General features: G+C 40.3%; 4 protein-coding genes across 8 annotated transcripts; 3 read left to right on the top strand and 1 right to left on the bottom strand.

Moving 5' to 3' along the window:
• Positions 1 to 14,172: 14,172 nt before the first annotated feature.
• Positions 14,173 to 32,749, bottom strand: asb7 (ankyrin repeat and SOCS box containing 7). 4 transcript variants are annotated; one of them, XM_030724195.1, is made up of 5 exons: positions 32,506 to 32,749; positions 31,684 to 31,808; positions 20,812 to 21,023; positions 19,037 to 19,642; positions 14,173 to 16,372 (listed from the first exon to the last, which is right to left on the bottom strand). In XM_030724195.1, the coding sequence occupies exons 2-5, from the start codon at positions 31,719 to 31,721 to the stop codon at positions 16,233 to 16,235; spliced, it is 996 nt and encodes a 331-aa protein (XP_030580055.1). In that variant the 5' UTR covers positions 31,722 to 31,808; positions 32,506 to 32,749; the 3' UTR covers positions 14,173 to 16,232. The 4 variants fall into 4 exon arrangements, with proteins under 4 accessions (XP_030580055.1, XP_030580056.1, XP_030580059.1 ...); XM_030724196.1 differs by lacking the exon at positions 31,684 to 31,808 and having other exon boundaries at positions 20,812 to 21,065; XM_030724199.1 differs by lacking the exon at positions 31,684 to 31,808.
• A 420-nt stretch (positions 32,750 to 33,169) lies between these two features.
• lins1 (lines homolog 1) lies at positions 33,170 to 41,282 on the top strand. Its single transcript, XM_030724081.1, has 6 exons — positions 33,170 to 33,541; positions 34,207 to 34,296; positions 36,554 to 36,686; positions 38,948 to 39,541; positions 39,710 to 39,893; positions 40,152 to 41,282. The coding sequence occupies exons 1-6, from the start codon at positions 33,194 to 33,196 to the stop codon at positions 40,927 to 40,929; spliced, it is 2,127 nt and encodes a 708-aa protein (XP_030579941.1). The 5' UTR covers positions 33,170 to 33,193; the 3' UTR covers positions 40,930 to 41,282.
• A 1,670-nt stretch (positions 41,283 to 42,952) lies between these two features.
• On the top strand, positions 42,953 to 60,082 carry cers3a (ceramide synthase 3a). 2 transcript variants are annotated; one of them, XM_030724205.1, is made up of 11 exons: positions 42,953 to 43,082; positions 46,028 to 46,209; positions 46,818 to 46,935; positions 47,579 to 47,697; positions 47,866 to 47,923; positions 48,127 to 48,177; positions 50,025 to 50,117; positions 52,967 to 53,095; positions 54,345 to 54,451; positions 56,029 to 56,182; positions 58,536 to 60,082. In XM_030724205.1, exons 2-11 carry the CDS (start codon positions 46,037 to 46,039, stop codon positions 58,722 to 58,724), a joined length of 1,191 nt encoding a protein of 396 aa, XP_030580065.1. In that variant the 5' UTR covers positions 42,953 to 43,082; positions 46,028 to 46,036; the 3' UTR covers positions 58,725 to 60,082. The 2 variants fall into 2 exon arrangements, with proteins under 2 accessions (XP_030580065.1, XP_030580067.1); XM_030724207.1 differs by lacking the exon at positions 42,953 to 43,082 and adding an exon at positions 45,268 to 45,287.
• A 2,005-nt stretch (positions 60,083 to 62,087) lies between these two features.
• mthfs (5,10-methenyltetrahydrofolate synthetase (5-formyltetrahydrofolate cyclo-ligase)) lies at positions 62,088 to 68,343 on the top strand. Its single transcript, XM_030724208.1, has 3 exons — positions 62,088 to 62,479; positions 63,788 to 64,052; positions 67,622 to 68,343. The coding sequence occupies exons 1-3, from the start codon at positions 62,369 to 62,371 to the stop codon at positions 67,843 to 67,845; spliced, it is 600 nt and encodes a 199-aa protein (XP_030580068.1). The 5' UTR covers positions 62,088 to 62,368; the 3' UTR covers positions 67,846 to 68,343.
• The last annotated feature ends 3,136 nt before the right edge of the window (positions 68,344 to 71,479 follow it).

The following is a 71,479-nucleotide window of genomic DNA, read 5'->3' as shown; positions in this document are numbered from 1 at the left end:
CTCCTGCCTTCTATATCTTTGGTGTACTTCTTTGACCGGTTAGCCAAAGCTGTGAGTCTTTGCTTGGCAGTTTCTAAGGCCTCAGGTATTGACAGTTTGTTGGCACCCCTTTCTTCATCACACCTTTCTGCAGCTCTGATAGCTGGCTTCCCTTTATACTGCCTAGTGAGTGGTTCTGACACTCTCTAGTCCTTGGCCTGCTACCTTCCACTGCCGGTGGTACATGTCGTGCAGGGGTCTGTCCTTCCATGATGGTTCCTGTTCTTTCTCCTCTTCTTTCTTGGGTTTCTGCTGCCTGAGATATTTGCCAAGCACATGATCATTTGTGGCCATCTTCCTGATGTTCTCATGGATCTTTGTTGTTTCATCCAGGGTAGTGGTTCCGATACTCACTAGTGTTTGGCCTCCTTCCTTCTGCTTAGTGCACAGTCTCTGGTTAATGATCTGGCTGAGGGTGTTCCGGTCTACTCTACACAGAACAGCAGTGGGGACAGAGCATCTCCTTGGTAAATCCTGTACTTGATGGTGACTTGTGCAATAGGCTTGAAGTTGGCCTCTGGTGTTGTTCTCCATGTCCCCATTGAGTTCCTGATGAAGGCTCTTAGGGTCCTGTTGATCTTGTACAGCTCTAGGTATTCCAGGATCCATGTGTGAGGCATCGAGTCATAGGCTTTCTTGTAATCAATCCAGGCAGTGCACAGGTAGGTCAGTCTGGTCTTACAGGCTGTACTATTTGGGATGGGGTGGGGCGGGCTGGATGTGGCTCATGGGCCGCCAGTTGGTGTTCCATGCTGTATAGTGTGTTCTATGAAGAATTTTATATTGTATAAGTTGTAAGTTTAGATTTTTGTCATCTTGAAAGTTTTCAAACAACTTTGTGTCCAGAAGTTTTGATCACCCAGGTAGCTCAGTGGTGGAGCAGGTGACCACATCTATATGCTGCTTTGTGGTGTGGGCGGCATGGGTTTGAGTCCTGGCGTGTCAATGATTTGCCTGTGTGTCTTCCCCATTTCTGTGTGTCTACACTGCAAATAAAGCTGCTGTGGCCAAAAACTTAAAAAAAAAAAAAAAGTTTTGATCTGGATTAATGAAGAGATCACGCTCCCATTTTGCAATAGGGAGAGAAACTGAAACATCTATATTTATGTTAAGAGTTTTAAAGCAATTATGATGTTTAATACTGGAAGTAATGAAAGGTAGATCTGAGATTTTTACTTTTCCACAGAGTGCTTGTTCTAGGTTCAACCATGGGCTGTATGAATGACCAGTAGAAAGATGTAACAGTGAAGATGCAAGGAGTAGAGGTTGTAAAGGTGCATGAGTTTAAATACCTGGGGTCAACCATCCAAAATAATGGACACTGCACAAGAGAAGCAAACAAGAGAATACCGGCAGGGTGGGGCGGGGTGGCGATGAGTATCAGGGTAGTTTATGACAGAAGAAATGCAGTAGGAGTGAAAGGGGAGATTTACAATACTGCAGTGAGACCTGCTATGATGTATGGTTTGGAGACAGTGGCACAAACAAAAAGACAGGAGGTTGAATGCTTTGGAGACTGTAAAACAATGCAAAGTACCTTTGAGTGTTCACCTTTATCCTATGAAAAGGATAAAGGTGAACAATCTGATGGGAGTGGTCTCTTCCATTATGACAATCCATAGAGGATGAAGGCTCACAAAATGTTTTGATGATGTTGAAAATTATGTGAATTATATGGCCTTCACAGTTGCCTGATCTCAACCCAGCTTAACACCAATGGGAGATTTTGGACTGACTCTCCACCACCATCATCAAAACACTAAATTATGGAATTTTTGTTTTTGTTTTTTGCAAGTGTGGTGTACATTCTTCCATTAGAGCTCCAGAGACTTCAAGAATAAGAATGTATGTTTTTTTCTTACTTATTTATATATCTGAACAAATCAAATGGAAAATATAAAGAGGCATTCTACTAATTTTCTGAAAGAGAAAAAAGATATATCCATAAAATAAAGAAAGTAAGACAGAATTCAAGTATGTAATTTTAGAGGGGAGTTGGATAAAGTGGGGGTTGGGATGCTAGAATGTGGGAAATTCTGCATCGGCCTCTCGCTCACTCTGTTCTGTCTTAGTGGCCTCTGCATCAGGTGAACTGCTTTCATCACAAAATGAAGTCTTGATAAAATGGTGCAGCAAACAGCTGGTTATGGTAACAAGGGCCTGGAGGCCACCAAAAAGAGGTTCTTTGTTTTCTCAGAGTTTGACACAAGGTGGGCAAACATCACAAGGCTGACCCCTGATAGCTGCTTGTCTCCTGGACCTAGCAATAATATAAAGAGTCCCTTGAGTGAGCCAAATGGAAACGAGCCAATGGCAGCTCCTGGAATGCCATCTCATTTCCTGGAGAACCAATGCGTTTCATTAATTGTGTAACAATAATGTGCAAACATTAGTGTGCCTGAACTGAAATGATTTTGAATCATTTACTTAACAGTATTTTTAAGGGAAGCTAGTTTTTAATGGAGTCAGAGCAATTCAGAACATCCATGCAAAGTAAAATTAATTAATTATTGCAGGGTCTTTACCTTACAATACAAAGCACCTTGAGGCGACTGTTGTAATTTGGCACTATATAAATAAAATTGAATTGAATTGAATTAAATGATAGTAATAAATCAGACCTTTGTGGTTTCATCTTCATCTTAATGCCTGTGTGGCCATTATGTAATATATTCACATTCAGTTCAATTCAATTCAATTCAATTTTATTTATATAGCACCAAATCACAACAAACAGTCGCCTCAAGTATTGTGGGTAAAGACCCTACAATAATACAGAGAAAACCCAACAGTCAAAATGACCCCCTATGAGCAGCACTTAGTGACAGTGGGAAGGAAAAATTCCCTTTTAACAGGAAGAAACCTCCAGCAGAACCAGGCTCAGGGAGGGGGGGTCATCTGCTGAGGGGAGAGAAAAAAAGACATGCTGTGGAAGAGAGCCAGAGATATATAACAATAATGATTAAATATGGAATGGAGTATAAACAAAGTAAATAAGGTGAATGAAAAGAAACAGTGCATTATGGGAACCCCCCCAGCAGCCTAGGCCTATAGCAGCACAACTAAGGGATGGTTCAGGGTCACCTGATCCAGCCCTAACTATAAGCTTGATCATAAAGGAAAGTTTTAAGCCTAATCTTAAAAATAGAGAGGGTGTCTGTCTCCTGAATCCAAGCTGGGAGCTGGTTCCACAGAAGAGGGGCCTGAAAGCTGAAGGCTCTGCCTCCCATTCTACTCTTAAGTATCCTAGGAACCACAAGTAAGCCAGTAGTCTGAGAGAGAAGTGCTCTGTTGGGGGTGATATGGTACTATGAGGTCTTTGAGATAAGATGGTGCCTGATTATTCAAGACCTTGTATGTGAGGAGAAGGATTTTAAATTCTATTCTAGATTTAACAGGGAGCCAATGAAGAGAAGCCAATATGGGAGAAATCTGCTCTCTCTTTCTAGTCCCTGTCAGTACTCTAGCTGCAGCATTTTGGATCAGCTGAAGGCTTTTCAGGGAGCTTTTAGGACAGCCTGATAATAATGAAGTACAATAGTCCACCCTAGAAGTAATAAATGCATGAATTAGCTTTTTAGCATCACTCTGAGAAAGGATGTTTCTAACGTTAGAAATATTGCACAAATGCAAAAAAGCGGTCCTACATATTTGTTTAATACGTGCATTGAAGGACATATCCTGGTCAAAAATGACTCCAAGATTTCTCACAGTGTTACTGGAGGCCAAAGTAATGCCATCCAGAGTAAGTATCTGGTTAGACACCATGTTTCTAAGATTTGTGGGGCCGAGAACAAGAATTTCAGTTTGATCTGAATTTAGAAGCAGGAAATTAGAGGTCATCCAGGCCTTAATGTCTTTAAGACATTCCTGCAGTTTAACTAATTGATGTGTGTCATCTGGCTTCATTGATAGGTAAAGCTGAGTATCATCTGCATAACAATGAAAATTGATGCAGTGCTTTCTAATAATACTGCCTAAGGGAAGCATGTGTAATATAAATAGAATTGGTCCTAGCACAGAACCCTGTGGAACTCCATAATTAACCTTAGTGTGTGAAGAAGACTCCCCATTTACATGAACAAATTGGAATCTATTAGATAAATATGATTCAAACCACTGCAGTGCAGTACCTTTAATACCTATAGTATGCTCTAATCTCTGTAATAAAATGTTATGGTCAACAGTATCAAAAGCTCTTCCAGGTGACCCAGGTGGGGTGATCAAGTCCCAGCTTGCCTCCCAGCAGCAACAAGCCAAGGGTCTCCCCTCTTAATCCAAAGCCACCTTGTGGCTTTCTCTGCAGCTTCAGTAATGGAACATATGGCTCCCCTTTTTGCTGCTCCTGTCACACCCAGCAATGTCAGGGCTTTGCAGAGGGAATGACCCACAAAACCTCGGCAGCCAACCTCAACAGCCTGGAAGTGTGTCAGCCAACCACAGTTCCTACACTCCTCAACAAGTCCCTGATACGTGCTGATCTTCCTCTCATGGGCCTCTAACCATATGTTCCTCCCAAGGTATGGTGAGTTCCATCATGACAATATTCTTGGTGGAATTCTGTGGAAAATTCAGGACCGCTTAAGGAAGTATAACCAAAGCTCAGATTTGATCCTTCTGCACTTCATCATTCACTAGGAATCCTTTGTAAATCTGTGATGCATCTTGATCGTGTAGCAAAACCCGTGGTGAAACTCATTAATTTTATCCAAGCATGAGGGCTTATTCATTGCTAGTTCATCCAGTTACTGGAAGAATGTGTGACAGAACATGTGCTGTATCATTCAAATGTTTGCTGGCTGAGTGTAGAGAGGTGTTTCACCATGTGTGAGAGTGGAGAGGAGAAACATGGTTGTTTCTCATCATTACGCATGACCTCACAGTGTTGGGCCAGGCATCACCATTTTTTTCTGTCATCCTCATTAACCTGCTCTCTCGCTTCTCTGGTTTCTCCCCAGTGCTGATTGGTTGCTGGTGAATCGCAGCACGATAAAAACCCGGAGAAGGCGGCACCATGGGTTCGGCAACCGGCGTCCTGTCATTTCCCTACTCATCCTACCAGATCTCCATCAACATCACCCATCTGTTGCTCAAAGCTGTTTGTTGTATGCAGGTTGAGGAGGAGTTACCAGTTTTTGGTTTTGGTTTAGTTTATGAATCAGTTTAGGGGAGAAGCCTGAATCCGATGACCTGTTGTGTGGTTGGTTATTGGTCTCCTTCCTTTTTCTGTTTGTTTTAGCTGGGGCTGCCATCTCTTCTCTTTCTGTTTCTTCTGTTTGAGTAACCATGTTTTCATTATTAAAAACTTGAGTGGCAGCTGCTTGTGGCATGTTATATGTTGGGTTCCTTTTGAGCCGTTAAGTCAGGGACCGTAACACTCATGACTGTCAGCAAAGCTGCCAAGTTTGTACAATTGCAAGTCCCAGAGATTTGCCCTTTGTGCTATATACACTGCTCGAAAAAATAAAGGGAACACTCAAATAACACATCCTAGATTTGAATGAATGAAATATTCTCATTGAATACTTTGTTCTGTACAAAGTTGAATGTGCTGACAACAAAATCACACAAAAATCATCAATGGAAATCAAATTTATTAACCAATGGAGGCCTGGATTTGGAGTCACACACAAAATTAAAGTGGAAAAACACACTACAGGCTGATCCAACTTTGATGTAATGTCCTTAAAACAAGTCAAAATGAGGCTCAGTATTGTGTGTGGCCTCCACGTGCCTGTATGACCTCCCTACAACGCCTGGGCATGCTCCTGATGAGGTGGCGGATGGTCTCCTGAGGGATCTCCTCCCAGACTTGGACCAAAGCATCCGCCAACTCCTGGACAGTCTGTTGTGCAACATGACATTGATGGATGGAGCAAGACATGATGTCCCAGATGTGCTCAATCAGATTCAGGTCTGGGGAACGAGCGGGCCAGTCCATAGCTTCAATGCCTTCATCTTGCAGGAACTGCTGACACACTCCAGCCACATGAGGTCTAGCATTGTCCTGCATTAGGAGGAACCCAGGGCCAGCCGCACCAGCATATGGTCTCACAAGGGGTCTGAGGATCTCACCTCGGTACATGGAGGGCTGTGCGGCCCTCTAAAGAAATGCCATCCCACACCATTACTGACCTACTGCCAAACTGGTCATGCTGAAGGATGTTGCAGGCACCTTCTTACTTCTTCAGCTTCCACCATTTGATCCTTGGTTCTGCCTTCACTTGTTTCCTCTTCTTCATTTCTAAAGTCATTCTACAGACTACCATTTGATGCTTCCTAGCTACAACATTCGCTCCCCTGAGTCACCTTGCAGTCTCCTGCCTCTTTCAGATTGCACCTTCAACACAAGATATAGTCCATCTATGTGCATTTTTCTCCACTCTTCTATAGCATATCACCCTTACCTTCCTCTGTGTTCACCACAGCCATTTCCATCACCACCTCTGTTCCCTTAAACTACATGTCCATTGAAGTCCAGTTGCCAATCATCAGTCTCTCCCCCTGGGAACACTTTTTACTTCCTCTTCCTCTCGTGACATCAAACTTGTGGGGCATATGCACAAACAATGTTCAGCATCATCCCTTTGATTTCCAGCTTGAAAATCAATATTCTGTTTGACACACGCTTCACCTCGGCTATACTATTCAAATACTCTTCCTTCAGGATTATCCCTACTCCATTTTGCTTCCTATCTGCACCATGGTAGCACAGTTTGAATCTACCTTCAATACCCCTGGCCTTGATTCTCTTCCACCTGGTCTCACACACATAATATATCTGCCTTCCTTCTTTTTTTTAAATTCATTTATTTAATTTAGGACAATGCACATTAATCAACATGTCTGCAATAAGCATCAGTGTAAATATGCCGGAGTTAGCACAAAAGCTAATTTTCATCCGTTGTCCTAAGACCAAAAAACATCCAACGAGATAAAGAGCAGAAAATAATACAAACATCACCTATATAACACATAACACAAACAACATAAAATTACAGTAAAGATAGGACACCCTAACAAAATAAAGTAATCTACATATGAGTGCACCTCCAGTTAGTTTTCAGCCAATGTTTCAAAGAGTTTTTAAAACTAGAGTAGGTGCTGCAGTTCCTGATATAAGCTGGCAGTGTGTTCCACAACTGTGTGCCTCTAATTAACACCACCATTTGGCCAAATTTTGTCCTGCGTCGCTGTACATTACAATCGCCTCTGGTCAGTGCTCTTGTGTTTATTGTATTGCTTGTTTTTTGCTTATAAAATACATTAAAGGAGGGGGAGCAAGTCCATTTAAAACTTTATAAATAAAGCAAGCATCCACAAAATCACTAACATATGAGTCAGCTGTCTCCCTTTATCAGTCATAGTCCCTACATTTAATGTCCCTACTGTCACCTCCACACTTCTCTTTTCTCTCACTGCTTCTGAACATGTCTTCCTCCTCACCTCCTCTTTAGTCTTCGGCCAACAGTTACCACTGGCACTGATCGTTAACCAGGCCTGAACCAATCCGGTGTGGAAATGTTATTAATTATCCACGTGTTTGATTTGGCAAAGATTTGATCTTGGATGCTGTTTTTGAGACAGCCCTCCTCATTTACTGTATCTGGGATTGGGACTGGCATTAGGCCCCCTTCCCCACCATGGCTGGGTTATGGCAGTATATTTGAGCATGCCTCAATTTTACATCAGGCAGCTTGCCCTCAAAGGAGCCCGAAAATAAACAAGACAAGTTCTCTGCCCTAGTCATTGACTTATATTGTGTTGGGTTCTTGGAACGGAAAGAAGAATGAGAAGCAACATCTGAAGCTAACTAAATCAAAACTAGGAGCCAAAAGAGTTAAACGATGGAGTTGAAGGTGGTGATAACTTTCTGCAAGTTCATCACTGCAAAAAAAAGAAAGAAAAAATACAAAAAATATTAAGTTTGTCTTGTATACCTTTCTCATATTACATTAAGAAACCTTTTAAGAATATATGACTAATGATTTTGAATTTATAATTGGACACTTACCTCATAGAGAATATATACAAAATGTAGTTGCCATAGCAGGTGGGCAGGGAAGAAACATTTTGGTATTTTTAGAAAGCATCCAGATCTGTACAAACTCCCAACAAAGTTGCTATTATTCCTACTATGTGAGGACTTGCTGGCCCACAGAGTGATGCCATTGTTTTATCATGTAATGCTACCAGTGATCTGTACAATGATAGCACCCTATGTTTGGTAAAGTAAGACAGAAGCATATCACAGCCACTATTAGGTCACCTCAGCTCAGTGTAAGGTTTGACTCAGTCCTACTGAAAACAAATGATGGTGAAAACAGAAACCGGCTCCTTTAAGACAGCATTCCAAAGGGAAAAAGCAAATGAGAAATCAAGAAGAAGGGGTAAAAATGCCTTTTGTAAAATGATACAGAGCTCAGGAGAGATGCTTGACAGAGTGGACTCAAGCGCTTGAAAATAAAGGTGACTGGACTTCTATAATTTTTTGAAGACAGTTCACCTCTTAGCCAGTTCTAAAAACCAAAAGATGGGGAGTCCACAGCATACACTATGTTGCTTAGCTAGTGTTTGGGAGTTTTGTCGTTGGGATGAATCAGTTTTTGTCTTTGGGTCTGGCTGTGTCTGAAGCACATTAGGATGTTACTCTGACAAATCTGTTATATAAGGGATCACAATGTTGTTCTGTTTGTCATTCTCTAAGACAAACGGAACAACACTGTCATCACTTATGCGGCTGTGAGGTGCAGACAGGAGTGCTTGGACTTCTGCATTGGAGAAACCAAACAGCCACTCCACAACACATAGCGCAACATAGAAGAGACACCTCGACAGGACAGACTCAGCTGTAGATCTGCACATAAAGGATAAAAGACACTCTTTTGAAGATGCCAATGGTCATATTTTGGGAAGATTTGATTTGGCAAGACAAATGGTTTGAAAGTGGAGTAAAAGAGGCCATCTATGTCGACTGTGAATGACTATCATTGAACAGAGCTGGTGTCTTACAACACCAGGCAAAAAAAATCGGTGCCAAAATCAAACATGTCGATCCTGTGGTGACCCCTTAAGGAAGCAGCTGGATGGCTAAGATTAGGTCATTCTGCAAAATATTCTATTTTCATCTTTTTTATTTGATTTATTCATTCATTTCTTTTACTATCCACACAAGTGCATGTGCAATATGACACTGCCAGATCTGACAGGCAGGAAGAAAAGACAGCTATCAGAAGACAGAGCACAGATAGAAACACACAGAAAAAAAAAAAAAAATCCCAGCTCGCCCCTACAGGCGGTCTATTTTGCCCCCCAAGCTCGGGTCCTCTACCAGAGGCCTGGGAGCTTGAGGGTCCTGCACAGTATCTTAGCTGTTCCCAGTATTGCGCTTTTCTGGACAGAGATCTCGGATATTGTTCCAGGAATCTGCTGGATCCACTCTCCCAGTTTGGGGGTCACTGCCCAGAGTGTTCCGATTACCACGGGGATCACTGTTACCTTCATCGTCCACATCCTTTCCAGCTCCTCTCTGAGCCCTTGGTATTTATCCAGATTCTCATATTCCTTCTTCTTGATGTTGCGGTCTCTTGGTATTGCAACGTCTATCACCACGACCTTCTTTCTTTGTTTGTCCGGTTGGTTAGCCATCACAAGTTTGTTTGTCTGTATCTGGAAGTCCCACAGGATCTTATCTCTGTTGTTCTCAACCACCCTTGGGGGCGTGTCCCATTTTGACCTCGGGACTTCCAGGTCATACTCGGCACAGATGTTCCTGTATACTATGCCGGCCACTTGGTTATGGTGCTCCATGTATGCCCTGCCTGCTAGCATCTTGCGCACTGCTGTTATGTGCTGGATTGGCTCAGGGGCATCTCTGCACAGCCTGCACCTGGGGTTTTGCCTGGTGTGGTACACCCCAGCAAGACACAGTATATATATATATATATATGAAAACCTGAAGCCACACATCCCGATGGCAAGCGTGTGCACACCACAGAAGAGGAAGGAGGGAGACCCTAGGCAACCAGTAGCCCACCTGACCTGAAGCTGGCTGCCCCAGCACAAGCCAAGAACACAGCGCTTAGGCCCCAGGTGCCTGAGAACCACCTGACACCCAGCAGAGCCTGTGTGTGATGTTTTGACTTTTACATCTAATTCATTTACATCACCTAAAATGCGCAGTTTGGGTGACGTCAGGATACTGCAATTAACAATAACAATAACATACATTTTTTATAACAATTTAGGGGTATAGAGATAGATATTTCTAAGATCAGTTTATTTAAATTAAATCTTGCCTGTCTGAGGCACACAACAACGTGCCTGCTCAGAAGTTCCCATCCCCTCCTGGTGAGCAGGTGTTGAGGCTGTCTCCAGACAGCGTGAGAAGAAAATTCAGCAGGATAAACACACGCAAAAGCTCCCAGTCCTGACAACATACCAGGTCGTGTGCTGATGGACTGTGCAGGGGACCTCGCTGATGTCCTCACAGACATCTTCAACACCCTGCTGAGTCAGGCTGTTGTCCCAACGTGCCACAAAACCATCATCCCTGTCCCAAAGAAGTCGTAACCCACCTGCTTTAATAACTACTGTCCGGATGAAGCCACTTCTATTGCTCTCCACTCAGTCCTCACTCATCTGGACAATAAAGACTGCTATGTCAGAATCCTGTTCTTTAACTTCAGTTCAGCATTCAACATAATCATCCCTCAACTATTCATTCTTAAACTGGACCGGCTTGGGCTGAACACCTCCCTTTGCTACTGGCTGCTGAACCTCCTGACAGGCAGACCACAAGCAGTTCGAGCTGTCAGCAACACATCCAGCACCATCACTCTGAGCACAGGGCCCCCCAAGGATGTGTGGCGAACCCCCTCCTCTTCACACTTTTGACCCATGACTGCACGGCAATGCACAGCTCCAACGTCTTCATCAAGTTTGTGGATGACACGACAGTAGTGGGTCTCATCAACAACAATGATGAGACAAACTACAGGAGCGAGGTGAGCCACCTGGCCTTGTGGTGCAACCACAACAATCTTTCTCTGGATGTGAAGAAGACAGAGGAGATTGTTAAGGACTTCCAGAGAGTATGCCCCCAGCATTCCCCTCTGACCACACGGTGCTGCTCTGGAGAGGGTGAGCAGCACTATGTTTCTGAGTGTGCATGTCACAGAGAACCTCTTCTCAACAATTTTCTCTAATCTTCTGGCAAGGACTTTACCAATTATTTTTGGTCTTCATTTATGAGTGAGATTGGGCAGCAGCTGGATGGATTGCCCACTGCCTGGTATAAAAAGCAGGCTAATGTTAACAGAGTTCATGTTTGGAGATAGTGTGTGAGTGTTCTGAATTTGAGTCACCATTCTGAAAAAAGTGGGTGATAACACAGACCAAAATTCTTTAGAAAACTCTGCTAGAAAAAAATCTGGACCTGGGACTTTATTATTTGGAAGATGCTGTAGGGCTTCACAGCAAACTCTACTCCCGCCAGACGTTTTAGCTGATTTGAACATTGTCTGTCTCATAAACATGTCAGTCAGTCTCCAAACACCGAATCACTGAGGTCCTTTTGTCTGTGCCCATAATATTCCAAGGTGTAAAGAACTGAACTAAAATAACTTTCATTTTATGGTCATTTTAATTTTTTGTAAAAGCTTTATCTCTCATAACAAGCAAATACACAATTTGTTGGGTGGGTAATAATACGAGAATAATAGAGGGCCAAAAGTTGTCACATATATTCACATATCTGGATCATATCCTGATCAAATGTTTCATGTCCATGCACAATAGCAATATGCTTCTTATTGCAACAAATGAGAATGAGATGAGATATGAAATATGGTCAAAAATATCTGTTAAATGGAGTTTCCAATTTTAACCCTTAAACAGCGGGCGACTGCCGCCAATACACCGATTACCTGCCCTTACTTGCCATGAACAGCTGGTTAACACCGAGTGTATAACCGCTGAGATGTATGATCAAACTCACTTTGAATTACCATAATTATGTGACCATTTGTTCTATAGGAAAAATTCAAAGCTGAGCAATTGCACCGGTGGGCCCGTGATAAACAAAGGGTTAAATTCAAGTAGCCTCCAGATGTTTGGTTTGGCTCTAGTTCTTGGCCCTCCGCAACTGTGAACCAAAGATCAGATGAATGGTAAATGGACTAGTTCTTATATAGCGCTTTTCTACTCAGATATGAGCACTCAAAGCACTTATACAACACGTTTTACATTTACCCATGCACACCCATTCATACAAGCACTTCCATGATTAATTAATTAAGCTAAGTGCTTTAATTATTTAACATTCACTCACATTCATACTCCGACAGAACGGTCGGAGAGCAACTTGGGGTTAAGTATCTTGCCCAAGGATACATTGACATGCAGCGTGCAGTAGCCAGGAATTGAACCACTGACCTTCTGATCAGTAGGTGACCTGCTCTACCTACTGAGCTACAGCCACCCCATATTGAATCCAATATGTTTTGGGGGAGATATGATTTTTGAACATTTTTAAATCAGGGTTTAGCATCAAGTGAATTCAGTTTCTGCGATATTGATTTGGTCAGTTAGCAGAGGGGGTTGTTAGTTACAGCTGCTTTGCTATTAATAAAATTAACAACACGTGCACTAGAGGTGCAACAATGAATAGCAATGGTTTTACAGGTGGAGGCCACTGACATTTTTTCCCTGCTCATCTTTTCTGTTATTTTTCATTAGTTTTACATTTGACTTGGGTCAGTGTTACTACTGGTAGCATGAGGCGATGCCTGGACCCTACAGCGGTTGAAACTCTTCTAGGATGGCACATCAATACGTAGTATTGCCAGAAGGTTTTCTGTCTCTCTCAGCACAGTCTGGGATAGATTCTATGAGACAGATATTTACTCTAGGAGAGCTGGAGAGGGCCATAGAAGGTCCTTAACTCATCAGCAGGACCTGTATCTGTTCCTTTGTGCAAGGAGGAACAGGATGAGCACTACCATAGCCCTACAAAATGACCCTCCAGCAGGCCACTGGTGTGAACGTCTCTGATCAAACAATAAGAAACACTTCATGAGGGTGGCATGAGAGCCTAACATCCCAGAGTGGGCCCTGTGTTCACTGCCTGGCACTGTGGAAACCAGTTGGAATTTGCCATTGAATATCAGAGTAGCAGGTCTACCACTGGCGCCCTGTGCCTCTCACAGATTCACCTTGAGCACATGTGACAGACATGAAAGGTTTTGGAGAAGTCATGGAGCGCATTATGCTGCCTGTAACATTGTTCAGCACGATTGGTTTGGTGGTGGGTCAGTGATGCACTGTATGTTTTCATTCATAATACATTATCCCATCCATATCAGTACAGATATGTACAGGCACATGTTTTCAAAGTCCATCCATCCATTCTCTTCTGCTTCTCCTGTTCAGGGTCACGAGGGGGCTGGAGCCTATCCCAGCTGGCATAGGGCGAGAGGCAGGGTACGCCCTGTACAGGTCACCAGCCTGTCACAGGGCAACACAAAGAGACAGACAACCATTCACACTCACACCTATGGGCAATTTAGAGTGACCAATTAACCTAACCCCAGTAACTGCATGTCTTTGGACTGTGGGAGGAAACCGGAGTACCTGGGGGAAACCCATGCAGACACGGGGAGAACATGCAAACTCCTCACAGCGAGAGAGAGGAATCGAACCCAGACCTTCTAGATGTTATTCTAACTGTGAGGCAGCAGTGCTAACCACCACGCCACCGTGCTGCCCTGAGTTTTCAAAGTATTCCTTTAATTTCTTTTGAGCAGCGTCTTTAAATTGTACTCTGATAACCCACTGAATGGATGTTTTAAATATGGATGTTATATGGATGTTATAGGTGTTTTAAAGATCATTTATATTCTGGGAAAGCTATTCATCTCAATTTACTGGCATAAAGAATAAAGTTTGTGTTTCAAAAATCTGTACGTTTCCTAAAATGTCTGAAGGCAAACCTCAGACAATCATGCAAACTTAAATACAAATTTAGGCTGACATGTCAGTGCAGACGACAGAACATTTCAGGAAAACCAAATTTTAGAATCACATTTCACCATGCAAGACAAAGGAAAAATATTTTCTGCGGCACCATTTAAACACCAAATCCTACATTTTATTTTGAAATACCAAAGTGAAAAAAATTCACAGTATCTCTCCCACAACAGCTGCAAGAGGATGAATTTTAAGAAAGCACCCAACATTTCTGCCATAAAAATCAAAGAGTTTGATTCCAAATTATTCATGTATTTGAACTCCGACAAAAAGAAATACTTGAGTTACAACAAACAGATCACATTACTTTCCAAACTTTAAATACATTACGAGATCATTACTTAAATAAATTCTTCAAAAATATCTCTTGTACATGTAACATAATTACACTGACTTTAGCTTCTAAATATTGTGTATCCATGCTACCAACAAGGGACTTAATTATTCATGCTTCTATCAACTGCTTTTGTGAGTTAAGCTCATTTCAGATCTGAACTTTCCCCCCTAATTAACATGTCAGCATTTAAGACTGACCTCATGTCTCAATAAGCAATCTAGTTACTGCTCTTCCCAATTTGAACAGTCAACTTTATGCTTCAGCTTTAATACAACACAAACTGCATGCTGTCACATTAACAAATTCTGACTAAATATGCCTCCGTCTTCGTGAGTTGCTAAATTTTTATCTTAGAATTTCCGCTTCTAATTTGTACTAGGATTAATACATTAGTCTATGCATATTTGCTTTTCCCAATGCAGAAAACTGATCTCCCTCTCTGTACTTGTGTGTGAGAGGTTGGGCAGGATACAGCTCTTTTTGCTGAATAAAACAGAAAACCACACAGAGACATGACAATGGCAGCGAGAAATCAACTCAAAATGGTGGTTACAGTTTGTCAATGCTGACAAGTCAACAAATATCTTATGGTACCTGGTTCTACTAGACACTGTCCTGGGTATGTCTGAATATAGCCATGATGAACAGTTATGTAGTGCCTTATGTCAGAATGCTGAATACAACAGTATTTCATTACAGTGCACTCACTCCAAGCTCAACTACTACATAAAGCACAAAAATGGATAGAGCAATATTATTTATAGCTCACTTTTTAAGCATTTCCATCATTGAATTGACTGCAAACTTCTTTAACCTACTGGGTGTATTGCCGTCTGTGTCATAATAAATTAAAAATATATCTGCATAGGATATTGTTGTCTGTCAGGGGAAAAAAGCAATGCTGGACTAAAGGTAACACTGTTATTTTTAAAGTATACACTTGCTGGTCTGGTCACAGCAGACAATGGAAACTTGGAACCTCAAATTTTTACTTTCAACTTGTGTTCAAATTCACTTCAGCTCAAAAACAGTCTGGCTGAACAAGGAAAGGAATTTCTTGCTGTGGGGAAGTTTTGTTGACTATCTGGAATAATCTATAATAAATGTCTTTAAATGTTTGGATAATAGTATTTTACAGGTGTCTGACACTGCGCTGTTACATATACCATACATCTGTTTGTCCACATCTTCCAGCCATAGCTCCATATTTTTTCTCTTCCTTCTTTCCTTTCAAAGCAGAATGGCACACTGCTTCCTTATCACTGTTGGAAAGAACTGTCAATAAGAAGAATACAGGTGATGAACACCTGTTTAAAAGGTTTAAATACAGAGCTTTTTGGGTTTAGCCTCATGTATTGGGTAGTAAAACAAAATCAGTTTTTTTTTGTTTTTTTTTAAGACTTTTGAATGATTTTAAAAAACAAGATAATGGCCAATATACTTGAGAGTATACTCAGTGACAATCCCACAGAGGTTATCATGCACATTCCTACTAAGAAAATAAAGGGTAAAAATGCTAATTGCAGTAAGAATGCTTTCTGCAGTCACATGAGGTTTCTCTTCTCCACACACACACACACAAACACACACACACACACAAAAAAGCTTGAGGTGTATCTATTTCCACTCTCCGCCAACTTTATCAATAGTAAAAAGGTTGAACAGAAGTCAAAAACAATAATTTTAATGCATTGACAACTGATGGACTAAAATGGTCTGTCCTTCAGCAAGTACACAACTGGTTTCTGGACTTTTTCTTCCAGGCGAGGATACCGATTGCATAGTCTCTAGAGTTTTTTCTCATGTCTCCTCTTCTTGTGTTCTTGCTTTACAGAGCATCAAACTTGTGCTTTAAATAGTCTTTCATAACCTTTGCAAGTGGTAGATCCTCCAAGAATTTCAAGTTTTGAAGGCCAATACAGTGACGGATTTTTATTCTACACAAGTCCTGTAGAGTCCGAGGTTGTCCTGAAAGAGGAATAGAAAAAATGATTACACGTGTGAAGGTGTTCATCGCCCCACAGTAACATATGTCAACAATAGTGCAAGAAATGTCCACACTGAGCAGAATCATTAGTAAGATTTGATGCTTCATTTAATAATTAATACAGTGGCACAAAAAAGAGTTGTTCACATGTCCCCATTCACCATGTTATATTATATCGCAGCAGCGTTTGCATCATACTGCATTCCAAAATAATAAAAATAAAACAAAGAAACTGAAAAGAAAGTTGGAAATGAATAACATATATTAAGAAAACATTAGATTTTTCTAGAAATTGTGATTCTGTTACCCTCCACCCTTCCTCTGACCATGTAATATTTTATTTTCATGGAGCTTCACCCTCCAATAGATCACTGCAAAAGGAAGCTTGCACCACAAAACACAACCATATTGGCTCTTTACCCAGAAATATGGGATTCCCCAGTTTCTCACTCACTACTGCCAGTTGTTTAGTAACCTAAGTCAGTGGCTAGATATGAGGAATCCCCATATTTATTTCAGTCAATAATGGTCTAGTAGGTTATATTGATATAAACAATATTGTCTCATCTTAGATCGTGTATGAAAATATATCGATATTTTTTAAAAACTCAATCTATCGCCCAGTCCGAATGGGAATGCTGTTTTGGTCCATGCAATTCCAACTCTTTGGACAAGTTAATGCAAACATGAAAGCAAATCAGTAACTTCTAATATCCTGACATTCAATATTGTCCTAACAAACAGAGCATAAAATGGTGAAGTTGGGAGTTCATAAGGTTCATACAGTAGACTGCAAACTGTCATACGGGGACTCTCTGATCTCTTGGGTTTTAATATTCGCTAGTTAAAAGCTAGAGAATATGAATAATGTAACCCACAGTGTCATTTTACATCAACAAAGTACTGAGGTGGAATAATAACATGTTACTCAGAGGTAAAAATTGCCTCGGGTCAAGAGGCCACCAGAGTCAACTTTCGACAGGAGGCAACATTATGCCACCAATCTAGATATGGATCTCAGCGAGAACACTGAAATCTACATGACACTTTCTTGGGTGGTGCTGCTTCCAGTTGGAGCCTTTGTATGGGGACATTTTATTCCTACATGCTGCCATACCTGACATGGGAAAAACTGGGAGCAAAAATGATGTGTGAAGCAGCTGAAAAGAACTGGGTGCCTATCGTGCTGTGTTGGAGAAGCCCTTTCATGACCTATGAGTTAATCCAGGAGGTAGCAGTGTAATCAATAACCCAGCAGACATGTGATCTGGCTGAGGGTTTATTGTCTGTGAAAGAGCTTGTCTGAATCAGTGCACAGTACTTTGATATCTTTGATATCAAAGTTCAGGGGACAGTTGAGGAATGCAGCCATTGTTCCTTCTAAATCATAATGCTTCAAGGTAATGTGCTCTCCTGTTCCTGCAAACGGGAATTGTTCTGCCACTAAACACTGGTCATTATAACCTTGTGCTGGCAAGCAGCCCTGTCACTCTATACATTTCAGAACTTTTCCTCCTATCAGCTTACCATAAAAAACCACAATCCCATTTGCACTTAAGTTGGAATCTCTTGGTATACCTCACCCACTTTCGCATATTTCCTCTAGAGGTGGGGCTCACCAGACAACCCACGATGTATTATCACAATACTTTACTCGCAATTATTGTGATTTTTAACATTTTGTAATATGCCAATTACTGCAACATCACCATTATATCTCATTTCAGTTATTCTTTTGTTACAAAATGAGCTTGCCAAGCTTACAAACACAGTCACTAAAACCTGCTATAAACATTTTTGCCAGATAACGGAGTCATCACTCCAAATAACTTTGTTTCAGATGTTTTGAGGCTCGTCTCTGTACTGTTTGGCAGACTGTAACGGGCTGCTCTGTGGCATTGGCACAGTAATGGCTTTCTTCTGCCAACTTGACCATGCAGCCCATTTTTCTTCAAGTGCCTCCTTATTGTGCATCTTGAAAAAAGCCATGTCACATTTTTTTCCTGTATGTCTGTATGTTTTGTATGTCAGTTAAAGTTATTTGTGGGTTTTTCTTTGCATCCCAAACAATTTTCCTGGCAGTTGAACCTGAAACCTTTGTTGGTCCTACCTGACCATGGCTTGGTTTCAACAGAATCCCTTATTTTCCACTGGCTGGAGATTGAAAGCTGCTGATTACCATTTTCAATTCCTTGGCTCTCTTTTTATATGCTTTTCCTGTTTTATAAAGTTCAACTATCTTCTCCCTCAGATCCTTTGATAATTCGTTTGCTTTCCTCATGGCTCTGAACCCAATGTCAGAAACTCCTTGACGTTTTATCCACAGACACTAACTACAAACAGATCACAGATAAGGATGTTACCTTTACTGTGCCAGCTTGTGTGTATATTATCATGCCAAAACGTCGAGGGTATGTAACCTTCTGATCAGGGCACAAGATGAGCCCTACTGTTTGCAGTATTTTAATATATTTAATAAAACATCGATAGTTGGTGTCCCTGTATGATACAATACTGCCTTGCAAAATACCGCAATACCATGCTGCATCGATTCCATAACAGACAACCATACAACAAAAAGAGCACTCGCATATTTATCATAATGCCACAGAACATGCTTATATGACATGGGGTGTATTACTCACTTGTGACCTCCTGCAGGAAGTCCAGACAAGGCCGACTAATCCCTGACATGCTAACAGACACAGCCACTGGAGTCTGACCCTCGTAGTTCCTGGTGTTGGTGTCTGCTCCGTAAGTGTAGAGCATCTGGGCGCACAACACATCATCCCTTAGAGCTGACAGATGCAAGGGAGTTTGGCCATCTTCAAGGCGTCCCAGATTAGTGTCTGCTCCCCTCTGCAGGAACATGCGGCAGTATGAGTGATTGCCTTTGATGACAGCATAGCGCAGCAGGAAGCCATTTTGAATGTCAATGTTGGCGCCATTGTCCAGGAGAATCCGAACGCAGGTGGAGCGCTCGCGTATGATGGCAAGCTGTAATGGTGTGGTTCCTTTGTCACTCAGAGGGTCCACCTCGGCCCTGAACTCAATCAGGAGCCGTACGAATGAGTCTCGACCATAGTGGGCAGCTACGTGCAGCGGTGTCCAGCCGTCATTGCTTTTTGCGTTTATAATGTCAGTACGAAACTCTGATTCCAGCATCAGTCGGGCAATGCGTGCTCTGCCGTGCATAGCTGCATAATGAAGTGCGGTGAAGCCACCAATAAAGTCCTTCACTGTGGGGTCAGCTGTACAGATGAGAGCGGAAATGAAATGTTAAATACAACAGGCATTTTACATCACATAATTTAGGATTAGCTGGGATGGTACAGTCCACCTAAACAATGATTGCAATAAAGAACTTGCAGTTCAAATATACAGTGTCTTCCAGCTCAACTACTGCACTTAAAGGATCACTGTAAACCTTTATGTAGTACAGGATAAACTCTACGACCATATTTTTAAAAAAGTACTTTCAAATACTGCTCCAAGTATTATGTCTTTCTGATTGTGTCTAACAGAAAACATCCTATAGTTATTATCCACTGTGGTGACAAAGTTGTATTTGGATATTTCACTCATATATCCATACTGCCTTGCATCACATATTCTGAGGTTAAGATATTTTTAAGTGTTTAAGGGACATTTCTCTGAATGCTGTATGTACTTACAATAGAGGCCATTTCCTTTCAGATTTCACCTGAGCTGAATGAAAGGCTTTCTACTAGTAACACAATGCCCCCTAGTGTTAAGCACAAATTCTAACTAGCACACAAAAGCAGCTTCAGCAGCAAGGAAAACAAAACAAACCAGAAAACACCCCAAATTTTCTGTGCCAATACTACACTGCAATAGATACCACCTAATGTTGTCATACTCCATCGTAAATTATTATATCACAGAGAGTAGAAATGTAAAATTTTTATTTTAAAAAAATGAGAACCATATGAACAGATAATGGTACATATAATCTGGATATGTTTTATTCAGTGTATTTACCTAAATATTATCTTCTAAAAAAAACAAACAAACAAAAAAAACATTTTCTGTGTGTGTGTGATTTTTGTGTAGGGTTTATAGTTCACTTTGGCATTATTGTGAGAATAAAATAGAAAAATACAATGAATTACCAACAGTAATTGTTTATACAATACAAAATTTTATCATGATAAAAAAAAAAAAATTAACTGAAAAATGAATTTTGAGATTTTGTGAATGATGATTTAGGGTTTTCTTTTTTAAATTACATACCACTGACCTGTGACAACGAAATCATGTTTTGGGCCCCTAAGGAATATTTCCACAAAGTTTCAGCAATTTTGGTTCAAAACTTTGAGTTATATTGCTAACAGACAAACAAATGAATAGAGGTAAACACAAAACAAGAAAAGAAAAAAGAAAGAAAGAAGTTTCTGACCTCCATGCTCCAGAAAAACTCGAACACATCTCTCTTTTCCCTTGGCTGCTGAGAAGTGAAGCAGTGTCCAGCCATTGGCATCGCGAATCTTTGGTGAGTATCCTTGCTCCAGCATTCTTCTAACAGTGCAGACATCCCCCGCCGCCACTGCAGCTTGGATCTGCAGCTCTTCATGAAGCTCAGGGTTCCTTCTGCAGTGGTGGTTCAACATCCTGTCACATTTCGGAATGGGAATGTTCATCTGTACCTAACCTCTGTTAGGAAAAATCAGTGAGTACATTCTGTATTGGGATCTAGGTGGGTACATGAAGCATTGCTGACATTAAGTTTCTGACCTACCATGGATTTTGATCTGAACAGACCAACTGCTTTGAAAATATTCTGCCCTTTCAAAATAATATTTATGTACAGTTCATTTTTAGCACATTACACGTAACTTGATGGTCAAGATGGACTAAGAGTTGATCTCTAATTTAACTTAATGAGGAACTCATGCTATAGCAGCCAAATTGAAATTTTGGTTGTTGATTTAATTTTATCTTTAGTGCTGATACATTACATTTGGTCAAGATTCAATGTGCATTATGATGATTATGTTTCTTTATTTTTAACATGTGGCATTAATGGTTGATTCTGTGGTCGGCTGCAAACTGAACACATTTGAAGCTGCGATGGAGGAGACCAGTGAACAAACTGCTATCCATCATGGATAATCCTGACCAGCCGCTGCACCAATTATTGGACAAACAGCCTTTTCTAACAGACTAATTCAGCTTCACTGCTACAATGACAAATACAGGAGTTTTTTTTCTGGTCTCTGCATGAAGTATAATTGATTTGTAGTTACTGAAGTTGTATAATGAAAAATGCCAGTTTTTGGAGGCATCTATTATGCTGCAGCCAACATGCTTGAAAAGCTATAACTTTTACTCTGAAGGTGAACGATTTTGGTTTGTGGCTTGCATCATGCTCATTCGGTTCGCATAATATAAAATGAAACAAGCTGATCCTTCAATGCAGTAAACTGTATTGAACATTTTAATCCAAAGTGGAAATATGATAAAGTTTTCACATTGTTAGTCAGCACCAGCTGTTGAGGAACCAAATCAAATGTCAATACGCATTCACAAAATCACAAGTAGGACAAAGAAAATAACCCCAAAACCGGCATTTCTCATTATACATCAATTGCAAGAGAATTACACTTCGTACATGGACCCATACTTCATGCAATAACTCTCTACAATGCAACACATTTGGCTGGCAGAGAATCATCTGTGCAACATGTTAACAGTTTATTTCAACTCTGCACAGTCACAACACTTAACACACACTAAGCCACTTCATGGACCTGCACTGTCCATTATACTCTACACTTTGAGCCATTTATTGTCACCTGATACCTGCTATGTTGGTTTCAGTACCTTTACTAAGTATTTGAAATTCAGTTTTTGCTTTGTGATTTTTTTAAACAATTTGTTGTGTATTACTTAAGATTTTTATTTAAATGTATACATATACATATTATAATTTCAAGAAACTTAAAAACACACCTTTTTGATCTGGCATTTAACTAGTGTTTCCACAAATAAATAAATAAAACCACTGTTTTTATTATGGAAGATCTGTGCATGCATTGCATTGTGCAGGTAAATGGTCAACTGTGCACTGTGATCCATGTACTTCGCGGCCAACAGATTTTTGTTTAGGAATGAGAAAACACAAATAAGGAAATGGCTTGTTTTCTGATTACCATTTCAAAACTAAGAAACAAAAAAAAAAAAAAAAAAGGAAAACAAGCCGTTTCCTGGTTTTTGTTACCCATTATCTAATTTTATTTAAGTGCTTAAAAATTAAACTCTTGACTTTAAAAATACAGTGTGGAAATTTTATTTTCATACTGTATGAATGGTGAATTTTTTTGTATCTTGAGCCAGAAATGATCGAGCTCTCGCAGCGCACACAGACATTGGAATAGACATACATATGTAGAAGTTTGAAATCTGACTGTTTCTATGACACAAAATAAACTTTTAAGATGTTTTCGGGTGAGAATGTAGATGTATAAACTTCAAATATTTGCTTGATTTATCAAGATATGTGCTCCAACGTTTTCGGAGATGTCCGTTCCTGCTGGTCTACCAGCTCAACTCGCCAGCTGTCAGCTGACCGGGCTATCGAGGCTCGCTAATCCTGGAGAGAACGCCTGAGTCCTAGCACATCCTTTTCAATACCCCACTGGCTTTCATCGCTGATTGTAAGTTAAACACAGATATAATTCACTCCATTTTAGCAACTTCTTTTCCACAGCTGTGCTTCACACACTGTTGCAACTGCTAGGTGATGGTAGCTACGCTGTGGTGAGGGCATGCGACGCAGATATGAAGGGTAGACCGTCCAATTTCACAGCCGCTCACTTCCAGCCATTGCGGTCCTTGTGGGCTTTGAAGGACCCGGTCTACGTAGGCCGGGTCTTTCGAAGGATGCAGTCCCTGAATTTGGATACAGCTACTACTGTCAAACATATGGGGGTACAGTGTTCTAATTAGCAGTTGATCGCCAGGCTGAGACGCCCTTGCGGCGAGCTGAGGATTTCACCGCTTTGCTTTCGGAGGTCTGCTGGCACTGCATTTAGCAAACAGGAGCGCACCCCGTGGACTCCGCCCCGGCTAGATTGCTGCTTTTATCACTGATTGCACCTGTATTATTTCACTGCAATTTACAATCTACCACAGAGAATGGAAAGTTCACAATGTGCACGTTTGATCTCCCTATGATCGTGCTTGATTTCGCAGGCTACAGAAATCGAAAACGACAACCGGTATGAATGCGAGGAGAAATAAGAGGAAAAACGATCAGATGAAGGTTTCAGGCATGCTTTAACGTGAGTGGATCATCACCGACAATTTTTTCCAGGCCTCCATTGTGCTGTGAGTGTGCGTGTGGGGCTGCGCGTGTGCGTTTTGCTCACTGTGCAGAGAATGTCAGCTGTTATTTTTAATTTATGTCAGCTGTAGCCACCAGAGGATCACTATAACCACAGTTTGCTAGCAGGGGCTGCCAGAGCACTAGCGATCGTTTGGTTTTATATTTAAGCACTTACAAAAAAAAAAAAAAAAAAAAAACTCAGAACGGTTCATTTTTTGTTTTGTTTTTAACAAAACAAAAAATAAATAAATAAATAAATAAAATGGGAAATGGCTCCTTTTCCATTTTTTGTTTCCCAATTTGAAATGGTAATCGGAAAATGAGCCATTTACAGATTTTTGTTTTCTCATTCCTAAACAAAAATCCGTTGGCCGCAAAGTACACGAATCAACTGTGTCAGATGATGAAAAGGATTTGTGGTGTGTGGTCTCCACACTACCAAATTCCTCTGACCCTTCTTTTCAACACTGTCCTCATTTTGCGAGCCTTTGGCTGTGTCCGTTGGGGTGTCATGTTTGATAACACTGTCGCTTGTGTTTTCTGTTGTCATTTTGTTTTTATCTCACTCACACTTCTACCATACTGGTGTGTATGGCTGCAGTAACCCAAATATTGACACATATGCTGCAGCCAGATGCTCAACCTAATATCACATAACTCTATTCTATTAACTTGATTGGTTCGGCACAATGCTATACTCACTGTCACTGGCCTATTGTGTTATCTGTCAGAACATGGATGGAATGAGTTCTATTGACTTTATATTGACCATGTCTCATATTTCTATCGAGGAAAAGTTATTTTGCAATAATTAATGTTGTTATTGTTTTATTGTCCAGACCCATTTTCTGGTATTGCTTTATACCTTGAGTGGCTCAGTGTATATTGCATATAATGTGTACTGTATGTAAGTTTTTGGTTCAATAAGTCCTTTAAGTTTAAACCTCTAAGAGATTCTCAACTTTGATTTGGTCATTTGGATATGATACCTGCTCTGGTTAGTGTCTGATGCCACGGAGTGTTTCCTAAAAAGTATTATGGCATTAAAACAAGGGCTGTGCAATTAATCAAATTTTGATTTGGGCTCCAAATATTCACAAAAACAGTGTAATTGACAAGAATTGATTATTATGAAAATTATTTTGTTACACTGCACTTTGCAAATATACTCTTAGGCCAGAACTGGGCTTCTGTGTTGGGTTTTGTGGGGCTTATGCTGTAACCAGAAACCCCTCTGAATTCAATGCAGTAACCTACGGCTTAATCTGATGTGCACCTCCCAAGAAATGTAACACGTCAGGTTGACGCAGCCTGCAGCGATTCTGATTGGCCTGTTCACCACCGTGGATTTCTCCTGTGCACTTCCGACTACTTTCCCCCAGAGTTATTGAACTTATCGGTGGGAGAATAACAATCACCGTCTCAATATAAGACATGATAATAACAGCATCAATATAAGGACTCACAGATGTCAGCAAATTCCTGGAGGGAGACTGCTGACACTATTGGAATGGACATGAGGGAATGAACAAGAAGTGGAAAAACTAAAGTGACAAATATGTTTGCAGTCAAAAAAGAAAAGAAAAAAGGAGTCCCAGCATTTTATTTGTTTCTGTTGACCGTGTCGCATGTAAAACACCGTGACACGACCGCATGTAATTAACACAGATTTGATACATGGGGGATCTGCACCATTCACAACACAAACACTGCAGTATAACTGTGTCGGCCTGAATAGTTCTGATTTAGTCTTAAGCAGAACATGTTTTCTGTTTGCTCTGGGCTGTATTGGGCCAGCCTGACTGAAATCGGGGCCTAGAATTAGGTAGGGGCACGTCCCCACCAATATCAAAAAGTGTCCATTATGTCCCTACCAATCACGAGGCATGATTAGCAAGCAACGATAGGGAGATATCCCTACCAATATTTCCTCTGTGGCTGTAATTAGCACCGCACCCTGATTCATCACGGAAAACCCCAGAAACTGATTCGACTCACGTCCCTACCAATGTTAATACCAAACCTTCTGAACAGATCCTCATGTACAGGATCTGTCAGTATGTTGTGGCAGTCATTAAAAATGTGAGCAAATATATTTGGTCTAAATAACTTGATACAATTTTTTCCTAGCATTATTAGTCATGATAACTGGCATTACCTTTCTATTTATTATTTGTGTTTCATTTACATTGCAATTATTCATACAGTCTGTATTTTATTTTCAATTTAGCATTTACTTTCAAGAGATTGTAGAAGTGCACTAGATTACAAGATATTCACTGTTCTTTAAGTGAAATAAATGCAGTGTGTTCACAAAGTCAATCAGTAACCGTGTTAAATAATCGTGATTTCAATATTGACCAAAATAATTGTGATTATGATTTGTTTCCATAATTGAGCAGCCTAATTGAAGCTATAATATGGAGCAATTCTGTTTGTAAATACATTATTCAAAGTCCTCTGCGGCACACCTTGAAACCTTATGGTCAATGCTATAACCTCTGATTTCATGGTATCCCAGACACAGCAGTTTGATATTTTAGGAATCAATCATTGTCTGGTCTGCTAAGGTTTTCATAATGAGATTAAGCCCAGGATCACGACCTTTTGGTCATAAATAATTCAAATACATGCAGCAAGAGCTTCTTTAAGTCTATCACCAGAACTGAGTATTGTTCTAAGTTAGTACTGAAGACTTAAAGACAAACAACAAAGTGAATTTGCACATTTTTACTACGAATCTCACAAACCTACATATCACCATCAGGAGCTATTCGATTTAAAGGGTTTGGGGAGTTGGGGACTCATAGGCCTCTTTTCCAACGGGGTTCCGGTGCCAGTATTTGAACCGTTCAGCAGTTTTTCCACCGCAAACGCACTCTGTGCTTCAACTTGGCCCCCGCAAGCTAGCTGCGCTCGAACCAAGAACACATATGAAACATGAAAAACGGCAGAAGGGCGTGCCTCTGTCATCTCAACGTAAAGTTTTCTACCACTGTTTCACTGCATGGTGTGTATTACATGAGAAAAGTGATGTGATTTTCACAGTTGTGAATTAGGTTGGGCACTGAGGCTGAAATTGCTGCTTTGTATCAGTTCATATCACAGATAAAAGGACACAAAGTGCGTACTCGTCGTCTTGCTCTAATCGCTGTCTGTGTTTACCTCTGTGCTGCACACAGATGCTGCAGTAGTTTTGTTTGGACCATAAAATGTGTTCGCAGCACAAGAAAGGCACGTTTGCGCTCTTCAGCTTCCGTGTCCAGACGAGGACCCGCCCACACTCATACATAAAGGATCAGTTCACAAAGCACGGTGAAAACGCAGACTTGTACTTAAGCGTTTCACCGGTTCATTGAAACAGACACCAGCACTGGCATGAGCACCTGTACCTTGGTGGTGGAAAAGTAGTAATAGATGCATCCACTCTGGAACTGCTACAGTGGCGGCCACGTGCGGCCGGTAATGCAGTGGAGCTTCACTCCAGTGGCGTCCGCCAGTGGAGGAGACGAAGGCGGTGCAACAGGAAGCATAAGAGGGGATGCCGTGCAGGGCTATTGGCTAAATTAATAGCTAACCTGGGCAGAACACCGCTTCCCTCTATCCTGCTCGCAATGCTCGGTCCTTAGGGAACAAATTGAACTATTTAAGGCTGGACTTAACAACAAAATGGGAGGTGAGGGATTGCTGTGCCATAATCTTTACCAAGACATAGCTGAATCCATCTATTTCAGACAAAGCTGTTAGCATGGAGGGGCTAACACATTTTCCGGTTAGATAGAAGCAACTCTCTCACTGGTAAAACCAGGGGTGGGGGTGTTTTCAAATTCACCAACAACAACCAGTGTAATAATGCAGTGACGATCTCAAGCCACTGCTCTTCTAACGTGGCGCTACTGACTATAAAATGTAGACCTTTCTATCTGCCTAGGGAACTCACTGTCATCATCATCACAGCAGTGTATATCGCCCCAGGGAAAACACCAGAGAAGCCCTAAATGTTCTCTACCACTCCCATCAATGAACTGCAATCTGCACATCCAGAAGAAGTTTTCATTTGCCGCGTTTCCATTAGTACCTACTCAGCGCGGGTTGACTCGACTCTGCACGACTCACCAGGGTCTTGTTTTGTTTCCGTTGCAATTGAGTGCCACCTCAATGTGGGTGGAGTCAATATAGCAATGCAGGCAGTAGTCTCTTGATGTAATCTGTATGCAACTCAAAACACAACAGTGGATGAGATAGAGGCAAGCTAACATAACTAATACCAGTTTACTATTGTCATCATGCATAAGTCCATCATACAATGTTTTAATGGATGAAGGTTATCATTAAATATTAACCCTACACTGTAATGGGCTCAGTGTACTTAAAGTGTCATTGCTCGCGTACTTCTGGCAACAATTACATAATAGTCATATGTTGGGTGTGAAGTGCAGTTTCTCAGCTTTCAGAAACAGTTTGAATTTTTCTGATAGGACAAACGGTCATGTAATTACAGTAATTCAAAGTTCTTTTGATCAGTCGCCTCAAGTGTTAACCAGCTGTTCACGGCTAGTAGGGGCAGGTGACCGGTGCTTCAGGGGCGATCACCCAGCAGTATAGGGTTAAAATACGTATACTGTGTCTGCATTTCAGATGGCTCTCTTGTTGCAAAACTACCGCTGCAAACTGTTGGTCTGGGTATCCAACCGGTGCTTTGTGTGCCTCCATTTTCTTGCCGTCGGGTTTTTAAAATGACACGGTTGATTCTGGTGAAGGAGTCGCTCTCATGACTCAACTAGTGACAACACTCCCTGGCCAATCAGTGGCATGCTGTTCTTCCGCGTCACTTTTATGGATCGCTTGGAACCCCAGCTGAGTGGGTACTAAACAAGTACCTGGTACCAGGCACTAATGGAAATGCCTACAAACTGTGCCGAGACCAGTCGAGCCACAATGAGTAGGTACTAATGGCAACGTGGCAATTGTGGCTGGAGACTTTAATCACGCCAGTATGAAAACTGTACTTCCTCACTTCCACCAGTATGTGAAAATGCATCCATTCGATAGTAAATAATAGTAGATACTATTCTGTTATTGTTAAAATAATTGTGCTGCTATTTTGTGTCATTGCGGTTGTACTGTGTGAATCTATGTTGAAATCTTTTTATCATAGTATGATATTTGCACTCTGCATTCAACTATGTTTTTGTTTCCTGTGAAATGCTCCCACACCTTTGACAGTCTATCTCCATTTTCTTTCATTTTCTCCACCCTCCTCTCTGTTCCACCATCGTTATATTGTTCACATTACTTTCTTCTTCATTGATATTGTTGTTATTGGCATACAATGGAGGCAATACTACCCTCATATCTTCCTGTAGTGTACTGCAGTTACAAAATCACATGATAAGTGGAAGAAAATAGATAGATGGGTTTTACCACTTCAATGTTAAAATTCCATGTTGACTAATTTTTGTAGTCGACATCATCGATTATGTCAATGAATCAATGCAGCACGCCACAATCCCTCAACCTGCGGTTGCATTTCTCGGGAGGTGCATGTCAGGTTATATGATGGTTACAGCAAAGGATGCAGGAAGGTTTGTGGTTATGATGTAGTTATGGTGTAGGTTTCTCACTGAAGCATAAATCAAGCCCGAATGATAAAGATGGTAATAATGATGTGAAATTACATCACAGGCCAATTATCAAAAGCTCTTCCAAAAAAAATGACTGATCTGAAAGATGCAGCGAGGGCAGAAAAATGTCCTGAAAGCATATTTAGATGTTAATATCTTAAAGGTTTGGTTTCCTAACAGCTTCAAGAAAAATAGGCTAACTCTCCTTACATGTTTAATTGAGTAAATGGTGGTTTCCAGCTTCAACTGTGCACACATTTTGTGTAGGGAGCTTTCAATAATGCCATTTTGTCCAAAGCACCACTGGTGCAATTGGCCAGGAAGGCATTTTTTCAAGGCCATAACTTTATAAATATTCCTTCTCATTAAGTGAGAGGAATAGCGGGTATGACTGACAGGAATACAGACAAAAACCATGGCTATCTTGTTTACTTTTTTGTGCAAGGGGGCCTAAAACCACTTTTTCAGCAGTTTTACCAAGGTGCAGATATGTGATAGCTCAAAGACCATTTGAGATGCTGGACTGAAATTTTGTGTGTATATTTGGTGCCCTCTTGATTTCAGTAGAGCAATTTTCCACATTACATTTTGATTTTGATTTTTTGATTGCCAGTACCTAGACAAAGTAACGGCTTTTTAAAATGTTATTCCTTTCTTGTGTGATTATTTATTGTTGCAATGTGAGAAAAAAAAAAAGTGATTTTAACATGGCACATGAATACATTGAAAGGGTTTAGTTTTTTGGCACATGCATGCAGCAAAACTAAAAACACTGCAATTTCTAAAATGGAAACCAATCAGCAGTTCATTTTAAAAGACCTTTGCTTTTTTCTCACTTCTAAATATTTATTATTGCTTATTAATAAGACAAAAGTATTTAACAGATTACTTAATTAATCCATGGAATACTCCATTACTAAAATAGATAGCTGCAGCCCTAGTTCGTAGGCTTCTCAGAAATCATTCTAACATGTAATTTAATTTTAAACCATCTGCCATCATCAACTGAATGACTTAAAATAGTTTATTTTTAAGTACATGGGAGAATCAATTTTTTTAAACCAAAATATAAAACTGGATATTGAGAATTGTGTAATTCTACTGGAAATAGTATTCACTGTTTCATTTCTGGTATTATGGTATACGTCTTTCTATTTGATAACTTGTCTCTGCTAATCAGGTCATTGTCATTGCAAATGCAGAATTTGTTGAAAACAACCTCTCAAACACATTATTTGTGTTGTAGTGTTTTAATAGCGTACCCATACTGTCTAGCCACAGGGTAGCAAATCATCATTTTTTATTTTTTTAGAAATACCCCAGTAAGAAAATCGTATATCTTTAAATGTCAGCTAGCAAATTTTATGTTAATTTCTGACTCCACTCAATCTTGTAAACCCTATTTTTCATGGACGCCTGGATGCTGCGCTCGACTGGAACACCTTTATCTGAAGAGAAAGAATTTAAACTGTTCTTAACCCATATTGCTTGTTTGGTTAACTCAGTGTTTCTCAAACTGTGGGGCACAGGGTCATGATAGGTCGGGTATAAAGGACCTGGGAGGCGAACGACCTGGGAGAAAATGGCTGAACAAGGAAATTAGCATACGTTAGCCGTTATAGCTCCACCGTCACCATCTTTTGTGTACACAGAGCCTTCATCCCGCTTCGCCACCAATAACGAAAAATAGCAGCTTCATGGCACAGTGGTGAGAAACTGATCTGAGTATAGCCCTGTACACTTCAGAATTCATCCTGCTGCTTCCTCAGGTTCCTTTAGATGTTTTCTGACCTTCTTGCTCATGAGTATATCCAGTAATGTGCACATTGTTGTAAACCTTCTGTATTTATATTCATGTAGGTGTCTTTGGATTGCAGATTTTGAGAATGATGCACCTACCTCCTTGAGTGTTTTTGACTTGGTTAGATGTTGTGAATCATGGAAATAATTCTGTAATGATGCACTTTAGTTGTCTTCTGTGACTTAAAGCTGCACTAAGACTACACCTGAAACACATTGTTTGATTTAAAATCCACCATGGTGCTGTACAGAGGCAAAACTACAAAAATTGTCTTTGTCCAACTAAGTGTGGACCTGATTATAAATTGGGTTATCAACAGAGGTGCATTTTACAGCAATGGATTTTCAGAGATACAAACTATTTTGCTCCAGGTAACAAAGGCTTGACCATGACTTGATTAACAACAGGCCTAACAGGTTTTATGGTTTCCCTTCTTGAGAGAAAATACGCTAATATTAAAAAAAAAGGACTTTCCTGTCCTTTTAAACAAAATCAAATATTTTAGAAATTAAAATGCACCTTTTGACCAGTTGAAGAGATGAGCTTCTTTTAGTCATATCGGAACTACACTTGAAGCTGTATTGGTGCGCTCTGATGAAAGAATTCGTTTCCACTGGTATCACAAACACGCAATCAGCAAAAAGCTGTGAAACAATAAAGTGAAAACATTTTTCTTTTGTTTTTTTAGATTACTGAGTACAGTCACGGAAAACAGTTAATGTTATGGATGCACTCCTACTATTACTAAAAAATAATTATAACCACACAACAGTAATAATTAGATAGGTAAATACCGAAATCGGAGATGTGTTGCAAACGTAAACGCTAATTGAAATAGTACAGCCTTAAATTAGCTTTATTTTTAGCCAGCCAGGGAAAACTTTGCAAATGGGTAGGAAACGTCGCGTTAGCTATCATTACCTTAAACCCTGCAAAAGTTTGGTTGGTTAGTCTAACTCGTTTACGATAAACAATAGACAATAGTGTGGCTTTATTTGCTAACATAACCAGTAATGCAAAACACGTAAAAGTAAACAATAAAGATTACTATAAAAAGCTCGGTAGTTAAGACAGATCGTTTCCATGACCACAGAAAGTGTAACAAAAGTAGATTATTATAAAATTAGCTGTGTTTTAAGGCTGTACGTATCTTGGAATGTTAGCTGACGCTAGTTAGCCAGAAAGCTAACAGCATTAGCTCGCTTTTTATTTTTTTACTTTTTGTACTATGAGAATTAGGTAGTAATAAACCCAAACAGACAGAATACATCGATAGCAAAAATAATTCTACGCCTTCAATGTCAAAAACAGCAGCTGTGATTCTATAAAACAAAGACTTACTTCTCAGACGCTGAACCGACGTTTAACTGAGCCAATCAGCTTCCAGGCAGACGGAAAGATTGAAGTTGTCAAAGCTGCATCTTTCCGTCACTTTCAACACAACTACAACACTAAACACCAACGTTTAGTGGTAAACTTTGATTTATTTCTTTATAGGTAATGACGGGGATAATTCACCTGTTCTACACTAAGATTTAACCACAAAGTGAATGCGAAGAGCTACACCAACGTGACTCCATCAGCAAAAACAATGACACTTCCGTCTGCAGTCTTTCAGAATAAAATCATCATTGCTACAACTCTAAACACACCGAGGATTTATCATTTGCGAAGTATACTTATAAAGTATACGTATAAAATTGCATATTACGATGAAGTTAAATAAAAAATAAAGTAGCAAAACATGCACATATGATGCAAGGCACCCCCCAAGCATATAGGTCACAGAGCCTCTGTGTCCAACAGATTTACTAGACACATTACATCAGCTCACGATAAATGTAGTAATTCAAGTCATAATATTGTATTCACTGTTATATCTTTTCCACTGAACTGGGACGAGTTTGAGTTGGTTTTATTTTCTAAGACTTTTAATAACTTTGTTTTATTTTGGTGTTGTTTGATGTCTTTTGTAGCTCTGCTTCCGTGTGTATATCACGTGGCAAGTCTACGCGGAAGTAGCTGCGCAATGGAGCACACTGCCAGTTGTAAAGACCAGTCTATAAAGACGGGGTTCTTTAACTGTCTGACGGAGGCGTACCGATGTTTTCTTGCGGGAACGTGTCCTGAACAAAGTGCTGCCGATGTGGCGAGCATGATATATTCCGGGTTTCGTGGACTAGTGCCCGGTAAAGACAGAGAGGGTTCTCCTCTAGAATACTGCAATGAAAACATTGCGGAGCGGACGTGCATTATGTCTTTCGTAGAGAGGATTTCCTCCAGTTTGACGTCTCAGGCCCTGCCTCCAGATGTGACGTTTTATTGCGTGGAAGTCCTGAAGGTGTTGTTTGAAGACATGGATCTTATGCCATATCTTGTAAGTACTACCCCTGATCAGGGGGAGTAAAACGCACAGTTGCCGGTGTTGTGCCAAAAAAAGTGATATTCGGTGTTTGCCAGAAAATGACCGCCTGCATTTAAACGCCTGTAAATGACTTGTTAACCTATAATCTGTGAAGCATATCTCAAACATATCTCTCATGAATGATATCAGGTCATTTTGAGTGACAAACAGCATTTTTATCACAAGGTAGAAACTGCAATCAGTTTTTGGCAATGTGACTTTTATATATGTGTTTTTTTTTTTGTTTTTTTTTTTGTAATCAAGGTAAAAACTGTCATTGACATTAAAAATGTCTTTGTAAACAGAAATCGGGCTCAGAAGCCTGCAGAAATTGCAACAAATATAACATCACAGTTCTATAAAAATATTTTGAGTGGCCAAAAAGCTCTGGATTGATTATAATGTAGGTGCAATAACACAGACTCATAAAGATTCTTGCAAAACAGGTTATTTCTTCATTTTATCCACAAGCCCTTTATGAATCATGCTGACTGCACTCTATGTGTAATGCCTTTGCTTATATTGCTAAATAAAAACACATAGAAACATCGGAATCACTTTATGGCAGACGATCATTTTTGGCACAACACCAGAATACAGTAAATGATTTCATTACTGAAAAGCCCACTGTTCCACAGGTCTACCAGTTCCAGGCTGAAGACCACATTATCTCACATCTGGCAGCAAAGACAGCATCAAAGTGTGTTTACTACCTTATCCACAAATCTGTAAGTAGTCGTGACCATGTGCATTAATTTTCAACAAAAAATGATGTATAATGTACTGAACGACCGCTTTCTAGTGCTAATGACTGGGTAGCTAACAGCCAGAGCCGGCTCTAGCCATTTTGGTGCCCTAGGTGAGTTGACCAACCTGGCCTATGCCTCACACACCCTGATCTGTATAACTGTATAAGATGCATATCTTGTAAAGGTTTATTTACTTTACATGCATACAAATGTCACGCAACAAAATAAATAAATAAAGTAACAATAAATAACTTAAATAACATAATTTACACAACAACCCTTTTTCAGGTTTTGTGCAAAGATTTAGAAAGTCCTACCTGTTTCCCCAAGCAAAATACAAATAATATCTTATTCAAAGTCTCTCCTAGCTTTCATTTAAAACTGTACATTTCTGGACTTCTGTGATGCAAAATCATCTATGATACATACAGTACATGTTCACTATTAAACCCCTGCATTAAGTCTGTTTTGTCATTCTACTTTATATAGTCGGCAAGAAAACATCATTTTAGTTGACTCTGACTTACATTTACTATAATTAGTAACAAAGTTAAACTGTAACATTCATTAATAACAATAATGGTAATATAATAAAATAATGACAACATGCATAGCAGTGATAGAGAACCCAGTTAACTGGTTAAACTTGCGTTCTTCAGCGAGTGGTGAACATGTGAGTGAAGGTCCTTCTGCATCAGCTTCTCTGTAGCTCTTCTCTGAGCCCTTGGTATTTATTGAGTTTCTCATATTCCTTTTTCTGATGTTACTTCTGCTTGTTATTGCTACATCTATCACTACGGCCTTTTTCCTCTGCTTGTCCACCACTAATATGTCTGGTTGGTTAGCCGTCACCAGTTTGTCCGCCTGTATCTGGAAGTTCCACCGGATCTTAGCTCTGTCATTCTCAACCACCCTTGGGGGTGTGTTCCATTTTGATCTTGGGACTTCCAGGCCATAACCAGCACAGTGTTCCTGTATACTATGTCAGCCACTTGGTTATGGCGTTCCATGTATGCCCTGCCTGGTAGCATCTTGCACCCTGCTGTTATGTGCTGGATTGTCTCAGAGGTAATCTGCACAGCCTGCACCTGGGGTCTTGCCTGGTGTGGTTAGACCTCCATCACTTCTTTGCTTAGAGCTTGTTCTTGTGCTGCAATGATTGCTGCCTCTGTGCTGTCTTTCAGCCCAGCTTTGTCCAGCCATTGGCAAGATTTTTCAATATCAGCTACTTACAAACTGGTGATGGCTAACCAACCAGACATATTAGTAGTGGACAAGCAGCTGAAGAAAACCGTAGTGATAAACATAGTAATACCAAGCGACAGCAACATCAAGAAGAAGGAACACGAGAAGCTCAATTAATACCAAGAGCTGAGAGAAGAGCTAGAGAGGTAAGGTAACAGCGGTCCCCGTGGTAATTGGAACACTCAGGGCAGTGACCCCCAAACTGAGAGAATGGCAGATTCCAGGAACGACATCTGAGATCTCTGACCAGAAGAGTGTAGTCCCGGGAACAGCTAAGGTACCGAGCAGGGCCCTCAAGCTCTCAGGCCCCTGGTAGAGGAACAGAGCTTGGAGGAAGGCAAGGGCAAGTAGGGAATTTATGCGCTGTCTTTGTACAATTTTGAATGAAATAAAGTGTTGAAATGATTAGCATATCATTCCATTCTATTTTTATTTACATTTTGCATAGCATCCAAATTTTGGAGGGAATTGTAGAATATTTGTTCTTGTCATGTTTTTTTCCCTGCAGAATGGCTTCTTTTTGCCATATTTGTTGACAGTGGAAACAAAGTTAAGCACAACAGTATTAATGGAAGGATGGCTTACAAGTAGCCGTCTCTATGTCCAGACAGGCTCTATTTCATTGTGGAGTATGTGCTGCTATTGATTGGTTGTCTTTATGGTTGATTGGTTTTCTTCTTGTCTGACAGTCAACTCACTCTGCAGTCTTCTAGAGTCTTCTGTCTCTAAATAGTTGTATTTATTTATCACATTTTTAAACCATGTGATGCGTTCTTAACCACATACAACACAGTGCTTGCTTCCTGGTGCAACAAACAAGTTTCCAGGCCTGTCCCACAAATATCTGTACGTACAAGAAAGATCAAAGTTAGAAATTTCAAATGAAGGATTGGTTGTTTTTGTAGAAGTACACAGGAATTGAATTATACACAGTCATAAGCAGTTTATTGTACTATGTGTAAGTGTGTGTGTATCTGCTTAAATTTCTCAGGGAACCATCAGTCCTGTCTGGCAGAAGAAATGCGAACAGACATTTCAGAGCTCACCTCCCGGTCTTGAATTAGACGCCTGTCTGTGGTCATTGACTGATGTCTCCAAAAATCTGCTTAAAGGAGCTCATCGAGGTAAACAGTGTTTGTGGATTTAAAGGGGACCTGTTCTACTGTCGTATACACATTATGTACAGTTGTGCTGAAAACTTACATACTGGCAAAATTTGATTTTGAACGATAACACAAAAGCTTGTCTTTCACTCATGTTAGTGGTTGGTGGTAGTACTTAGTTTGTCATTTTAAAATCATAATGGCAACAGAAACTACTCAAATGACCCTGATCAAAAGTTTACATACCCTAACTTCTTAATAGTATTTCCTCATTTAACATCATTGGCAGTCTTTTGTGGTAGCTGTGGATGGGGCGCTTTATTTACTCAGATGGTAAAGCTGCCCATTCTTCTTGCCTCCAGCTCCAGTGAATTCGTGGTCTGTCTTGTGTGAACTGCAGACCGAGACGACCACTCCAGAACCGTCACTTTTTTCTGCTGTAGCCAATGACAGGTTGACTTGGGTCTGTGTTCTGGATCATTGTCATGTTGACATGTCCAAGTGCATCTCATGCGCAGCTTCTGGACTTTTCCTCCAGTATGTTCTGGTAACATGCTACATTCATCTTACCTTCAATTTTGACCAAGTTCCCAGTACCTGTGTAGCTCACACATCCCCAAAGCATCAGCGATCCACCTTCATGTTTCACAGTAGGGATGGTGTACTTTTCATCATAGGCTTTGTTGACTCCTCTCCAAATGTAGCATTTATGGCTGTTGCCAAAAACATCAATTTTGCCCTCATCACTCCAAGTAACTTTGGACTAGAAGTTTTGAGGCTTGTCTCTGTACTGTTTGGCATACTGTAAGCAGGCTGTTCTGTGGCACTGGCACAGTAATGGCTTTCTACTGGGGACTCGACCATGCAGCCCATTTTTCTTCACGTGCCTCCTTATTGTGCACCTGGAAGCAGCCACACCATTTTCCCAGCGAGTTTTGGATGTGAACTGAAGTTATTTGTGGGTTTTTCTTTGCATCCCAAACAATTTTCCTGACATTTTCCCTCATTTTCCCCTTCTTAATTGTAGTTTTAACACTGCTGACTGGTATTCTTAATTTCTTGGCTATCTTTTTAATATAATTTTCCTGATTTGTGGAGGCATCACTGTGTCAGCCTTGTGTGGTGATGAAAGGTTGACACTGAAAGATAAAGGTGAGCCAGATCAAGTGGAATCTGGTTCCTGTGTCCAGCGCTCAGACGTCAGTCCACCAGGGGAGCGCTTCTGTCTGCCTGCGGAGCTTCGCCTTGTAGACTATGAGAGCTCTGATGAGTCTGATCCTGAGAACACACAGGATCCTGAGGTTCAAATAGTGGCGTCCATATGTGAGAAAAGCACATTTACTTCCTTGAATGTGAACCAGTGTGAGTCAACACCAGCCTCACTGACTGAACCCAACTCCACCCTGGAAACAAGAGCAGAAAGGTTATTACAGTCACATAGTGAGCAAACATCATGCACAAACATGTCACCTCTGTCATGGCAGCTCACAGGTGAGATATCAGTCAAAGCCGTCCTCTGTCTGTCAGAGCTCAGAGAGGTGGTGATGAGGCTGCACACAAAGAAACTTTTCCCATATAACCCTTCTTCACTCTTCAAGCTGCTCGCACAAGTAGAGAGCTGCTACCAGAAATCATCACAGTTCAGTAAATCATGAAGATCAATCATTTTGTTTGTTTTTTGATGTATAATGTTTTTGATGATCTTGTAATTATGACCACAGTAAAAACATACAGTTGACAGAACGAGGCCCAATTTGCAGCCATTGTAACGTTGGTTGTAATGAGACTGGAATAAAAATGCTAACCTGACTGGTTTTGTGTAGTTCTCTCTGAATGATGTCCAAAGAAGCAGCTTCTACTCTACTTTGACCACTCAAAGCACTTTATACAACATGCCTCATTCACCCATTCGCACACTTTCATACAAACACTTTTTTCTATGCCAAAGTGCTTTCTATCTAATATACAGTCAACATTATATCTACAACTAATGATCGTGATTTTAATTTTCAAAGCCAGAGTCCAAAATCCAAGATCTTTATGTTACCGTTAAAAATAAATAATACACAGCACCAGCAAATTATCACATTGTAGAAACTGTAATCAGAGATTTGTTAAATTTTTAGTTGAATTAAATTACTTTAAGTTTCTTATTAAAACTGTGAACAAATTAATTTGTGCGCTTGCTGGGGTAACTCATCAGAGTAAGCCACGATGTTTGCAGGATGATGGTCGGTTTTATCCAGTCTCTCATTTTGAATGTCTTCGTTTTCTTCCATTAGAGTTTGTGATGACACTTCTGGCAGGTTTTGACAGCAGCCTGAGTGCTTTATGTTCAAAACTGTTTCCTGAGGAGAAGAAAGAGATGTCACAGTGTGTGGTGGATTTCACCAGAAGTGCACACTGGGGAACAACATTCTGCCTAATGCTGGACCTGCTGGAGGTGCTGACTACTTCCAGTTTAGTGTGTGGACCTGGTTCCTGTTTGAAGAGTCAGAGACTTACTTACCATCACTCCTTGGCCCTCCTAACCATCAGCTGCTCCTCAGAGTATTATGTGAAAAAGCGAGTGCTACTTTTTCTAAAGAGAGCTGTCCTTCAGAAGGTCGGAGAGGACTGGACTTCGGGGGTGATGGCATCGACTCAGCTGAGATGTGGAAACTGGAGTTCTGATATGAGCATGCTAGCTCAGACTGTGTTAGCAGCTGCTGATAATTGGTTACAGAGTGTTCAAGTGGAGTCTGCTGCTTTCTTTGGAGGAACGAGACACATCGTGGGAGATGAAAGTCCGAACTCAGATTGTGTCGTGCTGAGAGCTGTCAGCCTGATTCTTCTTAAGTCCATCGAGATTCACATCCAAACAGCTGCAGGATCAGGTGAGAATTAAAAAAATACATTACCAATACACATACACTTCAGACTGCATGCATCACATTTGATGCTCTCTAAATATCACAGTAAAAAGTGAAAAAGTTGGTGCTTGAAAACAAAGAAGTTGAACCGCACTTTAAAGTGTCGAGGCCTGTGTGTGTGTCTTCACGCAGGAATGGACACTGCCACAAAGGTTCATGCATCTCTGCAGAGTTTGTGGGGCTTCCTGAGACGGTGTAGTTTCAGACTGAGAGAGGTCACTCACCTCTGCTGCTGGATCAGCCTGCTGTTTGGAGAGCAAGATGATGACATGATGGAGGCAGCCAGAGCGCTGCTCTTCATATTTCTGCATTACAGGTACAACAGATGCGTGTGTCATTTATTCCATCAACATAACATTCAAACAAAGCTAATAGTAAAAAGGTGATTGGCTGATGTGAATTTCTGGAGACCTTTCAAGATTCCCTAAAAGCTCACATTAAAATATTTTGCTTTAAAATATAAATTTGTGTTTCTGTCTCTTTGCTTGATTTACTCTCTTGAGTAAATAAGTAATAAATAAGCTGTTGGTGTGTATATGTCATGTTCTGAATCAGATTTTTGTCTTATCTGTAGACTGAGTTCTGGGCTGGATGAAGCTGCAGCGTTGGAGGCAGCCTGTGCGTCTGGCTTCAACCCTCATTGCCACTTTGTGTTTCTGCTTCAGAGCATCTCCTTTGACCACAGCATCCTCCTTGACTTTCTCATCTCAGCTGAAACCTGCTTTCTGGAGTACTTTGTGCAGTACTTGAAATACCTCAGAGATGACTGGCAGGGGTTGAAGGCAGCATGTGGAGGCATCACTGTGTCAGCCTTGTGTGGTGACAAAAGGTTGACACTGAAAGATAAAGGTGAGCCAGATCAAGTGGAATCTGGTTCCTGTGTCCAGCGCTCAGACGTCAGTCCACCAGGGGAGCGCTTCTGTCTGCCTGCGGAGCTTCGCCTTGTAGACTATGAGAGCTCTGATGAGTCTGATCCTGAGAACACACAGGATCCTGAGGTTCAACTAGTGGCGTCCGTATGTGAGAAAAGCACATTTACTTCCTTGAATGTGAACCAGTGTGAGTCAACACCAGCCTCACTGACTGAACCCAACTCCACCCTGGAAACAAGAGCAGAAAGGTTATTACAGTCACATAGTGAGCAAACATCATGCACAAACATGTCACCTCTGTCATGGCAGCTCACAGGTGAGATATCAGTCAAAGCCGTCCTCTGTCTGTCAGAGCTCAGAGAGGTGGTGATGAGGCTGCACACAAAGAAACTTTTCCCATATAACCCTTCTTCACTCTTCAAGCTGCTCGCACAAGTAGAGAGCTGCTACCAGAAATCATCACAGTTCAGTAAATCATGAAGATCAATCATTTTGTTTGTTTTTTGATGACGTTCTGGAAATATACATATTTGGTTTTTGTTTTTTAATGAAAAGAATTAAATAAAACTCTTTGCCACAGTCATTACCAAAAATGGGTGATTATAAAGGTAATGTGAATAACAAATGTCTGTATAAAATGGGTACCGAGAGTTTCATTTGAACTTGATCTTCCCTCCACAGTACATGCTTCCAACACCACTCGGGCTCATCTTGGTCTAAATTCTTTCTGTTGACTCTCAGTCATGTCCCTACAGCCATACTGCAAAACACAAAGGTGCACTTAAAACTACAATTCTGTTCATTTATGATTAGTTGGCCAAATATCTGTTAATATTCTGGAAGTTGATAGTGGATGACAAACACTACACAAATTTTCCTTTCAAAAAGAGGATTGCAGATTCCTTTATGCAGAATAAAAATAGACACATCAAGAATTAAATGAATAATAACGACAGTTGCACATAGTGAAAAAACAAAACAAAATCCTCAGTATGATTAAAAACGTTGTAAGGAGATGTAGGTTATATGTCCTGCCATCAAAAGCATGGTGTTCTAATTCATGTTCACAGCCTTTTGCTTACAAGGAGAAGTCAATCAGAAGAAACGGGGTGATTTTAAAGGACTGACTTACACAACGGTAATCTCTCGCAAGAATTTAAAAAAATGCATACTTTTTGTCCCATTTCATAAAATAAACACATTCTGTAATTAAGGCCTGAATTTACTAGAATAGGTTTTATTGAAAAAAAAAAGTTTGGACTGAGGACACGTGGAACTTTTACATGCATGTAAGCCCGATTAATTCAAGCACCCTGAAGCTTGTTTCTGATGAAAGCTTCTGTACCAGAAATTTGCAGCAGAGTCACAGCGACATCCTCAGCGAGCAGTTTTAATGTTGCACCATAAGAGTTTCTGTGTGGTTTTTCAGCTGGAGAGCAGCTTTGCCGTGGCTGTCAGAGAACATGTTTTAAATGCAGGTTTACAAGAACAGCCATTTGTCTACACTGTGTGGGCTGTTTTAAGTCTTGGTATTCTCTAATCTTAACAAAATACCTTAATTTTTACTCTGAAGGTAATCATGACATTCCCATTGAATTACTCTGCAGCTCACCACCACATTCTCCATTGTTATGCCAAATCTTCTGAAGGAAAATTAAAAACAATGATCACATGAGATGGTTATTAATTATTTCTTAATTTAAAAAGAGAATAGTGTCCTCAGGAAATGTGCTATGGTTTTATGGCTGGGAGGCATTATCTTCTGTATGTGTGAGATGGGACAGAAAGCACAACAAGAATTTATGGTTACAAAATGATTCTTTGTTCAGGAAAGAGATTTACCATCGTACATCCTCGGGCTCTAGTGGAAGTCTTGCGCTCCTTTAAACCATGTCTGTTCGTGTTTCCTGACCTCCCAAACAGAACGTGGGTGTTTTTGCACAACCTTTATGTTTAAAAGTGTTTGTCTTTGGTCCTAATAGAAACTTTTAGGTACCGTTCATGTTAATAATTAAATTAGTCTCATCAAAGCTCTCTATTAGCTCACTGCTGAGTCCTGGTACCCTGTTTGTTCTGGCTGTACACACACATGCAAAATTTCCAAATTAAACACAGTTGTACTGCAGCAAATATTTGTTTTTCTTGTTAAAGAAATATGTCTGTTATATACAGTATTTTGGATATTAACAGTGTTCTTAAAAGCCAGCATAGGTTTCCATCTTTCTGGTCCTGGGGGGTTTGTTCCGGGGGAGAACTTGCCTCTTGTATATTATCAGGACCACAGTGCAAACAATGTTATTACATCCCTTGAGGGCAGGTAGGGAGAAAAAAAAAGCTTGTGTGTTCTGTGGCAATCCATTAGCCTACCTCCACTTCCTGAAGGGGAAAATAAGCCCTTCCCAGGTAATTGTGGCTGGGTGGGTGTGACCCTAAACAATGTCAAACAAAGACTAGAGTGGCTGGCTGCTTGTCATACAGTGAGGGTAGTGGTGGTGTGTGTGTGTGTGTGTGTGTTGGGGTGGGGGCTTAAGATTTTCCCGTCTATGTTGATATTCCACAGAAAACACGAGCAGTCAGCTACTGTGGAAAAAGTTCTTTTATCTGTTCTGTCTGGCTGAACTGGCAGTGAAAAGGTAAGCTTTTGTTTTAACGGACCCTAGAGTGTGACGAGTGAGCACGCTGCACGTTTTAATCTGAATGTAACTGTGCTTAAACTACATCGCTACGGGAAATTGCAGGAGTTTTTTGATCCGAGGCCGTTCTGCTGTTAGTGAAATTTGTTCTCCGGTTGTGTGTCAGCTTTGGAACAATTGAGCAGGAATGAATGAATTCTCAGTTCTCAACAACATCAGAGTAAAAGTCTAAGTTGTGCTTTCTTGAACACAAAAGATTGATGAAGGTGTGGTGAGATGTTTCTATCTGAGTTTGCTTTAAAATCTATACAGCAGATCACATTTATAGGGCCAGCAGCTATGGAAAAGTGGAATAACTGGTACTTTGACTGGAGGCAAATCTCCTTTAATGTAACTTGAAACACTAAACAAACAGCTAACAGACCAGTTGAGATAATGTGTGTGAATATACGGTAGCTATTTAAAGCCTGAGGTGACCTGGAGGTGAATCAAATTCATTAATTCATTTTTACTTTGGCATTATTTGATGCAAGTTTTTGTCCAATTCAGGGGAAAATTCTGCACTTTTACCACATATAAGTTTTCTGTTGGTGCTGTATTTATTAAAAAATAAACTTCCTAATTTTGTTAAAGTGCCCAAAACACCTCCAGGTTGATGTGAGTAAAAACAGATAAGTCAGAGAGATGTGCAGGGTCAGCAGCAGACCATATGAACTGGACGGGCAACCAGCTTTGACAAGGGGGCATTCAGCTCCAGTCACTCTGCTATTCCAACCCCCCAACACCATCATGCATAATTACAACCATACACACATAGTATGCTCACAGAGAAATGTAGTCAGTTATAAAAGTGCACAAATATCTGTCTTAGATTGCAGGAGAGACGTTTTCTCTAAGTGCAGAAGTGGATCAGAACTGACACTAGAACAGCTGACTGTGAGCGCTCAGTATCCTCAACATATTTCCATTTATTTTGTGATTTTTATGTAGGGTCATGCTTTATAACTCACTGTTTTAAAGCATGACCCTACTCACTGACCTCTTTTTAGTTTATGTGAGGGGTCCTTCCCAAAGTCTGACCTGCACATGCCGTCTGCTCAGTGTCTCCTTAATCATGGTGGTTACCACACTGCTGCAGAAGCATTATACAAGGTTATCTTCCTGCTGAATCATGAATCCGGGGTCTCCATTAACCTGGATCAGATGAGTCCTCTGACTAACTGCTGCTGCTAAAAGGAAATGAGAGCGGACTTACCAGAAACACTGTTGACTCAACTGATTCCGCTGATCCGGGTTAACGACGGACTCACTGGAAACAGCACTGACTCAGGTGATGTAGTCAGTGGCTTAAGTAAATAATAAGTTAAATATTCCAATAATTAAGTAATGAAATACATCAGTGTTTGTTATGTCACTGATTTTTGCACATTTATCCTTTTTTCAGCTTGTTTGTTTTTGTTTATTATTATGTTGTTTAATTCTTACTCTATAACTATTATTCTATATTCTTATTCTATATATTCTTGACATCTCAAGTGACTCAAGTGAACTGGATCACATTATAATGAGTAACTCAAATTAAGTTTACTGCCACCAGCCCTGGACCCCCAAGGCCCGTCCATAACGCCGACGCTGCAGATGTGTTTGCAGCAGGCAGGCTGAACATGTCATGCACGCTGAGTGAACTTCAATGGAAATGGAATCTGGTAACAAACAGATCCCACACTGGGGAAAAATGTTGTCTCCTGATTGATTGGAGGTTATCGTGGAAAAGGTTAGATATGTATATTCTAGCAACTGCAATTCCAGCAGTGGAAAAGTGATTTAATGGAAGATTACAATCAAGTATAACAACATTTGCATCACCAAAGAAAATGTTGCCAGTCGGGAATTTTCTGCAATCTATGGCTGAGTTACGTATTGAACCTCAGAACAGGCCCTGCTCCAGGTCATGTGTTGAGCATACGTTAGCCGGGTAAAAAGAGAACGGCTTTCGAGACACTGAAAACTCGCTAACCAGTTAATATCACTTGGTAAAACGCCCTGAGGATGTAGTTATATTGATGAATCTCATATAGAGCTACATGGGTATTATATGTGACATATGTTTCATTAAAAAAAACAACATTATAGCATTCTTTCTTTCTGCAGTTAAGTCACAAAGGGCTGTTAAAAGGGTGTGGGAGTGATCTGAGGGAAAGATCAGTAAGTCAATATTTGTTATCTAAATAGACCTGTGTGCACTCTGCAGTAACTGTGCTGTGACTGCAGTCTGCTTGTTGTACAATTATTCTTACCATACAGACATCCTTGTTAGAAAAGTAACACATACATAAATATAAGTATACTTACACCAAGCAGGAATAACATTATGACCACTGACAGGTGAACCCTGATTATCTTTTCATCACGGCACCTGTTAGTCGATGTATGAGTTAACATTCCTCAGAGATGATGTGTTAGAAGCAGGAAAAATGGGCAAGCATAAGGATTTGAGTTTGACAAGAGCCAAATTATTGTGGCTAGATGACTGGGTCTGATCATGTCCAAAACTGCAGCTCTTGTGGGTGTTCCCAGTCTGCAGGGGTCAGATTATCAAATTATTGTGAATATGTACAGAGGAGGTCTGTCATCATGTGGGGCTGCATTTCAGGCAGTTGTGTTGGGGTTCTTGTCAAAGCTGATGGTATTATAAGTGCACAAAAGTCCCGTCAGATTGCCAGTCTGACCGGCAACAACTTCTGCATCACAAAGATCCCAAACACACCGCAGATGTAGTAAAAAAAAAAAAAAAACCTGGATAGAAAAATAAACAATGTAACGCTAGCACTCAATAAGCATGCACTTATCAAAGTATAATATTAGCATCAAAAGGCTGCCTGACTATTGATACTTATCATAACCTTACTTTCTCTTGTGTTTTTATAACCTTTTGGCTCCTGTAGGGAGGAGGGATGTTTGACACTCTTTATGAATGCTTCTGGTCAGAGAGACTCTGGTTGCCTGTGGGCCTAACGTGGGCTGACCTGGAAGACAAGGAGGGTCGGGTCTATGCCAAAGCCTCCCATCTTTATGTCACTGTCCCCTATGCCTTAGCCCTTTTACTCATCAGATACCTGTTTGAAAGGTAACTTCCACACTGCAACTGTGAACCTACACTTCCAAATGATTTCATGTACAATAGCTTACGTCACAAGTATAATGTGTGGATCTAAAATTGCTCAGTGGTGGTGGTGGTGGTGGTGGTGGGGTAGCAACACTTCAACACTTACTCACACTTTCATTTAGTGCTCATTAATCATTCTAGAAGGCTCATTGTGAACCAGTGCTTAAGCACAACTGTGGCTGCTCTTCCTGTGGTGACAGGTGGCACCGTGGCTTCATGTTATCTTCTGAAGGGAAAGTTCAGCTTGAACCTTCAGTGAGGCTGTGACAGATTTGTTGCATACACACACACACACACACACACACACTGCCGCTGCACGTTGTCAGTGTGACACCCATAAAAAACCCCCACAACCACAATCCTGACAAACAGAGCACAGCCATGGCTACAGCCAAAGTAATAGCTATGTCATAATCATAGCTACATATTAACATTATAAGCTGTAATCAGAATGCTAAATATTCAGTTTCTAATTTCCTTTTATTTGGGTTCTTGTAATGAAATCTTTCTTAAATGACATTTTACATCATGTCCTAAATTTGATTCTGTGTGTGTTTGTGGTATTTCAGGTGGATAGCAACACCACTCGCCATCTCTGCTGGAATCAAGCAGACAGTCTGTCTGAAAGCAGAGGAAAACTCTGTCTTGGAATTCTACTACACTGCTCGGTGTAGAATTCCTGCTCAGGTAAACTAGGTCATGCACATTTAGTCCTGACAGTTAAAATGTTAACATCGTTTACCTTTGGTGGCTTTACATCCTGAAAAATAGAAACATTAAAAAAATGTGTGGTATGTCATATCATAGAGAGCATACCAGGTTCCTCACTTTGATTGTTATGCTCCTCAGTTTCCCTGTTTTTGATATTATTCTCTGTCAGTGTGGATAGCTACAGTTTAGTCACCGGGGCAAACTGCCTTTTACTGCCCTGTGGTGATCATTTCTGTTCCTTCCATGTTTTGTAGTCTGCTGAGAAAGATACAGATTCAGGTTCCTTTTATTTGTCGCTTTTATGCTTCGCATGAAAATGAAATTGTGTTTCACACAGAGGCCCATGAAGTGATGTACATCATCTTAACACATTACCAAATCCTATGAAAAATTACATTCATACATCTGTGGAGCTGTTGACTGAAAGTTACTATTTCTGGAAGAGAAAATCAAGGATGTCCCAAAGCTTGCCACTACTGTATATTTCTACCCTGCCCTTTAATTGAGAGACCCTTCAGCAGCCACAAGTTATGTGACTCCACACAGAGCCACACTATACATGCAAACTACATAAACAATTGTGCATGTGTTTTTGTGTCTGTGTACATCTGCATACCAGGCTGACATTGAAGGGCTGTCTAAGAAAAGCAGTCTGTCTGTGAGACAAGTGGAGCGCTGGTTCAGAAGGAGACGCAGACAGGACCGTCCTGGAGTTCTGAAGAAATTCACAGAGGCCAGGTTACTACTGTGTGTGTGTGTGTGTGTGTGTGTGTGTGTGTGTGTGTGTGTGTGTGTGTGTGTGTGTGTGTGTGTGTGTGTGTGTGTGTGTGTGTGTGTGATCATTCTGAAATTACCCATCATTTTAGTAGTAACAGTCTATACACGTGTCCTCTGTGCTTCCCACAGTTGGCGATTTGTTTTCTACCTGTCTGCATTCATTGGAGGAATAGTAGCACTGCATGATGTAAGTAACATAATTATTTCTTGCATCTCAGCAGAAACATACTGTAAGCTTTTATTGTGAAATGCAACTCAAGACAGCAGTGGTTAAATGATTAAGTCTCCAAACTCATTATGCTGTTGTTTTGAGCAGCTTAATATAACTTTTCATTGCTCTTCTTCTTCATTACCTGTAGAAATAATAATATAATCTTCATTTTTTTGCAGAAAGAATGGCTTTATGACACTAGGGAAGTGTGGACAGGTTTTCCCAAGCAGGTTTGATGTATACTTTCTTACACCCCGTAATCATCAGTCAACACCACCAACACCACAGAGGAAACGTGTGAAAAAGATATGCCGCGTTTTCACTAGTACCTACTCAACGCAGGTCAACTCGACTTGCCACAGTCTTGTTTTGTTTCCATTACACTGAGTACCACCTCAATGTGGGTGGAGTCGATATAGCCGCGCAAGCAGTAGTCTCTTGATGTAATTTGTATGCGACTCAAAACACAACACAGCCATGGATGAGATAGAGGCAAGCTAACGATAGCTAAAGTCAGTTTACTAAGTCCCCGTACAATATTTTAATGGATGAAGGTTATCATTAAGTATTAGAATATGTATGCTGTGTGCACATTTCAGATGACTCACTTGTTGAAAAACTACCACTGCAAACTGTCAGTCTAGGCATTCAACCGAGCCTCTCAGTGGTTTGTATGCCTCCATTTTCTTGCTGTCGGGTTTTAAAAATGGCGCGGTTGATTCTGGTGAAGGAGTCGCTCTCATGACTCAGCAAGTGACAACACTCCCTGGCCAATCAGTGGCATGCTGTTCTTCAGTGTCACAGTTTCGGATCGCCTCGGATCGCTTGGAACCCCGGCTGAGGGGGTACTAAAAAAGTACCTCATACCTGGTACCAGGACCTAATGGAAATGCCTGCAAACCGTGCAGATGGTGTAGGTACTAGTGGAAACGCAGCAATAGACACTCCAGAAGATATATATATATATATATATATATATCATCTACAGTAATCCCTCGCTACTTCGCGGTTCACTGTTTCGTGGGTTTTCAATCAATATTAGTGTAAAATATTTATCGCGGTATTTTCGCTCTTTCACAGGTTTTTGCGGTACTCGTTCTTCACATGTGTAATACGTGTTGTACAGTAATGTATATATTTGGTGTATAAGTGTGTGGGGAGGATTTATAAAAACTTAAAATAGTGTATAACTACTAAAATAATGTATAAGTATTAAAATAAATGTAGCGTCATACTAGTTATTATCATGCTGGCTCTTTGTTAAATATGTTCCAATATTGTTGTTTAGACTGAACAGTTAGAGATACAATCATGTCACCATGGAAAAATAAGAGCTAAAACTAACTGCTCATTGCAGCAGAAGAAGAAGAAAAGAAAGAAAATGTGCCAGGAGAGAGGAACCTGAGGGGAAAGTTTTAGAGAAAACTCTTTTCTGCTGAGGTCACACTTCTGTGAGATGTAACGGGACAAGATATCAGTTTCTGATGACCACAACATTTTTGAGTTAGCTGTCAGTCAGTGCTCTGATTCTCTGCCATTTGTTGAAAGTTTGTGAACTCATTATTTAATTATCCAATCAAGGATCAGAGTGACTCACAGTTTTTGAAAATCACTTATTAAAATGTTTTGTTTTTTTTTTTTTTAAAGTGGAATCTGTGTAAATACATGAAGCACAAAGATTTTCAATATTTACAGGTATTTTAGACAAAGACACTGACCAGCTTATCTTTGTTTGCTGTCAGTACAAACTGAAGCAATAGGGCTGTACTTTAATATGTGGAACATTGTAAACTTGGAATGTTTATTGCCTGTAGTTGTGTGTAATGGGAATTTAATTACAAGTATTCAGATTTCCTTTTGTTTCAGAGTCTGTAGTGGAAGTATAGCTGTATTATCAAGCTGTACTGGTTTTACATGGGATGCTGCACCTTAGTGAGGACAACAGATTCTTCTGCAGTTCTTCATTTTTAGCTATAAGGCGTAGGACAAATCAAACCTTTTGTCTGCATGACTGGTTATAATGTCATGTTACATGTCCTGTCTTCCTGAATCTGCCTCCGTGTCTCTCTCTCTGCAGACCATGCTAGAGTCCCAGTACTGGTATTATATCTTGGAGATGAGTTTCTATGGCTGCCTTCTTTTCAGTGTTGCATTTGATGTCAAGAGAAAGGTAAGTGCTGGTTCTTCCATTCAGTTTTATGTGCTCCTATTCATTTGCTACTTATTTTCTTTACATAACTGAATTAGTGTAAGATTCTGATGCCATTTGTCCACATGTCAAAGATTGTAAGGTTTCCAAAAAGGTAATGTTATATTTTAGAAACATCATTCTCTATTATTTTGAATCTCAACAACAGAAGTGCAATTATATATCATGCGACCTGCCCCATAAAGACATAACAATTCAATTATTTTAATCTTCATCCTTACAAAATAAAAATAAGAATAAGATAATAAAGAAATGACAGTGAGAGACAGAGAGCTCAGACACAAGAGTGTGGGCATACAAACAGAGCAAGAATGAAACCTGAAGCTGCTATCATTGAGAGAAACACTGAGCTCAGTGAGAAGAGATATCATTGATGGACCTATATAATCTCAGCATTTTGGCTTCAGAGCTGCTTTAAATGATCAGTCAAAGCAGGGAAAGAAAAAAAGCATCTTTTCCATCACATTTGGTTGCCTCAGGAATCAGTGCTCAGTCCCCTTCTTCCCAACACACACCACCACCCTGATGATGAACATGTACAGTTTGTCTTATCATTGCTGCCTATTGTAGCAATGTTTCCAAGACAATTCAGTCATATTTTAATAATACTTGTGTACCGAAGACATCAGACAAAGTTCCACGTGAAGGTCTCTAAGAAACTGTTGCTAGGATACAGACTAAACATCCAGAGGCGCTTCGTCATTTCAGGAGGCTTCAGTCAAGTGTCTCTCTGCTCCCACCTGACTGGATTCACACAGAGAAAATAAACTCTTGATCTGCTGTACGCCAATGTCAAAGAAGCTGACAGACCTACTGTCTTACCACCTTTTTTGGTAGATCAGACCACAGCTTGGTTTTTCTGCAGACCCTCTGTGCAGAGACTAAACTTACAGTCAGGAAATGGACACCTGATGCTACTGAGGTGCGCTTCTCCATCACACCCACCCCATCTCTAATGTGGCAGCTACTTCCCCCCTCACACCTGTTCCTCCACCCTTGTTTGTCACAGAGACAGGGTGAGATTGGAGCAAGGAAGACGATGCTCTGGGAAGGCTGGTGGCCCAGATGGTGTGTCCAAGGCTGCATAAGGACTGTGTCAACCTCTCCACAGGATCTTTAGCCTGAGTCTACAGTTGGAGTGGTGCCGGCACTGTGGAAGACACCCTGTACCAAAAATAAAGTGTCCAGCTGAACTAAATGACTACAGACCAGTGGCTCTTACATCACACATCATGTAAACCTTGGAACAGCTGATTCTACACCTACTGAGACTTGAGGTCAAAGACAAACTTGAACTCCTGCAGTTTGCAAACAAACACATCAGAGTAAATGATGCTGTCCTCTACATGCTTCACCAAGCCCCAGCTCACATGGAGGAATCTGGGATTTGAGAGTTATGGGTTTTTGGGTTTTTTGCTTTCTGTGCCATCCAACCAAATATATTCAAAGCTCACAGAGATGGATGAGGATTTTTTCTTTGTTTCCTAGACCACGGTTTGTCAGGTTGGGGAACTGTGTTTCTGGGCCATTAATGAGCAGCACAGGTGCTCCACACTGGACTGTCGTGGCTCCTTTTCACTTCATACAGAAGACTTCAAATACAATTCTGAGTCCTGCCACATCCAGTAATACTCAGATGACACTGCCATTGAGATGTGTATCAGGAATGGACAGGAATCTGCATATAGGGATCTTGTTAAAGCCTTCAGCAACTGGAGTCACTAAAAACACCTCATATTGAACACCTCTAAGACGAACAAAATGATATTAGATTTCTGAAGATTAAGGCCCGCCTCTCCAGCCTGTGAAAGTTTGTGGGGTGGACACAGAAGTGGTAACAAAATATAAATATCTAGGTTTACACCTAGATAACAAACTAGACTGATCCCTGAATACAGACAAACTATACAAACAGGGGCAGAGCGTCTCTTTTTTGTTTAGAAATCTGAGCTCTCTTGAAGTCTGCAGTAAAATGCTGAAGATGTTCTATCAGTGTGTGGTGGAAAGTGTGCTGGGGTGGCAGCATCACAAACAAGGATACGAGGAGACTGGACAAACTAGTGCGGAAAGCTGGCTCTGTAACTGGAGCCAGACTGGACACACTGGGACAGGTGGTGAATAAAAGCACTCTAAAGGTGTCATAAGCCATCTCTGCTCACCCACTTTATAACATCTTTATGGAACAAAAAATCATCAGTACTGGAAGACTCTTCTCTCTCAGAGATACGAAGTACTAAGAAAATCATTTGTGGACAAAGGTTAAAAAAAGGACATAAAATCATGTTTAGCTTTTTATGATCAGGCATGTGGAGAAGTTTCCTTTTCTTCCTAATACAGCCTCCCTGGGTCTGATAATTAGATTCCCTTGGAGTGCACAAAGGTAAAGGTAAACTCATGCAATTGGAAACCTTTTTCTACTACTTAAACACTTAATCTGTTGCATTATGATTAGAGTGAATAACATTCGCGGCTGACTCTCCCTACCCTTTGGCCTGTATAGGCTGACATGCTCACTTTCACAACATTTTATTGCTAAGAACCCCGGATTTATTTTACCCTGTTAGAAGTGACTTAAGACATGCAGCTTCCATCAGGTAAGATGAAGCAGAGGACAGATATTTTAGTTAATAGTTGTAGAGAACCCATTTATCCAACTTCCAAGGCTGTGCACGTAAACACCTCATGGCCTTGGGATGTATAGGGTCAAGGTACATTAGAAAAGCTGAATAGTAACAATTATATTTTGGTTATTGCACATTATTTTTGTTTAGCGTGTCTTTGTGTATCTGTGTGTGTCTTATCTCCATCAGGACTTTAAGGAGCAAATCATCCACCACTTGGCCACGCTGGTCCTCTTATCATTTTCCTGGTGTGCCAACTACATTCGTATAGGAACACTGGTTATGCTTATCCATGATGCTTCGGATGTTTTGCTAGAGGTCAGTCTCAGCCACATATTTTTTCTAGACTTGGAGATTGCAAATGTGATTAGCTAGAAGATGAAGACTGACTGCCAAGGTAAAACCTTATCTCCCCCAGCAGGACCTGGAAAAAGTTATTCATGCTTTTATTACTTCCCGCCTGGACTACTGTAATTCTCTGTACTTTGGCATAGATCAATCATCTGTGCGCCGCCTGCAGGTAGTCCAGAATGCGGCAGCTCGTCTTTTAACCGGTTTAAAAAAGCATGAACACATTACCCCAGTCCTGTCATCCCTTCACTGGCTCCCTGTCCGTTTTAGAATCGATTTTAAGATTTTATTGCTTACTTTTAAAGCCTTAAACGGACTGGCACCTTTGTATCTGTCTGAGCTGCTTCACTGTCACACCCCTGTAAGAGCTCTGAGGTCATCGAACCAGCTGCTCTTACAGAGGCCTAAAACTAGACTAAAACAGAGAGGTGATCGAGCTTTTGCAGCAGCAGCACCAAAGCTATGGAACGATCTACCTCTCCATATCCGCACAGCTCAGACGATACACACATTTAAATCTCTATTAAAAACACATTTCTTTTCCTTGGCATTTGGCTGCAGTGCTACCTCCTTTTAGATGATTGTTTTATGGTATTTTATGGTACTTGTTTTAAACGTTTTAATTTTTAATTTTCTTATGTTATTTATTGTTCTTAATGTTTTTATTTATTTATTTTTATTTTATTATTTTATTTATTTATTTATATATTTTTATTTTTATTTAGTATAGTCCTTGGGGTTACAGATCTTGTACAGCACTTTGGTCAATGTCGTTGTTTTAAATGTGCTTTATAAATAAACTTGACTTGACTTGACTTGACTTGACTTTTAGTAACTGGACACTACTTACAGTTCAAAATAAATGCACCACATACTGCAGATAAAGGAAACGAGTAGGAATCTAGAAGATGACCGATATGAGTAAAAACTTGTATGGTAACTTGTTCTGAACAGCCACCTACCCCACATGGTAACATGGTCACATGGAAAGTTTTCTCCAGTGAATGATCAGAAAACAGATAAACATGCAAAGTACAAATGCCTGTTTCTGTCAGTCTGCTGAATCAAAAAAAAGAAATATAATGGGGTTTGGTTGCATTTTGAACAGAGCTTAATTGTATTGTATTGGGATACTGTATGGTGAATAAAATGACTGTGTTTCAGTTCAGACTTGCTCTGTGTGGCTGATTAATGCTCAAACTTCTTTTTCTTTTAGTCTGCCAAATTATTCAACTATGCCAAATGGGAGAAAACCTGCCAAACTCTCTTTGTTTCGTTTGCCATAGTTTTTATGGTAACACGACTGATCATCTTTCCATTTTGGTAAGCTGGTGTGTGTGTGTGTGTGTGTGTGTGGGTGTGTGTGTGTGTGTGTGTGTGTGTGTGTGCGCGTGTGTGTGTGCACGTGTGTGTGTGTGTCAGTGATAGAAGAGACAGAGAGTGAACTTGTGTGTTAAGAAGAATGATTATTTTTCTTTTCTCCAGTACATTTGTACATTCAAACTCAAGCAGATCCTTAAAAATGTTTCACTTGCAGTATGTATGTATCACTGACCTCTGTCATTTACAGCTGGATTATTATGTCAAGAAAACCTTTTACATAACTATATTGAATAGTTCCTGGTAATAACAGTATGTTCACCAAAATGTCCTTAATATAACATATGTTAATATCAGTTATTGTAGTCACCACCACCATCGTCTGACACAAATAGTGATCATCACGTGTTTTGGTTCTCACTGCAAGCACAGTTCTGCTGCTGGTGACATTTCCACATTACCATTTTATATAAAAAAATATTGTACAGAAAAAGCCCACATCTCCAAAACAAATCCAATCTTCCTTCAACAGATTGGACCTTTGTGGATGGACACATTTTTTAGTTTGTGTTGAACCAGTCTAAGAGGTGCTGCTGCTGTTATTACTAATTACCTCAGCTGAAGTCTGTAGACATTAATAATTTGGGTCCTTCTTCTTGTGACCTTGAATTCGAGGAGATTGCCCATATCTAGCAACACTAAACAGCTGGCAGTAACAGGATAGTGAGAACCCGGGGAATCCCAGATTTCTCGGTAAAGAGTCGGTCTGTTTAGAATAACGTCAGTTCTAAAGATTTGCCTGTGATGCAAACTTGTGATTGGCTGAGCATCATGTTGGTCAGGAATGACTCATGGCCATAAATAGTACATACTATGAGTCATCATTGAGCAACATTAAAGTCACACCTACTGCTCAAATGTAAACAACACAGATGCATTATGATTATAGTGATGTCATATATATAATGCATTGATATCAGCAAATTATGCAGTATGGGTGCTTTATGTAGTAATATTCCTGAACAGATGGGTATAATATGATGTGAATAACTTGAAAGTATGCATTATGTCTAAGATAATATATAATCTTATATCTATGTTTACATAATATAGATTGTATAAATAGAAAGCCATTATGTCGTTTACAGCCTTGTACAAAAGTTTAGGGCAAACATAGTTTTGCACAAGGTAATAAAAAGATGTCTGCCGAAGGGGTTTCTATTATTAAATGGGGCTGTTTTTATATTATTTTATATTTCCATTAATTGTGGGAGGATATCCCCATTGGTGAGGGGTCTTGTTCATATTTTAACCCTGGAGGTTACAGCTTACTTCTTAGATAATACAACTGAATTTAGTTCAGTCAAAAACAAGCTCAACACAAACTAAACCTACAAACCATCATGAGGGATTGCAACAGAATAAACAGTCAAGGACTTACTATAGACTGAGCCAATATAATAAAGTATATTAATGGTGTGCTGTATGTTCAAAATAAGACTATTTACTTGGCAATCTTATTACATAAGACGTGGGTTACACTGTTGAATGTAACAGATTTTTACATCTCTGTGTTTCAGGCTGATCCACTGTACTTGGGTTTACCCTGTTCTCTACTACCCTGCCTTCTTTGGCTACTACTTCTTTAACACAGTGCTGGTGGTCCTTCTTTGTCTGCACATTTTCTGGGCCTACCTCATTCTCCGCATGATCAGGAAGTTTATATTTGGCACTGTAAGTCTGCACACTAACAAAAATGTGCTTTCTGTCACAATTTTTTTCATGTTTCTGGTATTGAATGTTTAAACATTTTCTGGTATACATAAAACAAGATTAGCATATGTTACACAAACTGTAGAACACTCACCTTGCCCGACCCTCTGATCTCCCCTGCTCTTTCCCCAAATCCATCCCAAGCAAGCTGAACCTGTTCAAAGCAATCTATACTACTACTACTACTACTACTACTACTACTACTACTACTACTACTACTAACAATAATGGTAGTAATAAGGGCAATTATGCAGAGGTACACAGCAAAAACTAAAAAGTAATGTAATGAAATGTAATCTTACATGCAGTTACGTGTACTGACCCAGACATTCCTTTCCTAAGTAAATGCAGCACCATCCATTGTAAACACTTCCTGGTCAATCGAGTCTACGCCGAGTCCACAGACTGCAGGTGATGAAGCAGTACTGATGTGGTAGCAGGATGAAGAGTAGGCCACGTTTTCACTGTAACTGCACTTCATTCTGATGTTAATGAGGTCCATTTATTCTTAGGAATTAGTTCTTCATAGAACACTGTGATAACTGAACGTGGGGAGATTTATAATTTCATTCAAATACATGTAACATTACAACATTCTGTTACCTCTAACTTCAGACTGTTACTCTATTCAAATATATTACTCAATACAATAGTGCTGATAGCTTACTAAGCCAACTATGTGAAATTCAAGCTCTTGTCATGAATAATGACAAAACAGACCTTCTCAAGTAGTAAACAACCAGCATTCAATGTGGAGCATGTGTTAATGTGTCAACAGCCTAGTACAGGCTAGGAAGCTTATACACAATAGCGTAACGCAAACAAACTATCATTATGCAAACTAATGTTTCAAACATGACTCAGTATTTGTATAAGAGCCAAATAAATTTGAAATACAAATTTATGACATTATTTACATGCATTGTTCAAATTTGTTATCTCAGTAACAGTAAGGAAGCAAGATATAAGCAGCAACAAGGTTTTACTAAACACAGGCTACACTCCACTTTTTTATTTTCAATTTAAACACAACATGTCTCTGATTGAGACATGATTGAGAGATCATATCCAGCTAAACTGGAAAGAAAGCAAATAACAGTGATTACAATATAAAAAATTCTTGCTCACATGGCATTTGTCATGTGTTAATATTTGCTTTTGGGATAGTGGGGCCATTGAGAAATCAGAAGACAGCATTTCTATTATATTGTGTGGCACATCAACACCTCACTGTGTCTGTCTCTTCTCTGAGCATAAATAAAATTAATGACAAATCTATTCAGAATAATTGTTGCTATTTAGCAACTGTTTTCTTTTAGCCAAGCAGCAGCTGCCAAGGCTGAAAAATGAAGCTAATGCCTATGTGCCAAAATCTGCATTTGGATACTAGTAAGGCTTAAAGTTATGGGCATGGTTGTGTTGTTTGACAGGTGTGCTAACCTGTAGACTGTATATAAAAGATGGATATAGCCATCTGTTTTGGACTGAGCATTTTGAAACATCATGTTGGTTTTTTGAAGTGTCACAGTGACACTGTGTGGCAGGCCGGACCCCAACGCAGGATGCCTGAGGACAACGTGGGACTCAAACAGCTTTATTACTGAAACTCTGCTGACAATGTCCAAAATCCCCAAAACCAAGGTCACACATCAATGTGACACACTTGGAAGACAAACGGGAAGATGCACGCGTGCGTGTGCACACACACACACACACACACACACACACACACACACACACACACACACACACACACACACACACACACACACACACACACACACACACACACACAGTGTCAGTGTATTTATTTATATAAAGTATAAGTGAATTAACAGTGGTAATGTGGGGTTGTTAGCTTGTGATGTTGCTCATTACTCTGACCTAAATTTTCTGTTCTTGTATTGATGTTTGTGTGTCAGTGGCAAGTGGGTCACACATTGGCATTAGCACTTTACATATGACTGATAGCATTAGTAATTTATAGCCAACAGCCTGTGTTGTTTATGCTTTGTGAATCAAATTTTCAAGGTGGTGGTGGGGTTCTGGTTTTTAAGTGGGCCGCGGCACTCTTGACTTTGGGAACCACTGCTCTAAAGCAAAGTACTACGTAGAACAGTACAACCAAACAATACGCTTTAGTGTTTCACACTGAAAGTCTGCCGCTTATTATTCTCTGCAGCAGCTCCAATTTCATATCGGCTTTCAAGCAGACCTTTTGTTCTCTTTGGCTGCTTTTTGCATTTTCTGAACACAAGCACAAGCTGTTTATTTTCCATCATGTTTTTCATTCTGTATTTTTATTGTATTTCAGCTAACCAAAGATGAAAGGAGTGAGAATGAAGAGGAAGAGGGAGATGAGAGCAGCTCAACACAGGATGAAGGTGAACAAAAGCACAAGCCTGCCAACAGGCAGGGAGCTGTGAAGAAGGAGGACAAGAATGGGGGCCCTGGATGCTTGTCTCCACCAGAAAACATCTGCTGGTCAAAGACTGCGTGCTGACTCACGCTCCCGACATTCAGTAGAGGAAAAGAAGCAAGAAACAGATTATTTCATTTGCTCATCAAAAAAGTCCAGCAAACCAAACATATCACATATACATTGTTTTGAATTTATGTTTTAAATAACGCTGCTCAACTCTGGCCTTCCATGACATTCCACAAACTTTAGAAATCTACATGAAACACTGTTTTCACGTTAAAAATGTTGCTAATTTTTCCACACCTGCTCTGACTATATGCATTAGAATTTGATTGAAAAATTCATCGGAAATATGCCTCATGTGAGCAAAACAAATATAACACAGATTTAAGACAGATCACCTCTACAGTATCAAGCCATAAAATGTGTTTAAGGCTATTTTTAATAGGAATAGTACAATAGAAAATAGTTTGGAATAGTTTGCAGAGTGCATGGAGGAGGTGTGAACCAATCAGATTACAAGGACTTTGTACCAGAAGAAGACTAAAGGTGAGCTCATCTGATTAAGGGAGTCCCACAGCTCCAACAGGTAACGTCTAAATTCAGGGCTGTAAGTGTAGCCAGGCGGAATCCATTTTCAGATTTATGTCAACAATTTTCACCTTGAAATGTATCTATTCCAGTGTTGTATCAAACTGTGCAATACCTACTTTGGTCAGCAGCACAAACATTTTACAATAAATGCTGTAAAAAAAAAAATCCCACATTTTTTTCACTGTATTTTTGGAAAACAGAATAATTAATATATTTGTAAAACATTTTCCTTTTCTGCTGAGATAAAACTCGACTGTTTCCATCCCAAATTTAAGAAATCAAACAATGCAATCCTATTTGGAACAATGGGTTAACTTAGAGTTGATGACTCCAGTGACTGTCAGTGAACAATCCAGTAGTGTTTAGCAGGGTATCACCATCAGCTTAGTTTTAATTCATAGCACTTTAGATATTCATTAAAAACAACAGTCACCTGCTTATGGTCATAACAACATATCATTTTACTATGAGTTTGCCAGATGATTGTTTTGTGACTTTCTAGTATCCATCAGCTTTTTGGTGGACAGGTTCTCTCTGGAATCATGATTCCTGGAGCAGCAAAAGAGGCATTTAGGCAAATTACAGAGATGTATGTCTTCTATGAGTTTTGAAATGCTTGTGTAACTAAAATACACGACTGATATGTTTTGTAAAGACAGAAAAATGCTTCGCCATCAGGTTTCTGAGTCTTAAGCTTTTGGGCCATCATGTTCTTCACGTCTCATTTGATACTTTTTTGTCATCTGTCTCTAACATTTTTTTACACCTGGTTTTTATTCAAGCTGACAACAGTGCCATCATGAGGCCAAACAGAAAATTACCAGCTTACCTACCGTATGTTGTTTCTCCAGTGGAGTGAACACTGTTAAAGGTTTTAGACAGCAGTAATTAAAACATAAAATATAAAAATAAAACTTTTTATTGATATAAACAAAACCAAGTTGTGATGAATTGTCATTTTAATCATTTAATCATTTTAACCCCCATTTCTTGATAAACCCAGTCAAATGTTTTTTGGTGCTGTAACTCAAACCCTAACCGTACCACTGTCACATCATTAACATTCTTTACACTGGACTTCTTTCAGCTTTGACTGTACCACAGATACTGTTGTGCATTGTTCAAGAAAGTTTACTCTTACCTCATCAACACTGTGCCGGATAATTATTTGTTTTCTTTCTCTTTCATTAAAATAGAGAAAATAAGCATTTGAGAAACATTTTAAAGACAGTTAGAAAAGGATTCACGGATACTTTATTGTCATTCGCGTCACATTTGCATGCAGTGGAACAAATTCTGTCCTCAGGTCCCAGTGTTGCCCATGTAGTATCTAATAAATGAGGGCTTAATATCAAGCACCATGGAGTTAATGTGTTACAGGATCATTAGCGTTCTTAGTTTTTTCTTACTTTTCTAAAAGCTCGGTTAAGAAGAGAGGTGACAATCAGCAAGCAGCAGCAGGATGGCTTCATGCGGAGCACTACAGATGCAGTGTTTGCTTTGACAGTGTTGATGCAGAAGTATAGGGAAGGTCAGAAGGAGTTGCAGGTCTTTGCAGATCTAGAGAAAGCCAAGAAAGAGAGAAAGTCAGGAGTAGCAGAAAAGTATGTGAGGATGGTGGTACATCAGGGATTGGCTCTATGCTGATGTTTGCAGACAGGATTTTATAATTATAGTTGGGAGCAGGGGGAAGAGAGCCTGGAGACGTGGAGGTATGCTCTGAGAAGAGGAATGAAAGCAGAACAAAACACATGCATGTGAATGAGAAGGAAACAGGTGTGACAGTGAAACTGTGAGGAGCAGAGGTAGTGAAAGTGAATGAGTTTATGTATCTGGACTCATCTCCATCCAAAGCAACAGACGGTGGGGTGGATGGAGATGAGTATCAAGAGTCATTTGAATTACTGATGTCGCCAGTGTTCAAGTCAATTCATTTACAATTAATTTACCAGGTTATGGAAGAGCACAACAAAACTCTTAAAGCTGGAGTCACTGAGCAAGTCATCAATTTAGTTATTATAAGACTTAAGACAGGTTCCCCCAGATGATTTTACCTGTGAGTGGTACACCGTCTTTAGAGTTACACTGATACCACTAATTACTGCTGAAAACCTAAAATGAGATAATAAAAGAGCAACTAGGGGTTGGATGCCACCCTCATGGAGGGAGGCAGTCATCCTGCTTATTCCAGAGGAAGGCAAGAACGCAATAACTTAAGACGTATAAGTGTATTAACATAACTCAAACTTAAGCTTTATTGCTGGAAACGCAAGATAAGCAGAGCTGGATGGGAGCGAGCAGATCCGACTATGAATCTAACTGAACTGGGAAACACACAGACAGCAGAGCACACAGTGGCCGAGGAGCCACTGACAGCAATGTGGCAACAAACAGAGGAAAACTTAAATACAAACACAGGATAACGAAAGTCCCTCCATCCATCTTCTTCCACTTATCCGGGGCCGGGTCGCACAGGGAATAAATATAAATATTACACAAACCAAAGCTTAACAAATATAAACTGAACAGAAGTAGAAACCCCCAAATTGAAAACACTGTAAAAGCTGGGAGGGAACTGATTCTGAGACTCCTGTCTGAGCGCTCAAAGAGATTATTGGGGTTCTGATCTGACTGATGCTTAGACCGTTTCAAAATGCTGTGTTTAAAAAAATCGGGAGGTAAATCGCACCCTAGGCTTGCAAAGCAGAGAGCTACTTTTCCTCAAAGCCACATGTTTATTCAGTATTGTGTGTTTTTGCAATGACGTTACAACACTGATGGGGGCAGCAGCGTACCAAACCTTGTCCGAGCTACAGGAAAAAGAGGAAGAAGTCACTGTTGCAGTATGAAACATGCTCGGAGGTGGCGTCCGTAATGAAAACCCCGTGCTGTGGTGTTACTGACATGTCTGAGGTTCCCGGTCGTTTCTGGTTTTATGTCGCTGACCTGGTCACAGCACCGGTACCGTCTGTTAATGTTTAACGTTCAGAAAGTTGCGTGAAGCAGAGCAGATTTCGAAATCCCTTCTGTCAACAGCTCAGCAGCAAACATTTTGCCCGTAGATGTCTCTAAACTGTTAATGAAAGTAATCTCTTTTGATTTAGTTAGAATATATAATAATAAATATCAGAATGTCCGCCTTGAGGGCAGCAAAGCAAGCGCTGAGGAAAGAAGTAAAGCAGCGGGTTGCAGCGCTGAGCGAGGACGAGAAACGACGGCAGTCTCTGGTCGTTTCACAGAAGGTAAGAAAAGGCTACGTGTTAGGATAGATATTCTTCTCATTACTAAAACATTAAACAGGCAGGGAGAGGGTACAGGCAGACCTGTACCCTGTACCCTGCCCTTCACCCCGTGGCACCTGGGATAAGCAAGAAAGTTCATGGATGGTTTGAAAGGCAGCGTAAAAACTATTTGTACCATTCTAACAAGCGTGAAAGTCGATATTTGGTTTGACCACCTTTATTCTCCAACACAGTCTGAACTCACTAAGGCAAGCCTTTTTTTTTTTTACTTCTCTAGGCTTCTTGGATTTAACAGGCAGTCAATGAAGAGAAGCCAATATGGGAGAAATCTGCTCTCTCTTTCTAGTCCCTGTCAGGACTCTAGCTGCAGCATTTTGGATCAGCTGAAGGCTTTTCAGGGAGCTTTTAGGACAGCCTGATAATAATGAATTACAATAATCCAGCCTAGAAGTAATAAATACATGAATATGGAAAAAAAAATCATAATCACAATTATTTTGGTCCGTATTTAAATCACGATATAACACGATTACTCATTGATTTTTAAACACTCTGCATTTAATGCACTTAATGAACAGTGAAATCTAGTGCTCTTGAAAATAAATAATAAATTGAAAATAAAATACAGAATATATAGGTAAAATATAAATATAAAAACATATATAAATAAATTGCAACATAAATACATTATACATTAAACACAAATAGTAATAGATAAATAAATAGAAAGGTAATGCCACTTATCACAACTAATACTACTAGGAAGAAATGAAATGTATCTAGACCAAATAAATTTGCTCACATTTTAGTGACTGCTGCAACATACTGACAGATTCTGTACATGCATTCAGTAGGTTTGGTATTAACATTGGTAGGCACGTGAATTGAATCAGTTTCTGGGGTTTTTGTTTTAATTAAATTTACTTTTTTTTGTGCAGCATTCCAGATGTTTTGGAATTGTGGTTGTAGATTCAGATATGGGAACAAATCATGTGTTTTTGTGACAGGCTGCTAACAAAGTGCCTAAAGATGCAACTTAAAAATAGTTCTTCACTAAGTTTTCTGTTATGTGTTATGACTGTAAACATTTGTTTACCAAAGGGTTTGATACTGTTAGTATAGTGTTAGGTTGCATCTGTTTGAATTGGTACGTACCCACAAAAAAAAAAAGAAAATGTGATTATTTGATGAATCAAAGATAAAGCTGTTATGAAATGTACACACAAGAATGAACATTTGGTATTTTTGATTAAGCATGGAAGATAAGGATCCTAAATCTTGACTTTCTCCATCTGCATTTTCTTTCAGTTGCTCAGACACCCCAAGTATATGTCCTCTCAGCGGATTGCTGTGTTTCTCAATATGAACGATGAAGTGTATACTCAAGAAATCATCAAGGACATGTTTAAGTGTGGTAAAAGCTGCTTCATTCCCAGATATGAGAGCACCAGCAGACACATGGACATGTTGAAGCTCAGCAGTCTGCAGGACATGGAGACGCTGCCTCTGACCTCCTGGAATATCCGGCAGCCTGCCAAGAATGACAGCAGCAGAGAGGAAGCATTGGCTTCAGGTTGGCATGTACACACACACACACACACACACACACATGCAGTAACTTTATCAATAAGGGCAACAGGGGGCAGGAGTAATACACTGACCTATATACATCCAAACTGCTGACCAATTAGATACAGTCAGTATATAACCACAGATAGATGCTGCATAATTCACTACTCTTCATTGGAATGATGCGTAGTTGGCATATTGTTGTTACTGTTGGGCAGCTGTGGGTCAGGCCTTCAGAAATCCACAGACAAAACAAGTGCATTTGAACTACTGTGCAGCTCTGCATGTTCTTGTAGCCACGATTCAGGTTTGTACATAAGTTAACTCTTGCTGTGTATCAGGACTGCATAAAGTCCTGTGAAAAACTAAGTACACCCTGTGATCCATTAACTTATAGAACCATGTTTAGCAGTAATAACTTGAAGTTATCATTTTCTGCTGTATATGACTTCATCGTTCTTTCACGTCATTATGGAGGGTTAGGTTGCTCCGCTCTTCTTTACGTTACTTCAGTTCCTCGTTTGTTTGCAGTCATTTCTTTACACGCTGCATTTGAGGTGGGTTGCAGTCTTTGACTGGGCCATTGTAACGCCTTGATTCTTGTTTTGTTTTTTGCCTTTTTTTCAGCCCTTCTGTTGTAGATTATCTGCTGTACTTTGTCTTCAACTTTGTCCCAGTCTCAGCTTTAGCTGTCAGACAGATGGCCTCACATTTGACTCTAGAATACTTTGGTCTACAGACGAGTTCATGGTCGAATCAATGGCTGCAGTGTGCCAAAGTCCTGTGGCAGCAAAAACCAGGCCAAATCATCACCCTTCCAGCACTGTGCTTGACAGGTGGTCTCAGGTGTTTGTGCTGATAAGCTGCGTGTGGTTTTGCCAAACATGGCGCTGTGCACTATAGTCAAACATTTCCATTTTGCTTTTGGTCTAACAGACAAAAACATTGTTCTGGAAATCTTGTGGTTTGTTTAGATGTAATTTTGCAAGCCTAAGCTGCGCTGCCATGTTCTTTTTTATAGAGAATAGATTTTCTCATGGCAACCCTTCCAAACAAACTTTAATATTCAGTTTTTTTCTAATTGTACTGTCATGAACTCTTACATTTAGCATGCTAACTGAATCCTGTAGTGTCTGGAGTGTAGGTGTTGATTTTTATTGAATGTTTTCTTCACCGATTCTCTGAGCATTACACGGTCTGACCCTGGGCTGAATTTGCTGGATCGTCCACTCCTGGGAGGATTGTGATATTGTGTTAACGCACACCTGAATGCTCCAAACCAGAAACGTGTCAAAACCTCTGCTTTTACAGAGGTTGTCACACTTGCTGATGATCAGTTAATCAAGTGCCTTTGATAATAATCAGCACCTGGCTGCTACTTAACCTCCTAATTCCTACTGAAACAAGAGGGTATACTTAGATTTTCACAGGACTACATAGAGGCAAATCATGTCCCATATTTCTGATCTGTTCAATAAAAATTTCTTTTACATGACATAATCAGTCATTAGCCTAATCTAATGTCAGAAAAGAAGGGTCACTTATTGTGATGTATCAATTTAAACACATTTGTAACAGTAAAATATTATAAAATAACTTCTACACCTAACAGAGCATCAATAACTGGTTCATAGTTTTGGCATTTCTTTCACTGGAACACAAAAAAGTAAAGTAAATACAAAATGCAGTTTTTTAAATGATGGTTTCATTGATTAAGGGGAAAAAGGTATCCAAACCTACTGGGACCTATGTGAAAAAGTAATTGCCCCTTAAGGCTAACTGGTTATGTCACTCTTGGCATCAAGAACTGCAATCAAACATTTTTGATAACTAGCAGTGACCCATTCACATCCCTCTGGAGGGTTTTCAAGCCTGTTTAAGATCACGTCAAAGCATTTTCATGAGATTAAAGTCCGGGCTTTGGCTAGTTTGACTTTTTTTGAGCCATTCAGAGGTGGATTTGCTGATGGGTTTCAGGTGATTGTCCTGCTGCATAACCCGAGTGTGCTCCTATCAGGAGGAGCCTTTAGAGAGATCGTACAGGACATCGTGAAAAAGCTGCAAGGTTATTTGAAAGAAAAGGGGGGTTTAGAGATTTATAGATGTTAGTGACTTTGTTTCTCACCTGTTCTTGATGTGTTGTTTTGTGAGATCTTTTAGCTGACTTTGACATACAAAGTGAAGTAGGTGATTTCTTGATTCAACAGTAATTAGGCCTGAATGTAACTAATGAAACTGAACTCAGCTTTCCAAAAAATGTGGCTAATCACATTTAATTCATATGAACCCCCACAAGGGACATGGGGGGAAAAAAAGCTGCACTTTTGTGGGACCACGCAAAAGCTTTTAATTTAAGCGCTTCCACGTTTTGTTACGGCAGCATCCGTCCGGATGTTGAAAGGATGGGCAAGATATTGCCAGCAAAAGTCATCTTTAATTCATAACTCAGCGGTTCCTGTTGGCCGTAACCACGCCAAAACGAACAGGCACGAAGGAATGAACCCGGCTGGCTGTCCCACTCTCACGCCCTCACCGCTTCACTCGGTCGCCCCACACGCAGCTTGAGTTTTTATTCGGAGTTTATAGTTTAGACCCGGCTCAAAACAAATATCTCTCCCCAGGAATGTGGCCCGTGCTGTATTTTTGTTGTTGGGGAGGATCTGCTGACATTTCACCCACACCATGTATGACTAAGGTCACCTTCACAGTGTGCAGCCTCAGTCTGTCGGCAGCCTTGTGTGTAATGTAGTTTGTCGGATGCGAGCTCAATCTAAGTGCCGATCTTCTGACCTGCAGTGACCTCCAACAGCGTCTTCGTTACAGGAAGCTCAGAGTCAGGTTTTGTTTACCTGTCTGTTTTTTTGCTGGCCTTTTTCTTCTTTGCTGTCTTGTTTGTGAAAGTTTCTGCATCTCTGGAGAAAACTCAGACGAGATGTCATGTCCAAGTCATGTCATGTCCAAGGCACCGACCACAAGCTCCCAGCTTTTTTTAATGCTGCTCTTTTCTCATGGAGCTTTAATCCTTTACATTTTCTGCAGAAGATCTTCTTCTGTGTCCCATCACCAAACACACCCTCCAGCACTTTTCTTTAGGGTTTTTTTGTTGGGGCATTTTTTAAAAATCATATTTCTTTGCAGGATTATGATCTGGTCTTTATGTCTTAACCACTTTAAGCTGCTGGAGCCTCCAAAGAAGCTCCTCCTGGTTTTTCAGGAAGTGTGTGTTACAGGTCAGAGTGACATCCACATGTATGTTAGGTTTCCCAGCAGAACATTACAATGCAATGAAGTGATCGCTTTATTTGCTAATGCAATTTCTGCTGTTGCACAATGAAATGAGTTAAATATCATGCCAACTATAGATCAAAAATATTTATTATAATTGCTCTCTCTCTTTCTCTGGGTGTAATACTCTCCTAGATTACAGTATATATCAAATTATTTCTGTTTACTCAGATATTAAATGCTTCACATACAGTCAGATCTTAAACAGGATTTGGATAATAACCACATGTATCTACAGACACAGTGAGACCTTTAGCATTAATTGAATTGTCTCTTCTCACCATCCAGGAGGGCTGGACCTGATTTTGATGCCAGGCCTGGGCTTTGACCGGGCCGGGAACCGTCTGGGACGAGGGAAGGGTTTCTATGATAACTACTTGGAGCGCTGCAAAAAACACCCCAAAGGCAAGCCTTACACCATTGCTTTGGCCTTCAAAGAGCAGCTGTGTCAGGAAGTGCCTGTTGATGACCACGATGTGCTCATAGATGAAGTCCTGTATGAGGAAAAGTAGGTCGTTGTTACCAGTGTTGGTCCATAAACTCAAAAAGCCCACTAACCCTTTAACATGGCCTTTCCATTTAATAGCAGGAAACCCTTTTAATGATGGCGTTTGGACTTTTTAGAGCAGGTGAAACTCAAAACCAAGGAGTTATTGTAGTTATCATATCCTGTTCTGGCATTACACAAGCTAAGGAAATAATATAAAGAGCTTTACAGGATGCGCCACTATATGGAAAGACATTTAGAAGCTAACACTCGAGGCTACAGATGGGAAGTAATATATAATGGTATGAAGAGAGCAGCTCTCTCCAGTGGAGTTCATTTCCAGCCGTTTTTGCAGAATAATGTTGGCACATGGATTATGGTTATTCAGTCCAACCCTGCTCTACAGAAAGCCTGTTCACTGGTGTTTATGTTGTCATAAAAATCTTTTAAAAGGCTGTATGTAATGAAGGATTCATTTACAGTGTACACTGGTGTACAATTAAATTAAAACATTGCAAATAAAGATGTTGGAAAATCTTTTAATGTTGCCTTTCTGTCAGCTAATATTTTATATAATGTTTGAGCCTTACAGTTTGGCTTTGTCGTCACTGTCTCCTCATTGTTGTGCTCTGTTGAACTGAACCTGAGTGACTTTGGACTGAACTCAGTGCAGTTTTGGAAAAAGCTGGAGATGATGTGTTCTTTGTGACATGGAGCATTCAGCGAATCAGGCTGCGGCATTTTTGCTGAGAAAATATTTTTCATGCTATTTTACCATAACATCTGACTTGAACTGTTGACTCAAACCAGCTGTATTTGTGGACTTGTTTTTGTTTTGATTGTGCATCTGATAATGGCAGCAAAAATCAATATCTGATGTTTTCCCAGTCGTTCACATTTCAGTTTTAGTTAGTTTGTGCTCTCAGCAACCTCTGTATCCTGTTCTTATGTGGCAAGAGTGTAAAAGCTGTTATCTTTTTTCTGTCAGCTTGATCCTGTCTGCTTATCCTCTCACTAATTAGGAGTTTTCACTCAGAACTGCTTCTCACAGGAGAGTATTTCTATTTTTGCAGCATTCTGTGGAGAAAGAAGATCAGTAGTTTGAGTTCCACAGTCACCTGATTTCTTCCTAAATCTCAAGTGAATCATATCTGAAGCTCCTCACCTGCTTTTGGTGATTAGTTGATTAAACATTTGCATTAACAAGCAGGTGTACATAAGAATGTGCCAACTGGGTGCATACTGTCTTCTGCTTGATCCCTGCACATCTTAACTTACTCTGAGCAGGATGAGTGCAATTTCCTCTAGTCTTAGGTATGGAGATACAATTCAGGAAGTAAAAACATTTAATGCACAATCTATAAAGAAAGTACACTTTCCTACACACAAAAGAGAAGGCAACTTTGACAGCCAAGTAAAGAAACTAGATGCACTTCTCAAAAGATGACATTTTTAAACAGAGTTCAGCATCAAGTCAATCAAACCTCTGGGATATTGATCTGGTCAGTTGTAGCAGAGGGGGTTGTTAATCAGTTTCAGGTGCTTTGGTATTAATGAAATTAACAACAGGTGCACTAGAGGGGCAACAATGAGAGATCAGTACGTGCCACTGCCAGGTTTGCTGTTTATCTGCACAGCCAGAGCGTGGCAGAGATTCCAGAGGCAGGCGGTTACTCTAGCTGGACAGACCCCGGCCTCCCGGCCCATGAATTGATGCAAAAAATATAATAGTTTGCCCCCCCGGAAAAAAAATTAAGACAACCATTTCTTGTGTAGTTAAAAATTTTTTGTTGTTTTTTAAATATGATACTTTACAATTATTTTGCATTTTAAAAATTAAAAAGTGTAGTTTCTGATGAGATACCGCTAAGAAGAAGCAGGAGAAGATGAGGACAGAGGAGCATTAGCGAAGAAGCAGCAGAGGACGTTGGTTTCTACACATAAAAGTGGACGACGGCCACAGACAATTTCACCAAATGTTTTCAATTTTTTTTTGTTGAGTTTGGTGGAAACAAATCTGCTTTATATGTAAGGAGAAACTTGCTGTTCTGAAGGAGTTTAATCTCAAGCATCCTTATGCAGCTGAACATGGACAGCATTATGAGAAGAACGAGGGAGATGACAGGAAAAGAAATTAGCCCAGCAGCTACAAAGAAGACAGCGAGAACTTCTCCACAAAGCCGGTGAAGATGCTGATGCTGCAGCTGAAGCAGGTTATGTGGTCAGTGAGTTAAGTGCTAAAGCGGGAAAGACATTTGGTGAAGGGCGTTTTCTGAAGGATCACATGTTCAACAACATTGCTCTGTTGGCAAACACTGTTTTACATATTTATTTTGCATATTAATCTGCTCTGTCACAGTGTTTGCTGACAGAGCAACACAGTTGAAGAGCTCTTCTTTATATAATAAAATATAAACACACAGAGTGGCCCTCCAATGAGATGACAGAGTCAGCAATGGCCCCCAGGTCATTTGAGTTTGAGACCCTGCATCAGCAGGACCACAATCTGCTCCTCTGTGCAAGGAGGAACAAGATGAGCACCGCTAGAACCCTAAAAAATGACCCCCAGCAGGCCACTGGTGTAAATGTTTCTAACCAATCAGAAACAGACTTCGTAAGGATGGCGTAAGGGCCCAGTGTCCTCTAGTGGGGCCTGTCCTCACTGCCTGGCACCGTGGAGACTGAATAGCATTTGCTACAGAATACCAGAATTGGCAGGTAAGTAAATTAGGTAAAATTTTATTTATATAGCACATCTCACAACAAAAATCACAAAGTGCTTCACAACACAACAGCAGGGCATGAAAACACAAAATGTAACCAAATGCAAGTCTAAAAAGAGTTTCTAGCTGTTATTTTTTAAAAACGCCACTGAATCCACTGCTCTCAAGCTCGGAGGGAGAGTTCCAGAGTTGAGGGGCCACTATTGCAAAAGCTCTGTCTCCTTTAGTTTTCAGCCTTGTATGATGTAAAGCCAGTAGGCTCTGATCACATGACCTCAGGGACCCGAGGGGGACGTATAGTTGTAAAGGTTCACTGACGTAAGCTGGTGCTTGTCCACGAAGGGCTCTAAAAGTCAGAAGCAGAGTCTTAAACTGGACTCTGAATTTAATGGGGAGACAGTGCAGCTGTAGTTGTAGCAGTACTTGGAAGGCATCGTCAGAAGCCTCGCAGCAGGGTTATGAACAACCTGGAGATGGTCCAAGGAGTTTTTGAATGAATGAATGAATGAATGAATGAATGAATGAATGAAGTTTTATTGCCATGTGGGTGAACAAGTTCACACATTGGAAATTGCAGTTACAGAACACCATCCAAATACACAAACACAACACACATAGGGGGATATGTGTCCTTGGGTCATGCAGCCGTTTCTTACGGCGCTACCTTTGGCAGGAGGAGAAAACAACACATCATGGGGAAGTTAGGTTAAAAAAAAAGTCATCTGGTACAGAGCTCAAAAAGAGCACTATACCAGGGTCCAAAAAAACCACCTTAGCAAAGCATTTGCACATGTAAAGCAAGGACAGCAGCGGTAGGTGAGGTCAGGGCGGGAGGGGATGCAGAAGGAGACGAGAGGTCGGGGCATTGTGGAGCCAGATGCCAGGTTCCAGCCAAAACAGTTTGCTGATAGTGGTGGAATTTCATCAGCGGCCGTG

Source organism: Archocentrus centrarchus, unplaced genomic scaffold (genome assembly GCF_007364275.1).
Source record: "Archocentrus centrarchus isolate MPI-CPG fArcCen1 unplaced genomic scaffold, fArcCen1 scaffold_32_ctg1, whole genome shotgun sequence".
NCBI classification, from domain to species: Eukaryota; Metazoa; Chordata; class Actinopteri; order Cichliformes; family Cichlidae; genus Archocentrus; species Archocentrus centrarchus.
The sequence above is the reverse complement of the archived record's forward strand: the minus strand, read 5'-3'. Positions and strand labels throughout refer to the sequence as shown.

Bases quoted from the DNA above. Each gene is read 5' to 3' on its own strand.
- lins1 (XM_030724081.1), top strand. From the start codon at position 33,194: ATGGAGCACACTGCCAGTTGTAAAGACCAGTCTATAAAGACGGGGTTC. The intron at 34,297-36,553 runs GTAAGTAGTCGT...TAAATTTCTCAG, and splicing joins ACTACCTTATCCACAAATCT to GGAACCATCAGTCCTGTCTG. The intron at 36,687-38,947 runs GTAAACAGTGTT...TTCTTCCATTAG, and splicing joins GCTTAAAGGAGCTCATCGAG to AGTTTGTGATGACACTTCTG.
- asb7 (XM_030724195.1), bottom strand. From the start codon at position 31,721: ATGACTAAAAGAAGCTCATCTCTTCAACTGGTCAAAAG. The intron at 19,643-20,811 runs GTCAGAAACTTC...TCATCTGTACAG, and splicing joins AGTTTTTCTGGAGCATGGAG to CTGACCCCACAGTGAAGGAC. The intron at 16,373-19,036 runs GTGAGTAATACA...TTCCTCTTTCAG, and splicing joins CTTCCTGCAGGAGGTCACAA to GACAACCTCGGACTCTACAG.
- cers3a (XM_030724205.1), top strand. From the start codon at position 46,037: ATGTTTGACACTCTTTATGAATGCTTCTGGTCAGAGAGACTCTGGTTG. The intron at 53,096-54,344 runs GTCAGTCTCAGC...TTTTTCTTTTAG, and splicing joins CTTCGGATGTTTTGCTAGAG to TCTGCCAAATTATTCAACTA. The intron at 56,183-58,535 runs GTAAGTCTGCAC...ATTGTATTTCAG, and splicing joins GGAAGTTTATATTTGGCACT to CTAACCAAAGATGAAAGGAG.
- mthfs (XM_030724208.1), top strand. From the start codon at position 62,369: ATGTCCGCCTTGAGGGCAGCAAAGCAAGCGCTGAGGAAAGAAGTAAAG. The intron at 62,480-63,787 runs GTAAGAAAAGGC...ATTTTCTTTCAG, and splicing joins CTCTGGTCGTTTCACAGAAG to TTGCTCAGACACCCCAAGTA. The intron at 64,053-67,621 runs GTTGGCATGTAC...CTCACCATCCAG, and splicing joins AGAGGAAGCATTGGCTTCAG to GAGGGCTGGACCTGATTTTG.